This window comes from Papaver somniferum, chromosome 1 (genome assembly GCF_003573695.1).
Source record: "Papaver somniferum cultivar HN1 chromosome 1, ASM357369v1, whole genome shotgun sequence".
Taxonomy (NCBI): Eukaryota; Viridiplantae; Streptophyta; class Magnoliopsida; order Ranunculales; family Papaveraceae; genus Papaver; species Papaver somniferum.
In genome coordinates this window covers 66,026,420-66,098,508 of record NC_039358.1, presented here as the reverse complement: position 1 = coordinate 66,098,508, position 72,089 = coordinate 66,026,420, and the positions used below count along the sequence as shown (strand labels likewise).

At 37.3% G+C, this 72,089-nt stretch overlaps 5 protein-coding genes across 7 annotated transcripts; 2 read left to right on the top strand and 3 right to left on the bottom strand.

The window, feature by feature from the left end:
- The first annotated feature begins 26,202 nt into the window (after window positions 1–26,202).
- LOC113329940 lies at window positions 26,203–28,121 on the top strand. Its single transcript, XM_026576778.1, has 3 exons — window positions 26,203–26,447; window positions 26,848–27,018; window positions 27,634–28,121. The coding sequence occupies exons 1-3, from the start codon at window positions 26,358–26,360 to the stop codon at window positions 27,715–27,717; spliced, it is 345 nt and encodes a 114-aa protein (XP_026432563.1). The 5' UTR covers window positions 26,203–26,357; the 3' UTR covers window positions 27,718–28,121.
- A 7,485-nt stretch (window positions 28,122–35,606) lies between these two features.
- On the bottom strand, window positions 35,607–37,637 carry LOC113289695 (aldehyde oxidase GLOX-like). The gene has a single exon (XM_026539031.1). The coding sequence runs from the start codon at window positions 37,539–37,541 to the stop codon at window positions 35,904–35,906; it is 1,638 nt and encodes a 545-aa protein (XP_026394816.1). The 5' UTR covers window positions 37,542–37,637; the 3' UTR covers window positions 35,607–35,903.
- A 6,280-nt stretch (window positions 37,638–43,917) lies between these two features.
- Window positions 43,918–47,461, bottom strand: LOC113289666 (protein DECREASED SIZE EXCLUSION LIMIT 1-like). 2 transcript variants are annotated; one of them, XM_026538991.1, is made up of 12 exons: window positions 47,163–47,461; window positions 47,003–47,074; window positions 46,792–46,848; window positions 46,392–46,585; window positions 46,246–46,295; window positions 46,071–46,164; window positions 45,897–45,963; window positions 45,490–45,572; window positions 45,292–45,383; window positions 44,925–45,031; window positions 44,674–44,737; window positions 43,918–44,315 (listed from the first exon to the last, which is right to left on the bottom strand). In XM_026538991.1, the coding sequence occupies exons 1-12, from the start codon at window positions 47,330–47,332 to the stop codon at window positions 44,199–44,201; spliced, it is 1,167 nt and encodes a 388-aa protein (XP_026394776.1). In that variant the 5' UTR covers window positions 47,333–47,461; the 3' UTR covers window positions 43,918–44,198. The 2 variants fall into 2 exon arrangements, 1 of the variants encoding a protein (XP_026394776.1); XR_003331085.1 differs by having other exon boundaries at window positions 44,179–44,315; window positions 44,481–44,737.
- Window positions 47,462–47,486: 25 nt separating this feature from the next.
- On the top strand, window positions 47,487–50,440 carry LOC113289676 (polyprenol reductase 2-like). 2 transcript variants are annotated; one of them, XM_026539013.1, is made up of 6 exons: window positions 47,487–47,959; window positions 48,105–48,451; window positions 49,136–49,379; window positions 49,733–49,831; window positions 49,921–49,992; window positions 50,093–50,440. In XM_026539013.1, the coding sequence occupies exons 1-6, from the start codon at window positions 47,780–47,782 to the stop codon at window positions 50,195–50,197; spliced, it is 1,047 nt and encodes a 348-aa protein (XP_026394798.1). In that variant the 5' UTR covers window positions 47,487–47,779; the 3' UTR covers window positions 50,198–50,440. The 2 variants fall into 2 exon arrangements, with proteins under 2 accessions (XP_026394798.1, XP_026394790.1); XM_026539005.1 differs by having other exon boundaries at window positions 48,102–48,451.
- Window positions 50,411–52,597, bottom strand: LOC113289688 (NADP-dependent D-sorbitol-6-phosphate dehydrogenase-like). The gene is made up of 6 exons (XM_026539021.1): window positions 52,380–52,597; window positions 52,194–52,288; window positions 51,973–52,090; window positions 51,650–51,782; window positions 51,103–51,322; window positions 50,411–50,979 (listed from the first exon to the last, which is right to left on the bottom strand). Exons 1-6 carry the CDS (start codon window positions 52,510–52,512, stop codon window positions 50,749–50,751), a joined length of 930 nt encoding a protein of 309 aa, XP_026394806.1. The 5' UTR covers window positions 52,513–52,597; the 3' UTR covers window positions 50,411–50,748.
- Between the last annotated feature and the right edge of the window lie 19,492 nt (window positions 52,598–72,089).

The window sequence follows — 72,089 nt, the reverse complement described above, 5'->3', positions numbered from 1 at the left end:
ACATGTCTTTTTTTGTTATCAGTGCTAGGATTGTGCCTTCGATAGCTAGATTGACATCTCCATTTTGCTGTGAGCTTAAACTGTTTTGCACATGTCACATTTGATGGAATCTGAGCTTATATTTTGACCTAGAACTTTGTAGGTACGTTCTAAGCAAACCTTCACGAGACTTCAACTCGTCCACTAGGGACACTTAGTGGTTTAAAAGGCTTAGTGCATACGCTAAATGCATTCGAGAGACCAGCGACAGTGGTATAGTTAGGATTTCCTTAGTGTTGTTTTACTTGAGGACAAGTAAAATTCACTTCTCTGACTGAAAACAGTCGCTTACCTGACACAACACGACTGAGAGATGCAAATATGTCCTGATGCTGCGCCTTGGAGAAATACAGAATTTCACATACAAGCTCCATCATGGATTGCACATTTTTGTGGGAAGAGTCCCCAGAAAGCATGCAGCTGACTGGAAGAAGGTCCCTGTGAACTCCCTCAGTGCCTAGTTGAAGTTCTCCCGCATCTACATTTTCTTTGAAAATGCGCTTCAATTTGTTGCATTCATTGGTTGGATCATTGACGAACCTGTGGTAACGACAATATTTATGATTTTCCATTTCTTCCTCAGTTGGTGGGCGCCTGATAGGAGGTAGTTTGATGGCATCATCTTGAATCCATGCTTTCAGGAGTTCAATTACTTCCTCGATCGGGAACGGGAAGTTTGGATAAGGAGTCTTCGCCGCAACCTTCCGGGGTGAAACCGTCTGATGCGCTGGTGCCGCACGTTTGGGTTGTTGTTCCGCTGCTGGATCTTTTCTCTTTCCTCCTTCACCCACTACACTTACAGATGGTCCAGTATTATATTGTTTTTTGATGAGACGTATGCTTCCTCGAGTTTCACGTGCATCTTCATTTCTGGCGGGTCTGGTCCTTTCCAACAATGCCGGTGTTGTTTTCGCCGAACGCTTAGCAGCTTCATCAAGTTTAGAGAATGTTTGGGAGCGCAGGTTCTCCAGTAAAGCGCGATAGATGGGCACCATAACGTTAATGCATGACTCCACCAACTGGTGTTCAGTTACATTTGGATCATGACAATCAGTGCCTGAATTCTGAATCTCTTAACAAAATCATTTGGATGTTCATTGTTTCATTGAAACATTCTTCCCAAGTCTGAAAATGTGATTTTCTCAGATATGAAGAAATATTTCTTCTAGAAAGCGGCAACCATCTCACACCAGTTGGATATGCTGTTTGGCGCAATGTTGTTGTACCAGGTGTACGCCCTTCCGGTAAGAGACTTTGAAAACTCTTTCAGGTGGAGGACATGATTATATTCGTGTTCTCCTAAGGATTCCAGAAAACGAGAGATGTGTTCAAGAGCATTACCGGTCCCGTCATAAAGGGAAAATTGAGGAGAAGATTATCCTCTCGGAAGAGGAACTCTTTGCACATCAGGAGGATAAGGAGGTTGGTGCTGGTGCATGCATGTCGGGTTTTCTTTGCCTTGATTTTGTAGAAGTCGTTCTAGATCCTCACGTGTGACGAAATTAGATTGTTGATTCCTTTCTAATGGGCATTCAGGAGAAACGCGAGCCTTTTCATCTATAAAGGCGCGTCCTGCTGAAGTGCTTGCGCTGGGGGTGTTAAAAGTGCTCCTTGTCGTCTCCACCTGGGGTTGGCGTGACTCTTGCGGTAGCCACTCCGTTAATGTCTTGAGGAAAGTAAGTACCTCTTTCTGAGTTGTAGCCATGTATGTTTGAGTTTTAGCGAAAACTTCTTGCCTTTCCATCAAATCAATAATGATAATAGGGGGTTGGCTTACTCTGGCTCCTCCAGCCTCTCGTCCTGATGGAGGAATGGTAGTAGCTCTGGTAACAATTGGGGGAGTTATGCTCGAAGAAACATTGGGAAAGGCGGATGCGGCTCTGGTGATAGGAGGTGTCACACCGGAGGGAATGCTTCTCGCGTCGCTGGTGTTGGTGGTAGAGGATGTAGTGCCACGAGATGTGTTGATCATGCTGGTAGGCGGTAAATTGGTGTCATTGGCAGGAATGTTGGCGCCAGGGGTGTTGTCGGCGCCAGTAACATCGGTATTTGTTGTTGATCCAGACCTAAGATCCACCATCTTAAAATTGGGAAGATTGAAATGAAAATCGAGAAATTAACTTCGCAACCGAGAGATTAATCTCCCACTGTGGTCGTCAGTTGTTTTAGGGTAAAAACTGATTCTGCTGTAAATGGTAAATATGGATGTGCCACCGAGAAACGAATCTAAACCCTAAACAAATGCACTGCACGGGAGTACTTTAGATTCGAGAGATCAATCTGTACAATTCTGGCCTAAACCAAGAAATGGATGTTCCAGTCTTGCTTCGGTCACAAAATGAAGGAGAATGGTTGATCTTAGGGAGTGAAGCGAAGAAGGTGTTGAGATCAGAATGATGAACTATGAAGGTGTGGTTTTTTATGAATTGTATCAGAACGTGAAATCCGCTTGTGGAATGCAAGTTATGAGTTCTTTGGTGTTTTTCTGGATATTGTGTTGATAACCAAAACTGTTGTGTTGGTCAAAATAGCTTGAAACCAATTTATATCAGTCATAGTTGCACGCACCCTGATCTCATAGGAAGTAGGAGTAGTTGAGTGATGGATAAGTGGGGTCGTGTGAAAATGTAGAAAACCACGTCTTACTATGAGGGAAGACAAGTCAGTTTACACCCACTACTTCTCTGCTGCCACTAACTGTCCGCCTTTCTTGACACTTTCTCATAATGGGCGTGTTGCACGCCGCACGCTGTAAACCGCCAGACCAATATCCTTATGAACATCCCCCAGTTTGTGACATGTTTGATATCTCGAGTATTTTATAGAAAATATGTAGCAAGTTGCTGAATGGGTCTTGCCTAATTATTCTGACCAATCACACGCAAGCTAGGTGGCGGGTAGTCATGTGTGTCGAGCCAAGTCATGAGACTTGCCGCAAAAAATAGCATGTTACACCATTAGGTTAAATAACTAAGTTATTTGTGAAGCCGATACTCATAAAATATCGTATGTATTTGATGCATGTAAAGCATCACTTTAAGCAAGCAACTCAAAATAATCGATGCATGTGATGTATCGCTGTATTGAGCCTGTCTTGGTTTGTCGCGGAACCTAGTGTCTTAAAAGGAGCGTGACCGGCCATTTTCAGGAAGCTGATGGAAGTTATTTATGCATGCCAAAGGTAGGCCGGTCAGTCCCTATAGGAGAGTGATGGCTGGTAGCCATTTTGACATCCTATTGGTCGGTCCTAGTTAAATCTAGACTAGTTAAATTGGCTAGACAAATTGGATGGCTAAGATGACTTGCGGTAGTTATTGGTTTCCTCTAATTTATTTAAGACTCCTATAAGAAGCGCGGCCAGCCATGTTTTGGCGATCGTTTAGGAGCCATATGGGAAGGCCGCGGCTTGGCCGATTGCTACTTATGGAAAAGGGTGGCTAGTGATCATGGCCACATCTTGTTGAACGCCTAGAGTAGGAGTTAGGCCGGCCGATTCGTCTAGCGAAGTTGGGCGGTCGGGATGATTTGCGGCAGTTAATGGCTGTTGTTGATTCAATTTAGGTTTTAAAAGCCGTGTGGCCAACCCATTTTGGGCCAACGGTCTTTGGTGTTGGCGGCGTGTTGTGGATCGTTCGTGTGCTATAGTCTGGCCGCTAATGAGTGTATCCGCGCCTTGTCCGTCGATCAGAATTGAATCTAGGCTGATCAATTCGGCTGGCGAAGTTGGACAGCCGTGATCGTTTTGCGGCAGCAATGTAACGCTGCTTAACAGAAATTAGGGTTTTGTAAGTCGCGTGGCCAACTAGCTTTGGGCAGTCGTTTAGTGGCTCTGCTGGCGAGCTGGAAGGATTCCGATTGGCCAAGGCGTTAGTGGGCCTGCCGGTGTGCATGGTAGTGCTTATGCGACTGTGTTAAGAAGTGGCTATACTTGATAAATAGAGTGGCCAAAACGTACGGCTGTGATCGTTTTAAGATTGACATGGGCAGCTTATATTAAATTCCTTAAGGAATTAGGCGTGTCGACCAGCCAACTTCCAATTTTATTAAAAGTGTGTGTGTGGCGCATTTAAAGCGATCTGATTGGCTGATGGGAAAGGGGGGAGGCAAGCGCCAACATGGAGTGCGGCCGACCGGCCACGGGCGGCGCCTGCTGAAGCAGATCGGCCTGCCAAATGGCGTGGCCACGCCTCCTTTTGTTGCTGCTTTTACTTGCCGCAATTCCTCTTTATTTCTTTGTTTTATGCTTTTTAGTAGAATCTTGCTCCTACTAGCTCCTGGAATAATTTCCTAGCTTGTCTAGGTTTAGTTTCGACCAATAGGGTTCGAGATATTGCGCAAGGCGCAAAAAACCTAATTTTTGCAAATTAATTAGGTTAAAATTTGAATTTTGCGAACTGTCACAAAATTGGTCAAATTTGGTGAATTCTGTGTGTTGACACAAAATTCTTAATTTTATTCTCAGAGAGCAGTCAACGCGTCTTCTGACTGAGTACTTTCAGTCAGGCCTTAATCTTGATACTTCGGGAAATTCATGCTACTCAGCTGCGAGTGAACACTAATTTTCATGTCATATCAATATTAAGAGTTCAGTCGGGGAACATAGCATGGGAAAATACTCAATAAGCCATACATTAATAAATAATGCAGGCGAGAGGTTAAAATTTATAGAATATTTGGGATTATTGCTACATGCACCATTGTAGATAAATTTCAGATAAATATACCGAATTTCTCAATACGTGTGTAAGTAAAGAGGCCCATGCACTCATCACTTTTAAGTGGCTCCGTTTATTTGCAAAATGACGACACATTAAATACAGGGTTTTACTGAACCGAAAACCACCATCAACACTAATAAAGATTAGTACTACAAAAATCATCTTCCAATAACTACAAATGATCTTAGAATATAAGTACTCCTAGAATCCAAGTGCCCAAGTCCAAGAGAAGTGGAACACGTGCGACGAAACGGAGCAAAACACTCAAAAACAAGAGTCGGGACAAATACCAATCTCAATTCATCCAAATTCAAGAATTTTCATCTCCATTTTTAATAGAATTCAAAGAGGAAGAGAATTCAACAAGAATTAGGTCATTCCGAGTTCGGACGAAGAAGTTACGCCTAAAACAAGTTTACCAAATATCGACGTCTACAGGCCAGTATGCATACCGGTTTGCAAACGAATTTTCGTGACCTGAAGCAATATGCAAACGGGTATGCGAACTAAAATTCCTGGATTTTGATTTAAATGATGGTACGCATACCTGGCATGTGTACCATGAAGTCCAAATATCCCGAATTAATATTTTCAAACCTAAACATTTAAGAACCTTAAACACAAATCAAGTTAGGTAGAAATGAATGATGAACAAGGTACATGGATCATTATAAGTACTCTAAGAAAATAATAAAAACATAAATCTTTCTCAAGTTTATAGACATACATTTTTAGAGGAATCCAATCGAATTTTACAGCCTTACTAAATATAATTTGTGCTCCCCAATTCTCGTGCTTCCCTCACCGTATACATAACAGGGCATTCCTTGGTGAAGATGCACTTACAACACAATCAAGTTGTGTTGAGGTGAACAAGGTCTTTCTCACCACAAGTGACTGAAACAGACTTTTCCGCAACTATGGATTTTTCACCATCTATAGTTTTTGGCTTAATCTTTTTCACTTTTGGATTATCATGAAAGAGATTGCTTTTAGCTCCTTTCACATCCACATCCATTTTTCCAAAGAATTCTTTAAGTTCCAACATCATGGATACTGCCTTCTGCATAGTCATGGAATTTTCTGGGAGATCATTCCTTTTCACACTCAAAGCATCATTGACTTCCTTTGGTATCCACTTCTGAGTGTGTTTAGGAACAACCGTAACCTTCTTCCTATTACTCTCTTCTAGAATTCTCGGAAGAGAGTTAGATTGACTTTTCTTTTGCAAGTTAGTCTTTCTCCAATTGGGTGCATCGGATCTTGTCTTCATCTTTACGAAGTTATCCTTTTGATAACCATTACGATTGTGAAAAGGATTTTTATGACGTTTATAGGCAAATCTAGGTTTATCACAACACTGATTTCTTTGCCTAAGGTTGGACAGTTACAACCTATTACGTTAAGGGGATTAGCCTTAACATATGATCTTGGTTTGACAACTTCTTGTGATTCCCAAATAAGAACATCATGAAGTTTCTCATTCCTTATACGGAAACAACATCTTCTTTCCAGGTGACCTTTATTTCCGCAATAGTGGCAAACATAAGGAATGTTCTTACCTCGATCCATATATGCTGACTTTGGAGGTTGATATACTTTGCTCTTTCGAACCTTAACTGTCGGTGAAGGTATTTCACTTTTGCCATCAGTGGAAACCTTTTGTTGAGAAGAATCACTAGCCTTGACAAATTTTACCTCTTTGCTAATACTTGGAGCATTTATTCCCTTATAGCCCAATCCCCGTGTATCACGATGATTTTTACTTGCTCCTAATATTGTGGTTAATTTGCTTGAACTAGTATTGAACTTTTTCAAGTCATCTTCCAACATCTTGATTTTATCAAGGGGAGCAGTTAAATCAGCCTCGAGGCGTTTTTCTCGAGCGAGATAAACGCTTTCTCTGTCATCAAAACTTGTTTGCTGGGAGTTAATCCTTGCTTCAGATTCTGCAAGTTTCTCTTACAACAAAAAAATACTTCTGCTAAAGATTATCACATTCAAGTGACTTTATATGTAGGTTTTCCTCAGAATCATTGAGGATCGATTCGTTAGAACGATTCGAAACATAAACACCTGCGTAACATCTTCTCAATTTCTTGTTCGCACGACATAGATTAGTCATAAAACGTGTGACATGAGAAGTTTTCATTTTATTCTTTTCAACCGAATCCAACAGCTTAACATACTCTGAGACTTCCTTATCAACATCTCTATCAATATCGGAGTCACCTTCGTCAGAAAGTTCATCCAACTGTTCTTCTAGGCGTATTTCCCAGTAATCAACAGTTTCTACATCAAGAGAATGTTTATATATTGACTTAGATGTGACAGTTCTCTCAGGTGAATCTAAGCTTTGAAAAACATCTGGTGATTTCTAAACTAGTACGTTATTAGGGATAGACTCGTCCATAGTAATCAGATTGCTTCAAATACAGACTTATGAGGTCTTAAACGTGTTTCCCAGCTCTGATACCAATTGAAAAAGCGGTGGTCTAACAACCTCACCCAATATTTCGTTTAGGCAATCGGTATGTACAAACTCCAATATAATTCCAAGAGAATCAACTAGACAGTCAGACTCAATCAATGGAAATATATCCAAGAGTTGTATCTCAATTTCTCAAATCAATCTGCAATCGAACAAATAGAGATCTTTGCGCCGGATTAATATGAGAAATAACTTGGATGGTACCAAAGACAAATATCCGGGTGTCAATCAATTTATATCAACAACCAAAGGTTGGATTATCTAATGGATTGAGCTACGCACAACCTGTGATATTTCAATTATATAAACAAATATAATGCGAAAAAGAAATAACACAACACCAGAAATTTTGTTAATGAGGAAACCGCAAACGCAGAAAAACCCCAGGACCTAGTCCAGATTTGAACACCACACTGTATTAAGACGCTACAGATACTAGCCTACTCCAAGTTAACTTCGGATTGGAATGTAGTTGAGCCCTAACCAATCTCACTCTGATCAAGGTAAAGTCGCGTTCCTTACGCCTATGAATCCCAGCAGGACTCTGCACACTTGATTCCCTTAGCTGATTTCATCCACAACTAAGAGTTGCTACGACCCAAAGTCAAAGACTTGATAAACCAATCTGTCTCACACAAAAAGGTCTATTGAAAAGATAAATCTGTCTCCCACGATAATACCTATGAGTTTTGTTCCGTATTTTGATAAATCAAGGAACCAATTGATACACCGGACTTATATTCCCGAAAAAAGATATTAAGGAATCACAAACGATGAGAGGAAGATGTTTGTGACTGATTTTTATCTTGCCTATCGGAGATTAAATCTCGAGCAAATCTTAGAGAATATAGTACTCAATACGATAGAATAAAGCAAGATCAGAACATGCAACTACATAGAAAATAGTTGGGGCTGGCTTCACAATCCCAATGAAGTCTTCAAATCTTTAACCTATAGGGTTTTGGAAAAAACCTAAGGTTAAAGGAGAATCGACTCTAGTCGCAACTAGTATCACACAAGAGGTGTGGGGATTAGGTTTCCCAGTTGCTAGAGTTCTCCTTATATAGTCTTCAAATCAGGGTTTGCAATCAATGTTACCTTGGTAAAAAAGCATTCAATATTCACCGTTAGATGAAAACCTGATTATGCTCAAGCTAATATCTTTCAACCATTAGATCGAACTTAGCTTGCTACACACAAATGAAAAGTGACTTCATTTAGATATGAGTAACCGTACCTAAAAGTGTACATCTTGTTGTCTCAACAATAGTTAACCGAAGTTAGCCATATGGAAACTTTCATATCAATCTTATTCATCTTAACCATAACTATTTCAAATGACTCAAATGAAACTAGTTCTAGAGTTGTTCAATTGTTTATATTCTCATAGAAATATACAATACACAATTTAACCAAAATCGATTTTGATTCACTCGAATCAATTCATGAACATTATAGCCACGGTTTGAAAAAGATTGGATTCCTTAATATATAAATGTATTAGTTCATGAACAAACCGATTTTAGAACATAACCTACTGAAGTATGCAAACGGGTACGCATACCTAAGTGACCGGACTTAGTTTGGGTTCGCCAGTATGCGAAAGGGTACGCATACCTCCAAGCTCAGTTGAATATCCGGACATGAACTTTAAGCCAGTACGCATACGGGTATGTATACTAAGTTCCCAGACTTTCATTAAACCAACCAGTACGAATATGGGTATGCATACTATGGTTCCCAGACTTGGAATAACATGCAACAGGTAGCATAATTACGCATACTGTGTTATATCCAATCATGGTTAATTATTCTAAACTCCTATTTCAATCATTGAAACATTCTTAGAAGACGACAATAGCTGTCTCAGACAAACTATTAGCTTCTGATGCATGTCGTGGGTGCAATCAAATTAAATCACTTATTTCCACACAATTAACTGGTAATATAATGGAAGCAAGGATCGTTCCCACGAAGAGCAGGATGTTTAGTTGTTAAAAAGGTCACAAATTGGGGGTTTGGTTTTTAGATTTTAAAGTAAATAAACAAAGCAATTAAAATATTAAGTTGTAAGCAATAGAGAGATATGATCGAGGAATCCTTCTTTGTTATTAAACCGTCATCAAGTTATTATATCAATCCATTCATCCTTAGTACAGATTATCACCAACCGTAGAAAAGCATCTAGATTGGTGCTATCCTCTAAATCCCTTAAGTCACTGGACACGGCAGTTCTACACTACCAGATTCTATTCAACGGAGCCACCAAGTAGTAGATCACTCAAGGTGTAAACCAACCAAATGCTTTAAGCTTTAAGAATTTATAGGTTGATCCTACTAGTTAGACTCTTATATCAAGGTCCACTTTTTAGTGTTGTTTATACACACAATTGCTCCAGAGAATCCCTCTGCAAGGTCTTATGTTTTCTACTTGTGTACGAATTATTCGACGATTACTTATCTCCTAACTCAATACTAGCATTAGATTAAATCAATAAATCAATAAGTTGGCCACCTAAACAATCTACCAATTAATCATAAACATTCATAATCGTATAAACAAGCGATAATCATATGAAGAACTTCAAAATAGATTAATATAATAACTCAAATCTTGTCTAGAACTTAGAATTCATCCTCAATCAATTATGGGTTTAGCTACTCATGGATATAGGATCATCCATGTTAAACATATAAGAAAAGTAAAGAGATATCGTTACGATTGATGAGAACCGCTCCGAAACCCTAGCTTTTGCCTCCGTTGTTGTTTCTCCTCTCCAAGCTTTGCAAAGTAATGTCCAAGATGTATTCTTAATGTTTTGGAAGTCCTCTTATATAGTTTTCAAGAGATCTAGGTATTAGAATCCAACCGGGACCAAGTTTTCTTGATTTGGGAGTCAAAATACGTCAAAAGGGACTCAATATGCTTGTCTTAGTTGGCATTGTCGAATTCCCCAATGCAATACTGAAAGTTGGTGTCTAAAATACACCTTCTCTGCCCCAAATACGTCTACTTTCGGTATTTCTTTACCAATGCCGAAAGTGGAGGTCTAAAATACATCATCTCTGCCTGAAATATGGTTACTTTCGTTATTGCTTTTGCAATGCCGAAAGTGGTGTTGTAGATTGTCATTTTTCGTCTCAACTGTTTTGGCCGTAACTTCTTCGTCCGAACTCAGAATGACCTCATTCTTTCGCCGTTATCTTCATAATTGAATTCTATTCAAGATGGTGATAAGAAATCCCGAATTTGGATGAGTTGAAATTGGTCTTCTAGTCCTTCTTATGGTTTCGACCTTCGTTGCTTCTTTTCGTCGCACTTCTTCCATTTCTTTCGGCTTTAGACACTTGGATCTTTGGAGAACTTCACTTTATAGCTCTTTTGCAGCCTTTTCCATTGACTTTGAATGATTCACCTAAATAAAAAAATAAAATGTAAAACAAGAATAATATGAAAGAAATCTAACTAAAACAAGCATGGAATAATCACTAAAATCATGTGAATTATGCACTTATCAAATCCCCCCACACTTAGCTTTTGCTAGTCCTCGAGCAAACTAACTAAAGTACAATAACTCCACGTCATCGAGGATACAGATGCACTTAGCAAATGCAACATGCCTTTAAACCCCTAGGTGTCCCTAGTGGACGAGTTGTAGTCTCGTGAGGGCTTACGAGAGATATACCCACAAAACCTACTCCAACTTCAAAGCGTTCCAGCTTCCCAAGCATCCAAAGAGCTATGAGGACATAGAGTTTCTGCATGCTAGTAATAAGAAGTTAGAAATACCAAAGAACATATTCTCATTCTTAAATGTTGAGTGGGAAATAACCACACCATAATGAAAGAACGCGTGTTTGAGAGCGATCAATAAGCATTTCACCTCGATTTCTGCCTCACTTAAAAGGATTTTATGATAACTGCACTCAATAAGACGACTTTTTTATAGGTCTCACATGTGTGTAGGTAGGAATGAAGAGAGAATCCTACACGCGTTGAATGGTGGGAAGGAAACCTTCCGAATTATTTCTGGAGACTCCACAAAATCGTGGAAAAAGATATTTTCTGATGATCTCTAAGAAAGGAAATCAACCATTATTATTAAAAATAGAGGATGAGAGTACTTACCACCTTCACATCTGATTGCAATGATGAAAGCACCACTCTCACAACATCCAATAGAAACGTCTTCTTTCGGCTCGTCTTCTTCATCTTCTTGGTCTTCGTCTTCGGTCTTCAACGGTTGATGATAAACTCTTGAACTTCATAAAACTTTGGCAATTGTAACTCTTTTCTCCTCAATTTCCTTGTTGCTTGAAACTTCCTTATAGATTTTTCTTCCCCATGGCCTTATTGAACAAATAACAACCTAAATGCAAATCTTTTTTGTATTTTTTTTTAAAGATTGCAACTACACAAATAACAAAATTAAAATTTACATGGCCATGAAAGAAGTACTTTACCACTTTGTTCTTCACAACTTGTATTGTCTTCGTATCATAAACTTCAATAACTCTCATCTTTTGATTTTCTTCGCTCTTTTAAATAAGTCTTCATACTTGGATATAAATTACGCTCCTTATGTGTAAGTCTTCAACATGTGTATCAAAATTTGCTCATTGTATGTTGCTTTACTTGGATATGAAATTTTGCTCTTCCTTGTATTGTTTCTTGTAAACCTTAAACGTCTTCAACTTTCCTTGTAGATTTTGATGTCGCTCCACTTGTTGATGATGATGGTGTTTCTATGGATCTATTGTTGGCGAGAGACAGAATGGTGCTAACTTCAAATCAAACTACAAGAAGGTGGCTTTCATTTATAGACGTCACCCTCATGATTGAAAAAATTAGCACTCAAGAGATCAAAGAGTAGTGCTTCTATTGGTGGTAGGTTGGGTAGCTCACCATTCTACCCGGAATTAACGTATGGTGACACACACTCAAAAAAAATCTCTTTAGTCAGCTACAAAGAAATCTAGTTTGGTGCCTCAGTTGATATGAAAATAGGTAGTCTCCACTAATGATTGATCAGCAACTCTAATAATGCACTTCTCCCTGCTCCTAATTTGCATCACCGGCATGATTAAATCCATTATTTAACACTCTAACAAGCAAGAAATACAACGTAGTTCCCCAACACTTCCAAGTTCAGTTATGTCGGTCATAATTCTCTATGTAAACATACCTAGAAGTATGCTAGTGACTCTAAAATCTCTACAAGTTGGAGGTTTTATGCAAATTTTTTGAAAAACTCTATATGCAAAATATCCAAACACTCCCCCACACTTAAAATTTACATTGTCCTCAATGTAATTGACTCGTCCTAAATAAAGTCAAGGTGGGAAATCAAAATATGATATGAAAAACGAAGAAAAATAAATAAGATAAAGATAGATATACAAAACCGATGGGTTGCCTCCCATTTAGCGCTTAGTTTTACATCCTCAGCCCGACTTGGAATTATCCAAACTACTCCTCCAGAGGGAGTAAATCACGAAATTCTAGCACATCCATATCTACATACGCAATGATTTCGTAATAAGGTTTCAATCTGTGGTCGTTGACCTTCGAAGTTGTCCCATCTCGGAGACTAGTTATATCAACTGCACCATGAGGATAAACATTAGTAACAATATATGGTCCAATCCATATGGACCTTAGCTTACCAGGAAATAGTTTAAGACGAGAATAAAATAAAAGAACTTTTTGCCCCACAACAAAATTCTTTCGAGAAATCATCTTTTCATGCAAAAACTTAGTCTTCTCTTTGTAAATCCGGGAACTCTCGTAAGCATCATTACTTATCTCCTCAAGCTCATTAAGTTGTAGCTTTCTATGTTTCCCCGCATTGTCATAATCCATGTTGCACATCTTTATCGCCCAATAAGCCTTGTGTTCAAGTTCAACCGGAAGATGACAAGTTTTTCCATAAACCAACCGATATGGAGACATACCAATCGGTGTTTTGTATGCCGTTATATATGCCCAAAGTGCATCGTTGAGTCTAAAACTCCAATCTTTCCGTGTAGTGTTGACGGTTTTCTCCAAGATGGACTTGATCTCACGATTTGAAATTTAAGCTTGCCCACTAGTTTGTGGGTGATACGGCGTACCGACCTTGTGAGTTATGTTGTACTTCTTGAGAAGAGCATGGAAGGATTTCTTGAAGTGCGAGCCTCCATCACTGATAACCACTCTTGGTGTACCATGTCTAGAGAAAATAAATTCTTTCACAAACTCACAAACAACTTGAGAATAATTAGTAGGGGTGGCTTTAGCTTCTACCCATTTTGAAACATAATCCACAACAAGAAGTATATAAAATTTTCCATTCGAATTGACAAAAGGGCCCATAAAATCAATTCCCCACACATCGAAAATCTCCACAGCAAGAATCCGTGTGAGTGGCATTTGATTTCGAGCACCTAGATTTCCCGTTCATTGACATCTATCACAAGACTTACAAAACATATATGCATCCTCAAATAAGGTGGGCCAATAAAATCCACTCTCAAGGACTTTGAGAGCGGTATGTTTAGAACTAAAATGACCACCACATGCATAAGTATGGCAAAAAGTAAGGATGGATTGAAATTCAGAGTTAGGTACGCACCTGCGGATAATTTGATCAACACCATATTTCCACAAGTAGGGCTCATCCCACACATACTGCTTGGCTATCTTTTTAAGCTTAAGCTTTTGAAAATTAGGCATTGTACTAGGTACTTGCCTTGTAACCAAGTAGTTCACTATATCCTCGTACCATGGTGTTGAATCTTCAATTGAGAAAATTTGTTCGTCTGGAAAACGATCTTGTAAAGGAAGTTCTTCTTCGGATACAACAAGTCTACTGAGATGATCCTCAATAGTATTTTCAACACCTCTCTTATCCTTGATTTCATAATCAAATTCTTGCAATAACAAATTCCACCGTATAAGTCTCGGCTTAGCTTCTTTATTCTTAAGTAGGTACCTAAGTGGTGCATGATCGGAATATACAACAACTTTTGTACCCACCAAATACGATCTAAATTTTTCTAGTGCAAACACTATAACCAAAAACTCTTTATCGGCAGTAGAATAGTTAATTTGAGCATCATTTAGGGTCCTAGATGCATAATAAATCACATGGGACAGCTTGTCCACTCTTTGACCCAAAACAACTCCAACCGCGTAGTCACTTGCATCACACATCAACTCAAATGGAAAACTCCAATCCGGTGACTTGATAATCGGCGCAGTTGTCAACAATTACTTCAATTTGTCAAAGTCTTCTTTTCACTCCTTATTGAAGTCAAAAGCAACCTCTTTTTGCAACAATTTGCACATCGACATTAAGATTTTGGAGAAATCTTTGATAAACCGCCTGTAAAAACCTGCATGACCAAGAAACGAGCGAATCTCCCTCACCGAAGTTGGAAACTGTAAGTTCCTTATTAGGTCTATCTTTGCTTTGTCTACTTCGAGCCCTTGGGTGGACACGATGTGACCTAGCACTATACCATGGTTTACCATAAAATGGCATTTCTCCCAATTTAAAACAAGATTAGTGTCTATGCATCGTTTTAGCACAAGTTCAAGATTTTGTAAACAAATATCAAATGAATTTCCATAAACACTAAAATCATCCATAAATACCTCAATGATGCGTTCCACGTAGTCAGAAAATATACTAACCATACATCTCTGAAAAGTGGCGGGTGCGTTGCAAAGACCAAACGACATCCGTCTATAGGCAAACGTACCAAAAGGACAAGTAAAAGTAGTCTTCTATTGATCCTCTGGTGGAATAACAATTTGATTGTACCCCGAATAACCGTCCAAAAAGCAATAATGTGAGTGTCCCGCTAACCTCTCTAGCATTTGATCAATGAAAGGCAAAGGAAAGTGATCCTTTCATGTTGCGGCATTAAGATTTCTGTAATATATGCATACTCTCCATCCTGTTTGAACTCTTGTAGGAACAAGTTCATCATCTTGATTTCTAACAACAGTGACACCCGATTTCTTAGGCACCACTTATACCAGACTAACCCATTTGTTGTAAGAAATTGGGTAAATTACCCCCACACTTAGTAATTTGAAGATCTCTTTCTTTACGACCTCCATCATTTTGGGGTTTAGCCTACGCTGAGCATCACGGACCGACTTGCTTTCATCTTCCATAAGGATCTGATAGGATCCCGGAAGAACCTTATATGTGATAACCGCAATCGCACGGTGTCTAACTAGTATACAGAGGCAAGTACGGGTCGAACCCACAGGGAGCGGTGGAAACACTGATAACTAGTATCTCCAATAAACTAACCAGAAACGATTTTTGGGATTTTAGAATGAGAAAGAAAATATAAAACTCAACTAAACTAAAATGAACACGAAAAGAGAGAGCGTCGGTAACCAGGGTCAATGGATTCCATTACTATTTCTAATTGAATGCCGAAAAGAATTCGAATTCCAAATATGAGTCTATATCTTTGTTCAATTGCAACACCTATTATTAGTATAACTTTCTATAATATAACTTGCATCTCCTAAGTATAACCCATCAAAGTATTCCAAGCATGGACTATCAAATTATAATGACAAGAAAATTATTGAAAAGATAACTCGTAGGTTCACAATTGTTATTTTCCTCGTCTAAGCATAACCCATCAAATGATTTAGCCTAAGCATGGATTATCAAATACTATAACAAATTTGATTGCAAAACTATCACATTTATGCATTTAGGCTATTGTATCGTACAAAGCCGGCGAAACAACAACACATATTCTTTATGAAATCAATAAACCATGATTATTGGATTTCGAAATTCGATTCAGAAAGCCTAATACCAAATTAATTCCAATTATTTCATAATGGTGTATGCTCAAAGTAGCTTTCTCCATGAACCCTAGTTACGTAAAGTCTAACAAAACATAATTGTGGGTTTCTCAAAACCCATCAAAAATAATAACAAGAAAAAAATAATTAAACCGTATCACCGTGGTCCCCCGGCAATCGATCCTCTTCTTCTCCCCTTATTTTGTCTGCTCCAAAATCCTTCACGGCCGCTCCACCTCCTTTCTCTTCTCTGATTTCTGCTCCGTAGCCGCAACTCCCAAAACCCTCCTCTTTGTCTCTGTCCCTTTTCTTAACAGTGAGATTCCAATATGAATGATGTCACAAACCAACCTTTTTCTTCTTCTTAACCAATGAAATAATGCCGCATCATCAACTCCAACCAATCACCCTCCAAGTGTCTGTTCACCTTCCCTTTGTACCAATCCACTCACTCACTTAAGAAAAGTGGAAGTATAAAAAATCTTTTCCCCTTACTTTCCACATTTCAATCATTAATTGGTATCTCCGAGTTTCCTTTCATGTATACTATATACTACCTCCGTCCCACTATTAAGTGATCTAGTGTGTAACTCAATTTAGTGATACACTAGGTCACTTAATAGTGGGACGGAGGGAGTATATAAGTCCACAAATCCATAGCCCCACTAGTGATGCTGACGTGCTTAAACAAAGAGAATCATTTCCTTGTTTCACTTGATCAATATCTCTAGACGTGAGTTGGTCAAGAGGCCTGACAAAATGAAATAGGCAAACAAGTTTGTTGTCCATGATAAAATAAGCTCGGTCCTGATGCTGTGAACAGTAATTGGTGCTTTTGTGTCGCAAACGCCATTATAGCTCTTGATTTATCTGTGATTCTTTCCGGGTGATCGGGTTGGCTTGTATTTCCTGAAAACGACTTAAAATAATGTTATTATCTAATTAACGAGACCTAGCTAGTGTAAATGTGGATATAAAAGCGTCGCACTCATGTGCTTATCAGGATCCTATGCATGCACATTGATGGACTAATGCCTTTGATGTCAGCAATAGTCCAACCAATGGCCGTTTTGTGCTCCTTCAGAACCCGAAGTAGACGTTCTTCTTGTATGGCAGTGAGGTTTTTTGCAATAATCACCGGAAGCTCCTCTTTATCACCTAATAAAGCATACTTTAAGTGGTTGGGAAGAGGCTTCAATTCTAGCTTAGGTGCCTACACAATAGAAGGTAAAGGAACCTCGTTAGTTACGGGTAAAGAAATATAAGAGATATTACCCGTTTTAGCTTCTTGTAATGTTGTTAAAGCACCACATATCTCCACTATCTCTTTGACTAAGTCGACATTCAAATTCGGTTGCCCATGAACGTCCAAATCAATGCTATTTCGCAACACAACTCCAAGTTCATCTTCATTGCTCAAATCAAACATTTGTTGTGCTAACGAATCAATAACATCAATAGAAAAAGCGGAGTGCAGATCACTAGGATAACTCATGGCTTCAAATATGTTGAAGAGAATGATCTCCTTATCAAATTCCATAGTGAGTGTACCATTGTCCACATCAATCTTCGTCTTTGCAGTTTTCATAAACGGTCTCCCAAGTAATAACGAAGTAGATGAACAATTATCTCCATTATGCATATACACAATGTAGAAATCAACCGAAAAGATTAACTGATTCACTTGAACTAATACGTCCTCCACGAATCCCTTAGGATATATATTGCACTTGTTTGTCAATTGAATAGTAATCTTTGCTTCTTTCAAAGGTCCAAGATTCAAAGAATCATAAACATCGGCTGACATAACACTTATGGATGCTCCCAAATCAAGCAAAACACGCTCAAATCGTCGTTTACCAATAGTAATTGGCACTGTGAAGCCACCGGGATCTTCACACTTTGCAGGCATCTTCTTTAGTAACATGGATGTAGCACTTTCGCCCACTTGTGTAATCTCGTTGGCAATCAAATTATCCTTCCTTGTGCACAAATCCTTCAAAACCTTAGCATACCTGGGTACTGTTTTGATGGCCTCAATAAATGGGATGTTGATTTGTATCTTGCTAAAAATATCCATGATCTCCTTGTCTTGAGCTTGCTTCTTTGACTTGGAAAAACGACTAGTGAAATGAGATGGTGTGGTAAAAGTGGGAACCGTGTCCTTAGGTTGGCCGGCTGAGGTTGGCTTTTCCTTTGGGATGGTTTCCTCCTCTACTTCCTTTTCGATGTCGTTACTAACCACTTGTTGTTGGTGTTGTTGTGGTTCTTCAGTTTGTCTCCCACTTCTTAAAATCACTGCATTAACGTGCTCTATTGGGTTCACAAAAGGTTGTGATGGCAATTTTGTTGATTTTTGTGATTTCAGTAAATTCACATCCGTAGCCAATTGTCCCATCTGCATCCTTAAGTCCTTAATAGCCATTTCATGTTGCTGGTGATTTTGTTGAACCGTTTCCTTTAGACTTTGGGTTGTAGATGCGACACCCTGCATGCTTTGCATTAGCATGTTGAACTTATCATCGATAGATGTCCCATGCTGTTTAACTTGTTGTGGTTGTTGAAAGTGTTGTTGAAAACCACCTTGTCTTGCATAAGGATTAGGAGCTGCAGCTTGCTTGTTTGCATAACTGAAATTAGGATGATCTTTCCAACCAGGGTTATAAGTATTTGAGTATGGATCATACCTTGGCCTTTGATTAGGGAATAAAGCATTTACCTCGGCCTCCTCTTCGTATGGTGGAGCAACCACCGAAGCTATACGATGAATTGCCTTTTCAATGGTGTTTAACCGGTGCTCTGCATTTGGATATTCCCCCATCTCGCTAACTCTTCTAACATTTGAGTCATGCCTTGTATAAAATTGTTGTGCATTTGAGGCCATACTCTCAATCAGACTAGTTGCTTGCGAGATTGTCTTCTCAGTGAGTGAACCACCGACTGCAGCATCAATCAAATTCCTCTGTTTTGGAAGTAGTCCTTCGTAGAAGTATTGAATGATAAGTTTTGAGGATATATTATGGTGAGGGAAACTCGGAAGCAACCTCTTGTATCTCTCCCAGTATTCATAAAGAGATTCTCCAGTGATTTGTAGAATACCACTAATCTCTTTACGAGCAGCAACCGCCTTAGAAGCGGGAAAGTACTTCTCCAGAAATAACTTTTTCATCTCATTCCATGTTGTAACACTCCCTGAAGGAAGATAATACAACCATTATTCTTCTAAGTCTATTAATGAGAAAGGAAAATCTTGTAGCATAGCCATATCTCTATCTTCGGTTCGTTTCCTTAGACTTATCATCTTGTGTTGAAATACTTGAAGATGACGGTTCGGATCTTCACCAGGATGTCCCTTGAACTTCGGTAGATGATAAAGTAGATTCGACTTCAGCTCCATTGGGTTAGTGATTGTAATGCACAGAGGTTGCGAATCTAAGCATGGAGATGTCAACTCTACTAACTTCCTCTTGGGAGGTGGAGGTGGTGGTGGATTATTTGTACCACCTACCATTGTTGATGTAGAAGGTTCTTCTTGCAACTTTGGACGTGCTTGTAGTACCGTTCCCTTGCGAGTTTAAATTCCGCACCTCTGGTAATTCCAATCCTTCGATGCCAGAGATTAAGTACCTAAAACAAAAATTTAGAAAACAAAGTTAAAAACTAAAAACAAAATAAAACTAAAAGAAACAACTAAAGCTACTGACTGCTCCCCGGCAACGGCGCCAAAATTTGATGTGTGTCGTTAGTGCAATCAAATTAAATCACTTATTTCCCCTCAATTAACTGGTAATATAATGGAAGCAAGGATCGTTCCCACGAAAATCATGGAGCTTAGTTATTAAAAAGGTCACAAATGGGGGGTTTGGTTTTTAGATTTTAAAGTAAATAAACAAAGCAATTAAAAGATTAAGTTGTAAGAAATAGAGAGATATGATCGAGGAATCCTTCTTTGTTACTAAACCGTCATCAAATTATTATATCAATCCATTCATACTTAGTACAGATTATCGCCAACTGTAAAAAAGCAGCTAGATCGGTGATATCCTCTAAATCCCTTAAGTCACTGGACACAGAAGTTCTCGACTACCAGATTTTATTCAATTGAGCCACCAAGTAGTAGATCACTCAAGGTGTAACCCAACCAAATGCTTTAAGATTTATGAATTTATAGGTTGATCCTACTAGTTAGACTCTTAGATCAAGGTCCACTTTTTAGTGTTTTTTATACACACAATTGCTCCACAGAAACCCTCTGTAAGGTCTTATGTTTTCTACTTGTGTACGAATTATTCGACGATTACTTATCTCCTAACTCATACTAGCATTAGATTAAATCAATAAATCAATTCAGTTGGCCACCTAAACAATCTACCAATTAATCATAAACATTCATAATCGTATAAACAAGCGATAATCATATGAAGAACTTCAAAATGGATTAATATAATAACTCAAATCTTGTCTAAAACTTAGAATTCATCCTCAATCAATTATGGGTTTAGATACTCATGGATGTAGGAGCATCCATGTTAAACATATAAGAAAAGTAAATAGATATCGTTACGATTGATGAGAACCGCTCCGAAACCCTATCTTTTGCCTCCGTTGTTGTTTCTCCTCTCCAAGATTTGTAAAGTAATGTCCAAGATGTATTCTTAATGTTGTGGAAGTCCTCTTATATAGTTTTCAAAAGATCTAGGTATTAGAATCCATCCGGGACCAAGTTTCCTTGATTTGGGAGTCAAAATACGTCAAAAGGGACCCAATAGGCTTGTCTCAGTCGGCATTGTCGAATTCCCCAATGCAATACCGAAAGTTGGTGTCTAAAATACACCTTCTCTGCCCCAAATACGTCTACTTTCGGTATTGCTTTACTAATGCCGAAAGTGGGGGTCTAAAATACATCATCTCTACCTGAAATATGGTTACTTTCGGCATTGCAAAAGTGGTGTTGTAGATTGCCATTTTTCGTCTCAACTATTTTGGCCGTAACTTCTTCGTCCGAACTCAGAATGACCTCATTCTTTCGCCGTTCTCTTCATAATTGAATTATCTTTAAGATGGTGATAAGAAATCACGAATTTGGATGAGTTGACATTGGTCTTCTAGTCCTTCTTATGGTTTCGACCTTCGTTGCTTCTTTTCGTCGCACTTCTTCCATTTCTTTCGTCTTTATACACTTGGATCTTTGTGCACTTTACTTTATATCTCTTTTGCAGCCTTTTTCATTGACTTTGAATGATTCACCTAAATAAACAAATAAAATGGAAAAAAAGAATAATACAAGGATAATATGCAAGAAATCTAACTAAAACAAGCATGGAATAATCACTAAAATCACGTGAATTATGCACTTATCAAATTCCCCCACACTTAGCTTTTGCTAGTCCTCGAGCAAACTACCTAAAGTACAAAAACTCCACGTCGTCGAGGATACAAATGCACTTAGCAAATGCAACATGCCTTTAAACCGCTAGGTGTCCCTAGTGGACGAGTTATAGTCTCGTGAGGGCTTACGAGAGATATACCCACAAAACCTACTCCAACTTCAAAGCGTTCCAGCTTCCAAGCATCCAAAGAACTATGAGGACATAGAGTTTCTGCATGCTAGTAATAAGAAGTTAGAAATACCAAAGAACATATTCTCATTCTTAAACAAATAAAATGGAAAACAAGAGTAATACAAGGATAATATGCAAGAAATCTAACTAAAACAAGCATGGAATAATCACTAAAATCATGTGAATTATGCACTTATCAGCTTCAAAGAAATTTTCAAGTGATAGAATGATTAATATGAAACATTCCGAGTCTACATCAAATGACTGTCTCACACAAATCATGTAAGATGTTGCCAGACAATTTTCACATGATCATCATTTTACTTTCGTCAAGAATATAAGATGAAATTGGTTAAAGCGAAAGCTTACCAACACATATTTCTCGAAATATGTAAGCGAGTTAAGCTCAGCTCGAAATATCAATTGTGTATAATCGAAGTCTATATAGCTATACGACTTTTGTCTCAAATAGGAGACAGAGTAGATAGACTTTTGAGTGATAGATGAGTTCAAGTCTCCACATACCTTTTGTTGATGAAGTTCCACAAGCTCCCCTTAGTAGTTCTCCGTCTTCAATCGATGAACGTTGTGAAGTCTAATGCTCAACTACACTTACTATCCTAATCCGAGACTTATCTATAAGTAGACTAGAAATCAAGACTTATAGTTTTGGTAACTAAACTTGACAAACAAGCTTGAGATAGCAACGCTTGCGAGTTCGACCAAGTAGTGCTCTAACACCTGTCTCCACATTTATTCATGCGAGAGGTATTTTCAAGACAATTGCATGTTAATGAAGAGTCTAGTCTCATCAAAGGAATCAAAATTGCAAGAAATTCTCCTTTTATATCTGTTTATTCTTTGCAGATGACCTCCTTTTTCTTACAAGTGCTGATTTTCATAATGTTAATAATCTGTTGCAAACCACTGAGTGTTTTGGAGTTGTCTTTGTTCAGATGGTGAACTTAAATAAATCAAGTATTTATTTTAGTGAAAATGCATCCAACATATACATTTTGTAGAATGTTATCTAGAATGCTTAAAGTATAGAGAATGAAACTACATGAAAATTACTTGGGAACTCCACCGTTATAGAAAGAGGAAAGAAACAATGAGTTTCTAATATTCTTGATAACGTTCAGGCTAAGCTAACAAAATGGAGTAAAACTTTATCAGGTATGGAAAACCAGAATGTTTAAAATTATCACAAACTCAATGAATTTCCTAAGTGATGTATGTAAAAATGGTAAATATGATTCCTTCACTCGGACTTGTGAAGATTTGTTTAAGACCTAATTTTAATCTTGCAAATATATACAAAAGATGATAGCAATGTTAAGGATAATTGAGACATAGGACACCACCATAAAATGTTTAATGATGCATATATTAATTCCAAACAATTTTAATTATCTCATATTATTGACTCTGTTTCTTTAGTTGTAGGTATATTTCTAAAATATTAATTGCAAGTTATAAGCATGGCACATCAAAAACTTTTAGCCTAAGCATACTCCATCACACAAAATAGGAACTAATTAATGAAAATCATAATTTCAATTAAAATCAATGCAAAAAGTCCTAAAAGAATTAATTACATTTATCACAATCATGAAATATGGCTTCCTCCATTGTCCAAGTAATGGGGTTTAGCTTCTTATATTGAAAACACTCTCAAAAGATTAATACATGCATGGTTCAAAAGATATTTAAAAGATGAAAAGAAAAGAAAACAGAGTTACAAAAATCTGCAACGTTTATAATAGTCACAGACGAAGTGTTACAGAAGAAAAGTTATATGGTCCTTCGCAGGAACGACAGTCGTTTCTGAATGAAAAGGTGACGGTTCAAGAACGACAGTTATCTGCAGATTTTTTTCTTCGTCTTCCTCCTTCCCTGCAGCAGCAGAAAAATTCTGCAGCTCTGATTTCTCGATCCTTAGCTCTCAGTTAGATCCCCAAATTCTCAATCCCCTTTTTGACTTCCCAGAAGCCTTTATATACACAACATGCATAAAATCTCACCAAAAAATCTCTTGTTAAACTCTTTTATTCTCCTTAAGAATAATTTTCTTTTTCTTTTCTGTCACACATCTTCTTACAGCTAACACACTCCAAACACGTTGATGAATGTCTCAGACTCTCTTCAGCCTCACGCAACTTCCAAATATACCTCTGATAACTTGGGAGAGAAATAAGAAAAACCTGAGAGTATCTCATGCTCTGTTTTATAGATAATACACACAAACATCCTTATTTTTCGAATCTAAAGGAATTATTAATCCTGTTTGATTGAAACAGGTTAATCCCAATCCATATCCGAGACAAAATCCCGAAAATCTCGACCAAAAATTTCTCAAAAAAAAAACATGCAGGTGAAGCTGTTTTGAACTGAATTTTTCCCGTCAATTTTCTGTTAGAGAAGATGGAATGTCCCTATCAAAATGAGGGGTGTCTTTACTAATTCAGGGTGCTCTTAATAAATTTATGGGGTGCCTTTAACATATTCATGGGATGCCTTTAGTAATTTTTCTTCGGAGATGCAAATATCAATTTTCGAGCCAATTTTTTCACAAAAATTTATTTCTCCAAAAACACTTGCACACACAAAACACCTTAATAAATACGAAATGAGTACTAACAAAATAGAAAAATCAGATCAAATCAGACACAAAGATGTTCCATGACTTTAAAGAGATATTTGATGGAGATTTGAAGAGAAGAAGGGTCATAACACTACTTCTTGGAAAAATCTTGGTAGGCATAACGATGTTGGAGATCTAATTGTCAGAGATGCTTAGAATTTATATCCCTTCTTATAGGACATGAGATAAGGAAATTCAGGCGGATTAGCTTGTATATTGCATGCTAATGTAAGAGCTGACTCATCACGGGCTTGGAAAATCCTTTAAAGAATCCTGGATTTTATGAAAAGTAGTAGCTGATTTGGAGAGTAGATAAGGGTGTCAAAATCAAAATGTGGTTAGGTGTGTGGATTATGGGAGTTGATAGTTCTCTAGTTTCCAATATCACTGCTACCGACAATGAAAACTACATTTGGGTTAATGATTTGATTGATACTCAAAAAAGTCTTGGAATCTGTATACTATATTACTTACCTGTTTGATGCTCCTACTGTCAGTCTTATTAGTAAAATGAGGATTCCTGTAGAGGCCGAGGATAAATTGATTTAAGAACTTACAAGACATGATGATTTCACTTTAAAATTTGTGTACAATAAACTATATGAGATAAGTTTGAGCAATTTGCAGCTTACCACAGAGTTCTAGGGCACAAATACCAACTGAAAGATTTTGGGAGGTTAATACTTATTTGGAAATGGGTAAAGCAATTTGTTCTGGAAAATGACAAACGCCATATTAAGTCATATTAAGTCACTTTCCATGTTCTTGAGAAGCTTTGCATTGAGCCATCCAATCTTCAAAAAGACCTGCTGCAGAAACAAGGGTACGGAAAAGAGCCCTACTTCCTCCAGAGATTTCCATCCAAACTTCTCTTGAATACGGGCATGTTAAAAGAATGTGCACAACATTCTCATTGTATTGATTGCACATATGGCGTAACCGCCAAACTTAGATTATGCTGGTTCGAGCAAACAAGTTATCAGCCGAACCTATGAGAAGCCTTCATATACGAAGAACATTTTAGGTTCAGCCAATAATTTGTCAGCCGATCCTAAGTATGATTTAAAAAAGATTAGGTTCGTCTGATAACTTGACAGTCAAACCTAGGTCTACTTGTTTTTACAAAAAAAAGTAAATAAAATTTAAAAACTAAAATAAAAAATGTTTAAAAAATTTTAAACTAAAATTAAAAAGATTAAATACTTGTTTACAATTAGAAGGAGGGGCGAGATACTTGTTTGGACGTGACGGGAGTTTTTCCGTTTGTTGGGGGTGGTGTAGATGCTTTTACACCTGGTCTTGCCTTGTCTAGAGCCGTTGAGCGTAAACGTTGTAAGTACCTTGATGTATGTAGAGCCAATCGGTATAGTTTTGGTACCTTGACTTTTACTATCTTAGGTGAGTTTGGTATCAAATCCATAGAGTTTTTGTTGAGGTTGGAAAATTATATAGATAGACACGATGCCAATGTTAAAGTTCGTATTTTTTTTTCATTAGAGTAGGTTTAGCTATCCAAAAAAGGGTTGGGGCGCAACTTGTTGCACGGTTACCAACTTATTTCTTATAATTAATTCTTGTTTCCTCTCTTTATAATAATAGTAAATAAATTTATTTAAAAAAAAAGATTAAATTAAAAATAAAATAAAAATGTTTTAAACTTTTGAAAATTTAAAATTTAATTTAAAATTGAAATTAAATAAACATTAAAAAATAAGTTAAAATTTAAAAAGATAATATTAAATTTTTTTCTAAAAAACTAACTAAATAAATTAATTAATAAATTAATTAAGGATACCTAAGTAATTTACTTATCCTAGGATACCCCTCACAGACGTACCCTAGCTAGACAAATCATTTTGTACGCCTAGACTTCCAAAAATCGTTAACATCAATTTTTTTGTCGATCAAAATACACGACATGATTCATTTGAGCTAGAGAAAGAACGTCCTTAAGCCATCTAATAGATGGCTGGGCTATGAACCTTATAGGATTCTGAAGCCCAAGACAGAGCTTCAAGGCAAGTTCCAGTTCCATTAACGACTATCTTGGTCACAGATTTACAGTTCCAGTGTTAGATCTATGGAAGGCAGCGGAGGTTATGTATGGGCAGTATCAGCTGGATTTAACGCTGCCCTAGCTGCAATTGCTGCCAAATTTATATCTTCTCAGGTTAATATTCTTCTACTACTGCTGCTCATTGTAACCCTAGATTAGTTTATTACCTGTGATTTTGAATCTTATTTCATTTTACCTGCTTTGATCAATTATTTGCAGTATCAGGATTTACAGTTACTTATTAAATTATGCCCTGTGGAATTCCTTTATGTATTTGTTGAAATCATCAATTGTCAAGACTTTTTTTCTCTATTGTTCTGAGTAACTTCGCTAGATTTAGATTCACTCCAATCAATTTCGCTAGGGGTAGCCATCATATCCTAGATACTGTAACTCTAAGCAAAAAACCTGCATCTTGTGATAGTTGTGAATCCAGAAAAACTGTCAACATAGCTTGTACATTACTCGTATATTGGAACAATAACATAAAGGAAATGTTTTGATTGTTTTGCAGATTGTGAAATATGGGATGGTTATATTCTTCAATGTGATAATGTGGTGTTGTTATGTAAACAGTTTGAAAGCCCTTTCATCACTTCAAGCTACCGTGACAAACTTTGCTACTAACTTTCTCTCTTCCGGTCTAGCAGGTTTTTACCTTTTTGATGAACCGCTATCTCTTAAGGTAAGCTGTGCTATATAATGTGCAACTTCGTGTACTTATAATGCTTTCACGTTACATATCAGTAAAGTCACTCAAATGTTGATCTCTTAGTTGTTGACGAGTCACGAGTTCAGATGTTATCTGCAGGAATCTGTTGAAGGTTTTAGATGGTAATTTGATATTGTGGTGTAATGAAAATTGATTCATACTCTTCTCCATGTTAAACACATGTTTACTTAGATTCTTTTTGATGAAAGAATAGCGGCTCACATGCGCAATGAAAATAGATATGGCCTTCACATCTTATGTTTTAACTTGATTAGTTAGAAATTAGGTCTTGCTGTTGTAAGCCACTAGCATTCTAAACGTAAATGACACATGGAACATTTAGGCTCCTTATTTCCCTTATTCTTACATTTCGAAACAGAATCTTTAAACTTGTGGGCATCTTAATGTACCGGCTATAGAAACACTGTCTCGCACTCCACAGTTAAACTTGGTGGGCATTCCAAATTTTGTGAAGGAATTGTCTATCTTAACCAATGCGCTGTCTACCCATTAATTGTTGCTTTCTGTGATATCAGTATATAAACAATTTACCATGGGTGTTTCTGAATATGTTGTTTTATTTGTCAGTGGTTTGCAGGTGCTCTATTCATTGTACTTGGTGTCTTTGTGTTGAGCAAATCTAGTGTAGAAAAGAAAGAAAGTGTAGACTAGTTAGTAGTTTGATGGTGCATTGGTGCCGATATCACAACCTTTTGCTTGTTGTATGAAATTCACATCCTTGACTCCCGGTTTGTATTATATGTATTTTCTTTTTATGGTGAGACTGAAGGATTTCTGTTAACTATCCCAGACAGACACACATTATTACTAGAAGTCTAAGTGAGAAAAGAGAGCATTCACAATCAAAGCTTTCCACTCAAAATGCCGGAATCGTCACGCATTGGCTGATGGCAATGCAGTTGATTGTCCATGGAACTTCATGTAGAAGTTGAATGGTTAGGGTTAATGACTAGTTTAGTTAGTGTCTCCTGGGCCTGGATTGAGAAATTGTTTCACAAAATCGTAGGTGTTGTAAAATTCTGTTTTCTATTAAAGCTTTCTTAAGTTTCATCTGACATGATGATGTATTTTGGTTGAGATGTTCATAGCCTTTTGGTTTACGAAAATGATAGATACACAACGTTGTGTATGTACCGTGTGAGGGAGGGGTGGGGCCCACTTCTGCCCACCCCTATCCCAATGCAGTTGATTGCCCAACGTTGTGTATGTAGCAAAGTTGTTTGGTTTAAAACAGCTCAACTTCTGTGCACTTGACGCATAAAACCAGACTCAACTACGTGCACTTTCTCTGTGCAACCATCCCCAGGAATCTGATTTTACAAGCAGTGGATTTACTGTGTTGGCCAGATTCTGTTTTCTTTTATTTTGCTTTTGTAATAGGCCAACTGTTGTTAAGAAGCTGTACGCTATTTAATTCATCCGACTTTTATTTGTGTAAAAATGAGAATAACAAAGTGAACCTAGCCGACTGAAGTTCATCTAAGCGATAGACTCAAATTAAATGTAAATTGCTAATAATAATTAGCAATAAGTAATGGTTGGATGGATAGATTAGAATCCCTGAAAGAAGAATATTAGTTTGTTACCCGAGTTTAATAATATACAGACAACAACACTGTAACTGAAGTTGCTGAATGCTATGGACAGTTGTCTATAGAAAAATGATTAGTGTAATGGAATTTGCTGAATTCTGCCATTTCCAGTGAAGCCTCTGGTGTAGTAGTGGTACATTTCTTTACAAGTACAAACGTATACCAATCATTCACATATTGAATCGCCTAAAAACAACCTGGCGTTTTTAGGGGCCACTCAAAAGGATTTAGGGGCCAACAATAAAACAAAAAAGGTCACCCAAAGGAAAAATGTAGCCAGCCCTTATCTCGCGTAATTCGTAATGGCGAAATTACCCTTATATATTCGGAGGATATGATAACATTGTTACCCTCCGAATGCAATCGGAAGCCAAAATCGTTCCCATACTTCCGATTGTAGTCGGTGCAGTATTAGAATGATTTGTGTTTCATTTTTTCCATTTCTTTTTAATTTTTGAGTTGTTAGAGTTATAGAGAAGAAGGTGAAGGAAAAAAAGAGAAAACCCATTTTATCACTACAAAAATGGATGGATACGAAGAAGAAGGTGAGAATCATGACGAAGAACAAAATGTTGAGGGTTCACGACCGTTTAGAGAAGACGATTTGGGGTATATGTTGAATGATCCAAACTTTTGTGGAGAGGAAAACATAGACGACCCTTTCATGGAAGAAAATGGAGAATCGCATGATATTGAAGCTAACGATGCATGTAAAACACAGGTATTGTGTTAAGAAACTCAAATACTCGATTTGTATGCGTTTGTGTGCTTTTGTAAACAAGAAAAACCGATTATTGCATGCATTGAATGCCATGAACTACCCAGATTCGGTAGATAATTTCTAGATTAAACTAACACACTGAGTACCAAATATGTATATTCGGTAGTTACAAGATACTAGTTTACTGCCGAATATGAGAAAAACCCCAAACTGGTTTTCCAAAAATATCTACATTCGGTAGTTATGTAGAGTTATTTACGTCCGAATGGCCCCAAAAACGAATTCCTCAGAAAATTTCAAAACTCAGTATTCTTATCCTTTACAATCGGTAATAGTTTAACATTATTTGACTGCCGAATATAACAGTGGCCTCAAAATAAAATTTCCGAAAACTTGAAAATCGGATGTTTATCGATTAAAGTTATCTCCCGGTTATTTATATTCGGCTGTTTTACTATATATTTTAGCTTCCGATTATATCATTTTTTGCACTCAGTAAACTGTGTACATTCATTTGCATAAATCGGGTGTTTTGGGTAACCGATAGGATTCCGAATATAAAGTATTCGGAAGTTTGACTTATTTAACTACCTCCGAATATATCATTTTTTTCACTCAGTAAACTGTGTACATTCATTTGCATAGATCGGGTGTTTTGGGTAACCGATAGGATTCCGAATATAGAATATTCGGAAGTTTGACTTATTTAATAACCTCCGATTATTGTATAATAATTTGTTGCTTTCATATGCAGGCCGTTGAAGAGTTTGTTGATGACTTCTATTTGAGGCCCGACACTTCCCTATACTATGCAAACGATTTGGTATACTCATTACTACTTTTTTCTTTTTTTCAAAATTTATATGTTAAATGGTTATGCTTATTAGGTTTGTTTTGTTTTATGCACGTTTAGACATTTGGAAGTAAGAAGGAGGCAAAGGAATGGCTTATGAACAAGGCAAAAGATAACATGTGCGTGGTAGTTCAAAATAATCATGTTAGTGACACTCGATTTGAAATGATTTGTGAGCGAGGTGGGACGCGAAAGAGTCACGAGGGAAAGAATAGTAAGTACATACGGAAGACGAATAGGAAATACCGAAGCAATACCAAGAAGATAGGATGCCCATTTAAGATTGTATTCTATAAGCCCGATGGTATTAAAGGTAAAGAGTATAAAATGTATAAAGTTGATAACGGTTGTCACAACCATGATGATCCGTTGGATTTAATTGGACATGTAATGGTTGCCAAGTTAAAACCACATCAAATGCAGACGGTGAGGTCTATACGGATCCAAAAAGCGAGTGCGATCTTAAGTAAAATAAAGGCAGACGATCCCGACAACTTGTCTTCTTTGTCTACAATTAAGTCGGCCCTAGCTACGATCAAAAGGACTGATTGGGATGGTAGAACGGTCATGCAATAGTAACTGAGAGGGGTTACCCTCCTTATATAGATTAGAGTTCCAACAGATCTAATTTTTGAAAATATGGCCGTTGAGGTTTCTGAAAATATGGCCGTTGAGGTTTCGTATCATTGGTGCACTACAATCGGTTGTTAACGATAGACGTATTACCTCTGAATAAGACATTCGGTGGAAAACTTAAATTCTTATCTACCGATTAAGTTGGTATTTCTAAACACGACTATATTATTCGGAGGATAATTGTTTTGTAAAGTTCCGAATGTACGATGGCCCAAAAATCAGAATTTGGGAAAAACTTATACTTTTCAAATTTTGAAATTGAAATAATCGGAAGTATAATTAGTTACCCAAACTTCCGAATATGGGCTGTCTAACATTCTATATTGGCCCTTGGAACCACCTAGAGCCAAGGCGTGGTTTGTTTTGAACTTGCTATATTCGGAGGATAATTGTTTTGTAAAGTTCCGAATGTACGATGGCCCAAAAATCAGAATTTGGGAAAAACTTATACTTTTCAAATTTTGAAATTGAAATAATCGGAAGTATAATTAGTTACCCAAACTTACGAATATGGGCTGTCTAACATTCTATATTGGCCCTTGGAACCACCTAGAGCCAAGGCGTGGTTTGTTTTGAACTTGCTATATTCGGAGGATAATTGTTTTGTAAAGTCCCGAATGTACGATGGCCCAAAAATCAGAATTTGGGAAAAACTTATACTTTTCAAATTTTGAAATTGAAATAATTGGAAATATAATTAGTTACCCAAACTTCCGAATATTGGCTGTCTAACATTCTATATTGGCCCTTGGAACCACCTAGAGCCAAGGCGTGGTTTGTTTTGAACTTGCTATATTCGGAGGATAATTGTTTTGTAAAGTCCCGAATGTACGATGGTCCAAAAATTAGAATTTGGGAAAAACTTATACTTTTCAAATTTTGAAATTGAAATAATCGGAAGTATAATTAGTTACCCAAACTTCCGAATATGGGCTGTCTAACATTCTATATTGGCCCTTGGAACCACCTAGAGCCAAGGCGTGGTTTGTTTTGAACTTGCTATATATTCGGAGGATAATTGTTTTGTAAAGTCTCGAATGTACGATGGCCCAAAAATCAGAATTTTGGAAAAACTTATACTTTCCAAATTTTGAAATTGAAATAATCGGAAGTATAATTAGTTACCCAAACTTCCGAATATGGGCTGTCTAACATTCTATATTGGCCCTTGGAACCACCTAGAGCCAAGGCGTGGTTTGTTTTGAACTTGCTATATTCGGAGGATAATTATTTTGTAAAGTCCCGAATGTACGATGGCCCAAAAATCAGAATTTGGGAAAAACTTATACTTTTCAAATTTTGAAATTGAAATAATCGGAAGTATAATTAGTTACCCAAACTTCCGAATATGGGCTGTCTAACATTCTATATTGGCCCTTGGAACCACCTAAAGCCAAGGCGTGGTTCGTTTTGAACTTGCTATATTCGGAGGATAATTGTTTTGTAAAGTTCCGAATGTACGATGGCCCAAAAATCAGAATTTGGGAAAAACTTATACTTTTCAAATTTTGAAATTGAAATAATCGGAAGTATAATTAGTTACCCAAACTTCCGAATATGGGTTGTCTAACATTCTACATTGGCCCTTGGAACCACCTAGATCCAAGGCGTGGTTTGTTTTGAACTTGCTATATTCGGAGGATAATTGTTTTGTAAAGTTCCGAATGTACGATGGCCCAAAAATCAGAATTTGGGAAAAACTTATACTTTTCAAATTTTGAAATTGAAATAATCGGAAGTATAATTAGTTACCCAAACTTCCGAAAAATATGGGCTGTCTAACATTCTATATTGGCCCTTGGAACCACCTAGAGCCAAGGCGTGGTTTGTTTTGAACTTGCTATATTCGGAGGATAATTGTTTTGTAAAGTTCCGAATGTACGATGGCCAAAAATCATAATTTGGGAAAAACTTATACTTTTCAAATTTTGAAATTGAAATAATCGGAAGTATAATTAGTTACCCAAACTTCCGAATATGGGCTGTCTAACATTCTATATTGGCCCTTGGAACCACCTAGAGCCAAGGCGTGGTTTGTTTTGAACTTGCTATATTCGGAGGATAATTGTTTTGTAAAGTCCCGAATGTACGATGGTCCAAAAATCAGAATTTGGGAAAAACTTATACTTTTCAAATTTTGAAATTGAAATAATCGGAAGTATAATTAGTTACCCAAACTTCCGAATATGGGATGTCTAACATTCTATATTGGCCCTTGGAACCACCTAGAGCCAAGGCGTGGTTTGTTTTGAACTTGCTATATTCGGAGGATAATTGTTTTGTAAAGTCCCGAATGTACGATGGCCCAAAAATCAGAATTTGGGAAAAACTTATAATTTTCAAATTTTGAAATTGAAATAATCGGAAGTATAATTAGTTACCCAAACTTCCGAATATGGGTTGTCTAACATTCTATATTGGCCCTTGGAACCACCTAGAGCCAAGGCGTGGTTTGTTTTGAACTTGCTATATTCGGAGGATAATTGTTTTGTAAAGTCCCGAATGTACGATGGTCCAAAAATTAGAATTTGGGAAAAACTTATACTTTTCAAATTTTGAAATTGAAATAATCGGAAGTATAATTAGTTTCCCAAACTTCCGAATATGGGTTGTCTAACATTCTATATTGGCCCTTGGAACCACCTAGAGCCAAGGCGTGGTTTGTTTTGAACTTGCTATATATTCGGAGGATAATTGTTTTGTAAAGTCCCGAATGTACGATGGCCCAAAAATCAGAATTTTGGAAAAACTTATACTTTCCAAATTTTGAAATTGAAATAATCGGAAGTATAATTAGTTACCCAAACTTCCGAATATGGGTTGTCTAACATTCTATATTGGCCCTTGGAACCACCTAGAGCCAAGGCGTGGTTTGTTTTGAACTTGCTATATTCGGAGGATAATTGTTTTGTAAAGTCCCGAATGTACGATGGCCCAAAAATCAGAATTTGGGAAAAACTTATACTTTTCAAATTTTGAAATTGAAATAATCGGAAGTATATAACATTATATTGTCTTCCGAATAAATACTGGCCCCAAAATGGGATTTTTCCTATATCAGAAATTTTGAGATTTTTCAATATATATATATATATATATATATATTCGGTAGTGAGTGTACTTCCGAATACTGTGTGTATACTTAAATATATTCGGGAGACAAAAATTCATTAAACTACCGATTATTACCAGTTTGTATCCAGGAAGATATGACCAACAATATTCGGCCGATAACCATCAAATATTTCTCCCGAATACTGTCGATGTTCTTGAGAAATGAAGAACACGACTACATTCGGAAGTAAAGGAGCATGAATATCGCCCGAATCTGGATAAATAACCGAAAACCCTAGAATTATTTTTTCTCGATTCGCCGAATTAAAGCGAAATAAACCCCAAAAATGATAGATTCTTACCTAATTGGGGCCATTTGACTTTGGAGCGGAATTTTTTTTTTCTTCCACAATCGAAAGATAATAGGAAACTGGAAGAAGAAGAGTTGAAATGAGTAGAATTGTTTTTGATTTGGTTTTCATACAGTTTTACCATAAGGGCATTTATGTAACTTCAATATCATATAGGGTACCCCTTAACTAGAGTCTTTGGTTGGGTATAAATTGATGGCCCCTAAATCCTTTGGGGGTGGCCCCTAAAAATGCAGGCAAAAACAAATCGGGGCCAAATATTATTATAGATCCAGTGTTTGATTGATACAAATAATAGCTAGAGATGCGATCTCAATCATTATACATTGAATAAACCTATGAATTATTTTATTCATCAAAAAAGCAACAAACACCATTGTCACGTTTAATCACGGAAGTTTTGTACTGATAGATAAACGAGAAAGAAAATCGTTAGCGGAAATCTAATGTCCACATCTGTCCTTAACGCCCTCGAATATGACTAACCTGAGTAAGATAACTTTGAAAACGATAATTCAAAACTTGCACTTGAGGGCCTTGAGGCTTATGTTGTGATATAAAAAGGAAAGAAAAAGATTGAACGGTACACAACATTGGCATTATTAGATAGAGTCTTGCCGTCACAAGCCACACACTGAGCTGAGGTTTAACTTAAGGGTATCATTTAAGAGAGAGTAGTTGATACGATAATCACAGTGGTAGAAACAGCATAGGCCAAGCTGGAGCACTTGCTATAGTTTTATGCAACTATGTGCCTGACCTGCCACAACTATTCTGGCTCCTCAGCTGAATAGTCGTGTGGAAATGAAACTTGTTCCTAGAGTGTCCACGTTAGTTCAATTCCAAACTACCAAATGTTCTAGTTGAGGGAGAGACAAGAGGAAGATGGTAAGATATTATTAATGGAGAAATCTATAACAGGTCGGTCACCCGTGAACGTTCAATTTTTATCTTGTAGATAGTACTTGTTAACTTAAAACCCTCACTCGTGATCGATTTTATGGCCTACAGTAATGAGTATTCCATGACACCGCAATCACACACATCACAGACTTGATTGTTCCTCATCTATTCAAATTCAATTAATGTTATCCATACCAGACTCACACCACACATTATGACCCTAAGAAGGTTTATGTTGATATAGTTTAATTTTTGATCATTTGTTATTTAGAAAGAAAAGAAGAAAGATTCTGATTAAAGTGGCAAAAAGATTTGCGTAATTTAATTGAAATTTTGGATTATGTATGGGTTAGTAAAAGTAAAGCATGCAAAAGAGAATGCACCGAAAGAGAGATTCGGAGAACAAGAACAAAGACAAAATTCCGATCGATTTTTATATATCAATTAGTACAAACTTTTATTGACTTTCTTGGTACATAAAGAATACAGATTATTGAACTTAGTTAATAATATTACATGTTGTTTGAAGTAACCAGTAAAAGATGAAGAATTTACTTGGCCTTATAAGATCTAAATTCTTCATCATTCATCTCTCTATATACACTTTTTTGTGATAATGGAGACGTAGATACCTCTCTGTATAAGCCTATAATTTAGAATTTTACCAATTAAATGCTACCACTCTTCTACTTATCAAGTAAAGTATCTTACTTGATATGAACCCAAGTTCCGACACTAGGAATACCTTGATGAATAACATACAGCAAATAATACCCGGATGGAGCAAGAATGCTATTTGTAGGCGTTCTAACTTGGGTAACATACTCGGATGCTGCAACCTTGAGGGAGTTTCCACCTCCCAAATGCAGCAACCTTTGATTCATGGAATAGGAATGAGTCGTGAATGAAGGCGACACCATTGTCACGGTTACTTTCCGTGGGCTAAGTGTACCTGAAATCCTATATCGAACTCTTAAAATCTCTCCATAGTTTAGACTTGTTTGTGCTGTGGGCAATAAAATGGTAGGTCGGATACTGGCGAATTCCGTTCCCAAATATGCCGGTGAGAACGCTTCTAAAGTTAAGTCAGTCGGGAAATCAACTCCGGAGAAAACGTAACCAACATGAGTATTACTACCTCCTATTAAGACCCTACCATCCCTCAGTAAAATTGCTGTAGAGTGATACATTCTTGGCGTTTTTGATGGATTTTGGACTTGAAATCTTGATCCGACTGCGCTATCTGGTCGATAAATGACCGGACTTAGAACAGGGTTTCGTGCAATTTCCCACCCGGCTGTCCCACTTGAAGCACCATTGACAATCAAAACGTTGCCATCAGGAAGTAAAGTCATATCACCCATGACTCTAGCTGTGGGCATATTTTCCACGACCCATTGCGGTGAAGCATCAGTTATTTTAATTCTCCCACATGTCCTCAAGGCTGTAACGAAAACTCCTTTATTGGCTTGAGCATACGAACCTTTCGGTGCACCGCCGCAAATCAAGACCTCAGCTTCAGTGCCAGCAGCGCTCAACGGAAGAAGTACTGAGGAGCCTGAACTTGGGTAGTTTCTTGGATCCCCACCAGGTATTTGTGGGTACGTTCTTACGATCGAGTTTTTCTTGTAGTCGAATAAGATAGCTCGGTTATTCGCAAAGATGAACAAGTTTCCGTCTACATTTAGATGAACAAAAGGATACAGATTGTTTTCTTCACCTGCGTCATTTGTTTGAGATAGAAACGGAAAATTGATAAGTGTTTTTGATGTCGGGTAAAATTCGTAACTAAACGCCCGTCGACCACCAATAACGATAATCCTTCCGTCGGGCAATATATGATTTGTAGCGTACCATCTTCGCGCATTCAGACCATCGAATTCCTGCCAATCACAGTTGGCACAGGGACGGAAAACTCTGTACTTCTTTTCACCATCATTGAACCCTCCGGTTTGCAGGAGACGCCCATCCGCCAAAACAGAACCCGACGAACACCACGTATCAGTTTGAATCATCAAAGGCCGAAACGAGTTAGCATTAACGTTATATTCAAGCGAGTGAGCTGTGCAATCAACTTTAAGAGCTAGATCATTAGGATTATTCCGACAAACACCGTTAGGTAACGATAAATTCGAACGACCGAAATCAGTTCTATCGAATATAATCACACGATCATTGTTAAGCAATTGCATGTGCATTGCTGAAACACCAATGTTTCTCTGCAAGAACTTCCATTCTCCTAACGTAGCAGCACGAACAAAACTCAGGTGACTTACTCCGGCTATAAATATAAGTTGCCAAACGAACAAAGAAAGAATAACATTCAAAGCTCTAGCAGTACTCATATTTTGAAAAGAATGAATGATAATGAACAAAAGAAGAATTCTAGTGTTTTTTTGAGAAGAAGGTTTTTTAAGATGAAAGTGTCTCTACTCTTTGGTTATCTGTTTATATATAGTAGCTTATAGTGGTTAGAAAGTCGTACAAGAAATAAGACTGAGAAGAAGATGTAAATGAAATGATCAATTCTTGGTAGGATCCACCTCTTTTTTTTTTCCGTCTCTGCTTTTATGTGTATCAGTTAATAACTGAGATTGTATGTTTTATTACAGTGCAGTGATATTAAAGAAGATGATAAAGAAATGTTTGGATAAACACTTTAAATAAAGAGTAAATGTCCCAACACTTTCCTCAGCATCATCCAGCTCACTGTGAGCTCAAAGGGTTTGGAGAATACGTACTTAGGTAGCTATAGTTAGCCCCACGGGCGCACTTAGCCCCCACTGGTTGGCCTAATTTGACCGTTAGAAAGGCAGGCGGCCTAATGGATCGGCGATCGCTGTTGATTGCCATCCACGTTTGTAATATGGGAGAAAATTTCTTATAATTGCCTTGGTTTTTTTTGCTAATGGACAAGGAAAATGAGAAGAGGGATCAATTATTGCGATCAAGATAATACAATTTATTTCTGTGATTTCTTTTCGTTCATGATCGCGTTGTTGAGCCCACAACGTGGGATTGAGAACAATCAGTGTTGCCCGTGTTTTCATTTGTGTTGAAAATCTGGTGTAACTGGAGTGTAATAAATTAATGAAATTTGATATACTCTGATTACTGCGATGCCTAAATAATTCAATTAGGAAAGGGAGAACAAGTTAAGAAAGGTGGGTGCAATGGGTGGTGGCTGAGAAAAATACTTGTAGGCTTTTTAAAAAGAGGGCTGGGGGGTCGGGTGACTCAGGTTTTCATTTTTTGGGGGGGTTGTTTTGTTTCCTGTGGGAAGGTAAAGCTGGAAAGACACAAAAGACTACCTGTTTTGTCCATTGGATTATTTAAAAATTAGGAGTTTTTTTGGATTTGTATGTTTAATTTGGCTTGTTAAGGTAAGTGAGTTTAGCATTTGAACAACAATTAGTTAAAGTCTGTGGGTCATTTTGGTATTCTTTTCTTGGTAAAGATTCATTGTAAGGGGTTTTGTTTATCATAAAAATTTGGTAATGAGTGCAATCAATTTTTCTTTCTCTAAACATATAAAGGTCCAATTAGTAGTTCTGGTTATGTTTTTTTGCTAAATTTTAGTGTTTGATTTTGATAGAGATGAAGACAAAGATGTTGTAAGCATCTTATACGCACCTTATTGTATTATATTAAGAGTTTAATCAAGATTAGGAAAATCAAAAGCTTAAAGAATATTGCACAATGAAGTAAACATGAGGAGTATTGTTGCTTCTCCAGGAGGCGGAAGCAAGAAAAAAATTACTCCACGAAACCTACACATTTTTTTGTTTCTGTAAGTGATATCAAAATTTGGATTTCACACTAATTTTTTAATTATACATTTGATTAAATCCAGAAGATAGAATTATCTAGACATTCTTTTAGATATGTCCATACTTCTAAATGTTCAAATTCCATACAATAATGTGATTTTTTTTCCCAAATAAATGGAAAAATATAGGAGTCTGATTAAAAACCTATAGCTACTACTCCCTCCGTTCCAATTTAGATGATGTAGTAGAGTTTTTCACGTAGATTAAGAAACATCAAAGAGAGTAATTTTTTTTTCAAATTTGCCCGTATTAATACCTTCCTAGAAATTTAAACCTCTTAATTTTTTGTTTCTGGATTCTAGTATAAATTATGAATCCCCATGTAATTCCACTTGGGATGACCAAATATCCCAAGATAATAGAGAATAGATTTAAAATCTTAAATTAGATAATTATCTCTTACTAATAACAAAGACAATGAATGTTATGTTGCGACCCAAAGCAAGGGTAAATCGGTGAGAATTTAGAGAACATAGGTAAATTTTCATCTATTTTGAAAAACCCTTAACCATCATCTAAAGTGGAACGAGGGAATACGATAGCTAGTAATTTTGCAAATGATGGTTGGATTATGATATAATTGTCCTATGTTTCTTCCATCACCTCAACATAAATGATGATTAGTTAAATTGTTAGACCATCAGTGTCAAATATCAACTTCATGTGTAATTTTCAAATACGCCATACATGGTGGACTTCTCAAAATACTCTTGAAAAACCACATCAAGATTACAGTTAGCACATAGATTACGATATGAATTACAATAATAATTTAGTTTACTTCAATTATATCGTGTAACCTGACATAAAAGATACAATAAAAAATGAAGATCAAAGATGACTGAAATCCTAGTAAGAAATCCATGATTAAGCAAATGCTTTTAAGAATTTAGAGCAATAATGGCGATCAATAATATTCAAGGTGCATGTTTTGAACAAACGGTCCATGTCATTATATGATAAGTATACATGTCGTAGTCTTCTAGAGGTAAATTCAACAATCTCTATACAGCTCTTTATTTTCCAACTCACGTTTTGCACATCTGGAAGTTTTCGACCAAACTTCAAATAATGATCGACTTAATGTAGCAGTTAGAATCATCTCTAACAGAGCTCATAGTGGAAAAACTAAGTTTGATGTTAGATATCCTCCACATCAGCATAGCACAAGACCGCACAAATCCAGTAAGCGCGTTATGCATGCATGGCACCATTAATTAGCACTTACCATGATCATAAGTGCAGAAAGAAAATTGAAGAAAAAGACTGCATAAGAAAATCATGCAGAGATATCTTTGTTTTTGAAATTGAGAGAAGATGAAGAAGTTTAGAGAAATCTAATCAAATTTGCACGTGCTCTGGAAAAATGATATGATAATAAAAAATCTGGAATGCTTTCTGAAAAAAAGAAAAGAAAATAATGCTTGCGGCGAGTGGCAAACAAAAACTTTAGTCAAGCTTTCATGTCTTTGACTCTGACACATTTGTTGTTAGAATGAAAACCGTGGCTGTCTAACTATTCTTTCTTGGATCCTTCTTTGGTTAGTTACCTAGGCCGCCGGACTTTTATTTAGCTGCCAACTTGTGATTCACTGGTTTGTCACTGTTCAGTTAGAGAAAGTTCTTTGAAAGAAACAGCTAGCGAGTCTATGAAATTAGAACACGGAAGCTGAGGCAATACCAACCCGATTCACATATACTCCTGCAGTGAGAGTTTCGATACCATCTAATATTTCTTCTTAAGGTAACTATACATCCGTTTCGTTTTTTGATTCTAAGAGGGATGCAAACAGGATAATGATTGGTTTGGAAACAAGTAGTGAATTGCATGATTAAACAAACATTTATTACCTTTTAATCTCCCGAAAGCGTTTTTACCACATGGTAATTTATGTGAAGGAACCAAAACGAAAACACAATATGACCCCATTGTCCTCCCATCGCATGAGTGTATTTTAGTTTTTAAATACAAATTGTTTGGTTTGGCTTCAAAAGATAAAGAGAGGACTTCTCCTCATATTGATTTAATTCGGGCCGTGTGGACCTAGCAAAGTTTCGTTGTTATTGCTGAGCAACAAAAACATATAAATGCAATCAACCATCAATGCGTCTTAATTTGTCATGGAATTAAATTAGAGGGAAATGGCATATGCCTTGATTTAATTAGGACTGTGTTTGGATTCTAGATCCACCATCTTAGATGTCTACATAACACCTATTGGTTCCACCCTTGTCTGGGCCAAAAATAACTGATTATTCTAGCTACAGAAACTTGCCAATTTGCACATATCAGTAACTTGATCATGTCAGCTGCACTGTAATGCATACTGCCGAATTGAAAAGTCTATAGTTATCTATGAAGGAGCACGAACAGGGATGTTTTTGTTGTTTGTGTGAAATGATAACATATTGGCCGCCAAGTATCTACAAATGAATTAAATTACAGCAAACAAGATTGTTTCAAATCATTATTACGTTATCACTAACATTGCTTGGTGGTGGGGAGAATGAATAGATTCTCCTCTTACGATTTATGACTACGTCTAAGTGAATCATTCCCACAGCTTCAATCAAAAACGAAAGAAAATGACGTATTAATAAATAATAAAAATATAATGTTTGGCAAAGAGGAATATCAAATATGAAAAGTCATACAGTTGAAATAATAATAAGGTTAGTAGGCAGGCTAAAATGATTGGGTATGGCCGTATGGGTGATTAGATTACTATGTTCTATCTTATCCATGCATTGATGCATACATATATGAAGTTCCACAGTTGGCAATGGCATTCTTCATTTTACTTATCTTCCTGCTACTCTTTCTCTATCAAGAGTCAAGTCTATAGATTTTAACCTTTGTTAAAAGATATAAACATGATGATTGAAATACTAAACACAACCACGTTTGTTTAATACATTGGATCCTGAATATATTCGCCTCCAAAGAAATAAAGACACCGGAATTTTAACTTTTGGAAGAAAGGAATAAAGTGCATTTTACCACGGTTAAAACATTGGAATAAGTTGCTTGTGAAGAGGTTCCAGGAATTGTTTGTTCACGGGAGTGTCAAAGCTTAAACTTGCAATTGTCTGTTAAGACTCGTAGTAGTTGCCAATATTTGCATTCGTCTGTAGAGGCTCTCAAGGAATGCGGAATGTAAGCAAATTTTACTTCAATACCAGCCAAGAACCTGAGAAACAAAAAATTGTGGGAGCAAGTCTTTTTTTTCTTCTATTTTGATCATTAAGACGAAGCAAGTTGCTGTTCTCTGTTCTCTACCTTCTCCATCTCCATGTCCGGCAAGTAAACGACATAGCAACAAACAAATTATTGTTGGTCCGAATATTATTTGATTTTGTGAAAATTTAAAGAATATAGGTTCCACCTATAGGGGGTTAGTTAGTAGTACATCTGTTTCCTTTATTTTATGACAAGAGTCTGTAAAATAGTGTAGACATGAACTCAGTGACGACATCTGAAATCTGGCATTGTTCAACCGAAAATGTAGTTGTTACTTCAACAACACAGAAGCAAGGATTTAAATAGTTTCACATTATCCATGACCATGAGGATTTGCATCATTAATTTATTTAAACCGTCCATCATTACTTGTTGCCGAACCAATAACTTGTCAGACTAATTAACCTTCAGCATTGAAGATTGTTTTTCAATTATTAATGACAAAATCACGACTAAGACAGATCAGTTCAAATAAATCAATTCTCCATCAAGTATGACTTGAATATCATTCTAAACATTTTCTCTATCGCTAGTACTATCAGATTCTCAAAACTGTTCTAACATTGCTCTCGGCCTTTCGTGTCATTGATCAGTTTCGCTCAAAGTCTATTTCACCATGAGCATAAATAAATATAGTTGGCAAATGCAATGCACATATACAGAGTACCTCTGTCATATCAAAAAGAGAAGGGCTAAGAAGTCTTACTGTTACTACAGAAAGTCACAGATCTAGCTCTGAACCATACATTTTACATCTGTTTCTTCTTTACTATTTTTCCTGCTTGAGTACTTAAATCACAAACAGGGTACCGGACATTGTAACCAGGCCTACAGTTGTTATGCTTATGACACTACAATTAGATTCACAATATGGGTGAAAAAGGGGCGTTGCTAGACTTACCGACATTTTCACCCGCAAAATGTCTCGACAGAGAAATGAACGGAAGAGATCTAAACTCTCTACAATTAGATGCAGATATTAGAGAGTTTGGATCTCTCCCGTTTAATTTTCTTTCGGTACATTTTGCGGGTGAAAATGTCGGTAAGCCTAGCAACGCCCGTGAAAAAGTCATAAAACGAGATAACTTAGATGTTGCTGTTGTACAGGAAAAGGACAACTTAAGCACCCAAAACCTACACTGTGACCTTAAATCTACCATTATGAGCGAATTCATGCCTTGAGAAGCCGATATTATATAAAAACTGTCTATAACATAATGCACACATGAAATACATGAACTCAATGACAACACTGAATCTAGCATTGTTTAACCGAAAATGGAGTGTTTACTTCAACAAGACGGGGAAAGGATTTATATAGTTCACATTATCCATGAGGTCTGATTAATTTATGCAAGACAATGTCACATCGTTACTTATTGACTAACTAATAACTTGTTGGTCACGAGACTAAATTCTTAATAAATCAGTTGCTAAATCAATGTCTCCATGTTGAAGATTGTTTTTCAATCATTAAAAACGAATCATGACTCTATCTCTGATTCTCTACTGCTTGAACACTTTAGCCAGTTCTAAAATGGCTCTAGGGCCTCGTCCTTTCATGTCATCATTTTCGCAGAAAGTCTTTACATCATCAGCTATTAAAATAATGTCACATACAGTGCATATGTATGAAGAACTTCTGCTATATGGAAAAGCAAAGGACTAAGAAATCTTATTGTTACCAGAAAAAGTCACAGATACAGCTCTCCCTGACATATTTTTACATCTATTTTTTCTAACCTATTTTTCCTGCTTGAATACTAAAATCACAAACAGGGTATCCTTCATTATGACCTACTCTACTGTTGTAATGTTTCTATGATTATATTCACAAAGTGAGTGATCAAACAATGAGATATGTGACGTAGATGTTACTGTTATACAGGAAAAAGAGATTTGTGCACCATCCCATTTGTCACCGAGGACATTTATTTGTTTGCTTCAGATGAGGTTCGAGGAGGGTAGAGCTCCCACAGTGCCACTGTGGTATCTTCTGAAGAAGAAGCCATCAATTTACAGTCTGTTGAGAATGAGGCTGCATTACACTGCACAGCAACAAAAAACGAAAAAGAGTGTTTAATGTATTAGTTATGCTAATACTTGAATATGGAAATGGAAGGACCAAATTCAACAATGACCCTCAATATGCTAGCCATGTACAAGATTAATGGACCTGCAAGCAACTAACACTACCTGACCGGCCGACTCACATTGTGTTCAATGCTGATTAGGTGCAGAACATGCTTATCTTAGTTATCTGTAAGGTCCAAAACTGTTTGGTTTCTGTTGAATTGGGAATCAACAAGCGTGATTTCATCCTATAATAGGTTTGAAATTGAGAAAATAGTTGGGGCTATGAAAAACAGTAGTTTCCACAGAGGGCAGTAGAATTAACAGGAATACCATAGCACTGTGATACTTCAATATGGCCAAAGCATTTCCTTTGCGATAATTGTACACCCTTATTCTGCCAAGATTAAAACGAGAGTTGAATTATAACAAATAAAATCTATATCGTGCGATATTATCATTGAATGGCAGCAAGTTCTACTAACTATTTACTTTTAATATTGCCCTGGAAAGGTGCAAAACTACTAAGTAGAAATTTCTATTAAAAAATGTTTTGTCAGACAGAAAATCATAAAAACAACCACCTGTGATCCCATCCAGCAGTGGCAGCAATTTTCCCATCAGCTCTAATGGTGGTTCCCGTAATACCATGTCGCTCTAGACTAATCTCTTTCTTAACCAAACAAGAGCCCTACACCATGACCGAAGAACGTCAGAAACATGTGTGAAACAACATCAAGAATCCAATAAGTCTAAACAAAAAACACAGCTATATGACACTCAAGGAACCAAACATTTGAAGCATAAAGATTAAGGAGATAATTATTGTTTCCTTGTTGCAATACAAAGTTAAGAAAATGTAATGCTTTCGACGCAGAAGTTCCAAGACACATAGTTGCACAGAAGCCGGAAATAAAAGAACCGCAATGTTAACTACATCTAACACTTTACCATCTGATGATCCAAAGTGAATAGCACAATTTTGCTATCTGCTGCTCCAGAAATTCCCCCAGTGCATGACCCATCAATTGCGATGCTTAGAACTGTATACAGAATATACAGTAGATAGGCATCTTAAATACAGAAACAGGTAAAACAGATTTCAGAGAAGTTAATGGAACTCCTGGATATAGATGCTGAACCACAGACCTGGTTCAGAATGGAATTTTGCAACAGTTAATGGAACTCCTGGATTCCTTATATCCCACCAAGCCATGGTTCCATCTTCATATCTGTAACGTGTGAATGAATTACATCGTTTATCAACAATTGTACACTTATATTATCAGCAAAAAGATCTACGGTTCTACACTATTATAATAAATGTCTAATGTGAGCAAACACTGGTTTAGTATTCATGGAAGGAAACATATATGAACTGAGTTAAACCTCCAAACACTGGTTTAGTACGCAGGGAAGGAAACATACATGAACTGAGTTAAACTTCCAAGACCTAATTGGACTTTAATCAATATAGATGATAATATACAATTTGCAAGAGTTAAGATAAACACAATTTTTTAAATGCAGAAAGGAAGCAGATGAAGGAAACGGACCCAGCCAAAACATTGAGGAATCCCTGCGACTTAGGCGGTAAAAATGCTTGAACAGACATGCACATTCCTGTTATAAAACCAAGCAATGAATGTCAAATTCATGCATATAAGAAAAACTGTACCTAAAAATGGAATTCTGTCCTACCAAAACTTATACAAGAATCATAAACAAACCTCTAGATTTTGTAGAAGGATTCAAGGAGCTTCCATTTGAAATCTGAGGTAACCGTGCTACCCTTTCTGTAGAGTTGAGATCCCAAATCTCAACCTTTGGGTGTCAAAACACATGGTAAAGTAAGATTGCTATCACAAACAAGGAATCCAATGAAAGCACGAAAAGTTAAATTACCTCAGAAGATTGCTCTCCCGCTACAGCTACATATTTTATTTCTTCAGAACCTATATAATTAGAAAAGCAAATTAGAAAGCATTTGGGGAGAAAAGACTTCTAACACTGATCAAGATTTAAAATAAAAATCTGAGACTTCACTGGACCTTCTATAGAATTTGCTCCAGTCGTTTCTACATCCATGGTATCCCTAACCTCCGTGTTAGAATTATCCGATTGACTGTCCAACGCAGTAGAAGTAGTGACATCTCCATTTTGTGTCAGACAATCAGAAGGCTTTTTCACCAATGAAAGCTTGCAAAAATGGTAAGAGTTCGTTTTAATTGTAACAGTAGGCACCCTGGTGAGAGTAAAAGGTCGTCACAACTATGTGAGAACACAATGTTATCTTTGTTATATTGATCTCAGAATGAAATAACACCATTCACCATTTGCTAAATCGCCAATTTACAAAATATGAGAGCTTATAACTCTAATCCCCAAATCATTCCATGAACCAAATAAACAATATCAAATACGGATACAGAGAAAGGTAAGACCCAGTACCTGGGCAATCTCCCACCTTCAATATCCCAATACTTAATTGTTCCATCCCTACCCTGGCTAATTGCAGAAAAACAGTAGTTCATAAGATTGGCAAAACTCAATTCAGAAAATAAGCAGCAAATTCCGTCTATATAGAACGCATATCGCGAATCCGAAATCTCAAACTAATCAAACGAAGCAAGCATGAAAGAGCAAGAGCAAGAATTAACACCTGACAAGTTTACTTTCTCCAATCAAAGGACTGGCAGCAACAGCAATAATCCCATGAGCGGCATTATGCACCCTGCAATCCATCCTCATCCACCATTAGAATCAAACAAGTAAATCAATTAAAAACAAAAGTAAATTACACTAAAAAATAACAATCTCACCATGAAGATGATAGTGTCCTGTGTTGAACTGTATCCCAAATCCTCAACTCACCATCACCAGCACCAGTGAAGAGTATCGGTTTAGAAGGATGAAAACAAACATCAGTGACCGAAGCTCGATGACCTCTCAATACAGCAACAGGATCAGGTGATGGCCGTTTTGTGCTCATTTCTCAGATTACTCCCAAGCCCTAGAAAAAATAGAATTCTACTAGTAATTCTCAGTATCTGTAAAAATAAAAAGAGTTTACTTTTCGGTTAAAAAACGTTTTTTTAATGAAATGTGCCCACGCTGGTCATCCAAACACGCCCTAAGAAGGTCTTTCTGCTGGCTAACAGTTAACCAGACGCTAGGGTTTTAAAGTTTGAACAGGAATTTAAGCAAGATTCTGATTTCTCTGGGAAGCATTCAGGTGTTTGCGAAATTCGATATCTTTATCTTCAGAAATTACTTACTCTGTACGTTGTTCTTATCTCGTGATCCAAGTAAACTTTCAGATATTTATTACCAAACACTATTATTATAACTGCAATTATTTTCCACCGAATTGATGGTTGTGAAGATATTTTGGGAGGGTTTTCTCAAAAATTAGGTGTATAGTGAAAGAGAAGTTTATATGATGACTATGTTTTCAATTGGGTCTCTGCAAAAAATGGGGATTAAGGTTGATGAATTGCTGAGAGCTGCTTGGCTAGCTGCAATTCTACCTATGCTTGTTGCTTTGATTCCTAGTTTTCTCCAGGGTACACTTTTGGGGTTTTCTAAAAGAGGAAAGACCTTGAAATTTTCATCACAAGTAAGTTTTTAATTGTGTTATAGTTGTCTATGAATTTGCTTTTGAAATGACATTGATGGGTTCAACTGCTTCAATTAGTACTTTAGATAAACAAAAATGAAAATTTGCTCCTCTGATATGTTTGTTTATGTGGGAAATGTAGAAGTTTACGGTTCCGCAGAGATTCTTCTTGCATTTTTATGTGGTGGCTGTGGTGTGGACGACATTGTTGCTAGTAATGACATGGTTCTATGCATATAAAATGGTACCATTTGGTTCGGGTTCGCTTCATTTTTCAACGGTAGCTAGTCACTTGACAGGAGGTTCGCATATATTTTCTATGCACAAGTCTCATGTGACTTCTGTTGAGCATGGATATAGGGTATGGCGAAGTGTATTCCTGCTTATCTTAATGGAGATTCAAGTGCTTAGACGCCTTTATGAAACGATATACGTATTGGACTATAGTCCTTCAGCTCGAATGCACGTCATGGGTTATTTCGCTGGGCTATTGTAAGTCTTTGAACAACCTGAACAGTATATTTTTTTAAAAATGTTTCTTCATTATGTCCGTACTAGCTTGGATAAAAAATACACCAGTTATCATTTCTTCGATAGAATGTGGTTTTCCTTTTGACAACTAGTTGTCGTTTCTACAGCATATTTTCCATGATATTCAATTACTGAACACGGTTAAAGATTGCAGTAGGTTCTATGTCTGTCCCCAACTTCTCCCAGGATATATTGTTTAGTTCCATATAACGGCATCTGGATATATAATCTGAAGTCAGATCATGAAGCTACTTAATTGAGTCTAAAGAATGCTTGATGAGAAAGTGACCCACTGTAGATGCTGTGTCAATTGCCCATTCGTAAGTGCAAAGTAACTCTGGCTCTACCTTATTCGGGTGAAACAGAACTTTGTTACATTCCCTATTATGCAAAAAGCTTCTAAGGCCTATAATGAAGTCAAAGCAAAATGTGAAGTGGCTAGATTATGTTTGTTTAATTTACTGCTTCATAATATAATTGCTACTAAGTTATTTCCAAAGCAGCAAAGTTGACGCACAACAACTAAATTGCTAAATCCAATCCTATTTTATTTTTCTCTTCGTCCTTAAATTTACTATTGCTAGAATGTCTTACTGCTACTTACCCTTTTCTGTAAACTAATCCTGTTATTTTGTATGAAGCTAGTTTTTATACAGCAGCGCCCCTGTCCCTTTGTAGCATCTGTGCACCAGAGGTGTTCAAATTTGCAGCTCATCAGGTAGCGGAGTTCATTGTTAAAGGCCGGGATAAAATGCTAATCTCCCCAATCAGTGAGATTGATTGGTTGGCATATGTACAACCCCTCACAGCACTTGAATGGAGCCAATGGATTGGAGCAGCTATTTTTATTTGGGGTTGGATCCATCAGCGACGTTGCCATGCAATACTTGTAAGTGTCTCCTCTGTTACTGACAATTCCTCTAGTTTGTAATATTGATATCCCTGCTAATAATTGTTTTTCCTAGATGGTAATAAAGAAAGCGATAGCGAACAGTTTTAAGAAAACCTGAAACCTAAAGTGAAAAACGGAATATAGTCAATTAGATTTCATCATTATGAGCTGAATAAACAAGATAACCAAATGTTAACTTGAACTCAAAACATTACATGTGGCACCCCTTTCCACCAATTAGTACACAAACATCGTATACTCACATCTTCTGGCACAGCAAATTTAGATAGTTTAGCATTTCCTGTACATTTTCTATCACAGTTTTAACTTCACTTTCCAATCTTATGCAGGGTTCATTGCGGGAACAGAAAGAAGAAAGTGATAAATATGTAACACCCTATGGTGACTGGTTCAGATTTGTTTCTAGTCCACATTACCTGGCTGAAATCGTAACTCTCTCCCCCTCTTTCACTTGAAGTGTGGTGATTTTGTTTCGTATTAAGAGACGACCTTCTCATTTTCCACTCATGTCATGCAGGTTATATATGGTGGGCTTCTTTTTGCTAGTGGAGGATCAGATCTCACAATCTGGCTTGTTTTTGCATTTGTGGTATATGTCGTTGACTTTCAAATATATTTGGTTCTGTGTGTTACTGCTTTCTTCTCCTTGCCCTCTAAGTTCACAAGCTCTTTCCAATGTCTGCTTGCAGGTTGCAAATCTCACCATAGGAGCAGCAGAAACACACAAGTGGTATATCGAGAAATTTGCCAAGTACCCAAATGAGCGACGCGCCATTCTCCCTTTTATTTATTAAAGATGTACCAATCTGGATAGTTACTGTATGTAGGTAGTGTGTATCAGAGTGAAAATAAGGAATCATCTCATTCTTTTTACTCAATGTAATACCGTGGAAAAGGTGAACTAACATTTGTGAAATATTTAGCTAGTTGAATGGAAGTTTGTGATGTCATGTCATCCATCTCAGTGCAATATTATGAAAACAAATAGAAGATTTTGTAAAATGCAATTTCATGAAGTCTCGTGCATTTACAAGGTATCTATTCAGGCAATATTATTTAAGTGTTACCAGTACAGTTGCTTAGCATTACAGTTTTTTAAAATTCATGGACTAGACGATTATGCGTGACAGAGAGTCCAGTTTGTTCGCCACTGGCTTAAATCTATGATACACATTAAAACAAGATCCAATTTAAAAATCCTACTGTAATGTAAAACTTTGATAAATATTCAACATTGCAGGATATCATTCAGAATCTCAGCTTTCATAACAGAATTAACAGTCTAGGACACTTATTCTTCTACTTCTGCTTGCAAGTCTTTGCAAAAACATAATCATGAACCAAATTATGCATAAAGGTCAACACCCCAAAACTTGGCTGGCTGGTTGGTCCTGTATTTTCTGTCCACATTCTTGATCGACTCCATGTCCTCCTTGGTCAGCTCAAAATCAAACACTTTGAAGTTCTCTTCCAACCTCTCAAGTTTCGACGACTTTGGAATGACAACTGTGTTCCTCTGGATACCCCAACGGAGAACAACCTGAGCAACTGTTTTCTTATACTTCTCGGCAAGAGCCTGCTCTCAGAAAATAAAAAAGATCAAAATAATTAGGCAACAGTACGAGTCAAGACGAGAACTCTCAATTTTCAACACATTCCATAGTTCGTATCCACAAATAAATGAAGGGGGTATACGTACTTTGATAGCGGGGTCATCCAAACAGGACACTGAACCAAACCACTCGGTGTTAGCTGCAGCACCCCCCAATGGTGTGTGGGCTGTGACACAGATGCCATGCTTCTGACAGAACTTAACGAGACTATCACGTTGGAAGTAAGGGTGTGTTTCGATTTGATTCACAGCAGGCTTCACCTTCGAGTAAGCCAGACAATCTCTAGTGAGGAAGATGTCGTAGTTGCTGCACAGATATTTGGTTAATCAGAAAGTATCATTTCACATACTTGGGTTAGGAGGGCCATAGCACATACTGTATTGGAAATTGAACATAACTATTCTGCTTCACGGAAAACTTGGGTTAGGAGGGCCATAGCACATACTGTATTGGCCTTATCACACAACTTTTGTTTCCAAAATTGGAATGGATCAAAAAATGCCATGGAGATGGTTAACAGAAAGTTGCCAACTCATATCGACAAAGAAGAAGAACGAGAAAAAGTACTCGACAGATTTAGCCAACAAACTCATCTAATTACACATAGGAACCACATGTACTCTCTGAAATTACCTGATCCCAATACTGCGAACTAAGCCTTTCGACACCAAATCTTCCATAGCATGCCAAGTTGTTTCTAGGGATATGGTTGTATCTATTTCCAGCACACCCTCATCGTCCAAAGCACTACCAGTTGTACCAACACCTGCGTTTATGTGAAATACAAATAAGATACCACACCAGTTGAACTGCCCTCTGACAAAATTTTGAAACTATGTACAAGTAATTTCAAGATCTAAACCCTTTTCTCGAGATGTAAACCCTTTTCTCAACTCTACCCAGAAACTACTCAGATAAACTATAATGGATACAGTGGAATGTAGGAAAAAAGTTACCAGTATGTTTTGTAGCTACTGGGAAATGAACAAGGTACAGATCCAGATAATCTAACTTTAGTTTCTCCAAGCTGTTTTTACAAGCCTCGGTAACATGCCCATGGTCTGAATTCCACAGCTGAAAGTACAACAAGAAACAAACAATCAAAACAAGGGTTTAAACAAAATGAAGTGAAAAGAGATAAAACATAAATTTGGAAAAAGTCTTCTGTAAATCTTGCCTTGGTGGTAATGAAGAGATCCTCTCTCTTAACAAGACCAGATTGAAAAGCTTCAGCAAGTGCTTCCCCAACTTCTACTTCATTTTGGTAATCAGCTGAAAAAAAAAGTAAAAATGCTTCTATTAAAACAAAATCTGGGTATCAAAATACTAGAAAATGGGTTTTGCAGTAGAGAAAGGAAGTCACCAGCACAATCAAAGTGACGATAACCAATTTTAATGGCGTTGATAAGAAGGTCTCTGATTGATTTGCCTTCCATTCTCCATACACCCAAACCCATTATCGGCATCTTTAATCCGTTGTTTAATGTGATCTCCATCTTTCTCTATCTCTCTCAGACTCGAACTTCTCTACTTCTCCTGGACTCTTGATTTGGGTCCAGAAAGGGAATAATAAAGTTTGGATGGGTGTGGAGAGATTTAATTATCGTTATACAGTCCTTTTATTAGGGTGGCTAAATTGGGGCCTATGAATTTTTTCATCCACCCCATAAAGAATGATAAGGGGTGTCTAAATTTGATGAAACTACCATTTTACCCTCTATGAAATTTTAATTTTACTAATTTATCCTCATTAAATTCTAATAACAAAAAAAAACTAAATCAAATCAAAATCATTTCTATTTCCATCAAAATTAAGAATTCAAAATCAAACAAAAACATTATCGATAATCACCAAATTCACTAAAATAGGTAATTTTTCATTTTAACTCAAATCATGTACTTTTCTATTAACCCAATCCCCTAGAATAGGTTTCAATAACATGTAATCACTCAAACAATCCAATTTTTTTAAATCAAAATTTTTGGGTTTATAACAATCGGTCTACGTCAATGCACTTGTAAACCGATTTCATTTAGAAACGATTGTTGTTTATGCCCACAAAGACCGATTGTCCTGGATGGGCATTCTGGTTGGAGGAAATTGAACCAGAATCGGTTTACGTTAATGCCCACATAGCCCGATTCTGGTATGGAAGAGTTCTGTGTCTTTTTTTTGTTAGAATCGGATTACATAAGCATTTTTATAAAACGATTCCTGTTGTGCAATATCAGGAATCGGTTTTTATATATGTATCGTGTAAACCGATTCTGGTTAACCAATTTTTTTCAGTTAATACTCAATCATAAAATGAGTATGAAAATATACTCGATTTCATTTCGATTACAAATAAAAATGAAAATAGATTTTACCCAATTTGAAAACGAATATAACTTTATACTCGAATTGAAAACGAGTATAACTTTATACTCGAATTGAAAACGAGTACAACTTCTTAAACGATCTAAAATCGAGTATGAAGTCATACTCATTCTTAACTCGGGTATAGAATGAATTTTAATTTTAAGTCATACAAATAATTCACGGATAAAAAAGAAAAAAATTTACCCATAATCGGTTTATGTTCATGCCCATATAAACCGATTCTGGATAATCGGTTGATTTTCATGTCCATATAAATCGATTCTGGGTAGAAGCAAGTTTCAAAAATCTCTGAGGTTACAATCGGTTGATACCGATGACAACATAAACCGATTATGAGCTGGTGTTCTTCAAAAAATTTCAAAATTTCAAATTTTTTTCAAGTTCACCTGATTCATTAACACAAATTAATTTCACATCTAACACAATACTTTACCACTAATCACCCGAATTAACACTAATTAATCAGGAGTAAATTAGCCATTAAAAAATAGTTGGTTAAAGGGTTTCTAGAAATTATTTCTTAGTGACCCTATTTTGTCATGTAGCTATAGGCCCCAATTAAGTGGCACAGGCCCCAATTTAGCCAGGTTTATTAGGGATCATTTTACAAATTTTACTGCCCACTGCCGCTGGGTACCACTGGACCCTTATAGAGACACGGACAAAATCGCCTTGCTAGTTTGAGCCTTCGAGGGATGTAGGAATTTTTTAAGGCATATCTACATCGTTAGAAGATAAAATAAGACATTTTGAAGTTAAATGTAAAACCTCTTATCTAGTTATGTTTTTTAATGGCTAATTTATTCCTCATTGATTAGTATTAATTTGAGTGATTAATAGATATTTAATCTTGTTAATTGGAAACTAATTAGTGTTAATTCATTATTAAAACATGAAAAAGGTTACGAATTTTTATGAAAAAAACGAACTATGAATCAGCGGATGTTCATTCACTTATACATCGATTTTGTGTTGATGTTGTAATTATCGAAGAAATAGACCGATTTTGTGTTGATGTGGTAATTCTCGAAGAACACAAAAAATCGGTGCATATTACTCATAACATAAACCGATTGTAAGAAACGAAAAATTTAATTTTCCACATAAACCGATTATGTCATATTTTTCATAAACAAAATATTCGTTCATAGTTTTGGGAAATCAGCACATTACATATAGATTATGAAATTAGTTCATTACATAGGACAGTACAACACCTCATAGTAAAGTTCATTACATATAGATTAAGTATGCGAATGTTCTTAAATTTCGCGCATCAATACATCATCAATGAACGTCCGAGCACGACAATACAAAACCTCATATTCCTTTGAGTGAATGAATTTTCTTTCCCAATTCCTCATAGGCAACTGAAATTAAATGAATTACACGTTAGGGTGCAAATATTAAACGGTGAGTTAAGTATAAAAATGTCGGATTAGTCATTTTTTCAGGAAGAGGAGCTTGGGTATGATGGTCATTCACCATTTTTCTTACTTTAACAAACTCTCACATTGCATTTTTTATGTATTCAAATCGAAACGCTAAGTCTGTCCTTCTATGGTTTTTTGGATTCGTGGTGCGTCATAATAGAACTGTTTGACTCTCTTCCAAAACATTGAATATAGTTCTTTGGGACGTTCATGGAAGACGGGGATGACGATTTCACAAGCTGCGTATATTCTTCCGGATCTCATTCTATTTTCCAAGCGCTATTTGAATAGTTGATGAAGTAGAGGTGGCTCAAAGTTTAAAATTTGGGGCAAAATGTGTTTGGTAAAGAGATTTTCCTTATATGAATGAAGACTCAACGATAATATTTTTTTTGAAATCAATTCAGATAATAGGCTTTTAAATATGTCCACATAGACCGATATAAAATCTGCCTTGCTACAGTTGGTACATAAGGAAGCCCACTAATCCGATTCTTGTCAAAAAAAAAATACAGAAAAGTGACACTTTTACTTACAAGAATCAGATTATATGTTACCACATAGAGCGATTCCGGCAAGTTGTCAAAATTCTGGATTTTTTGGTTTCTCAGAATCGGTCATTAACGATGTCGATATAAACCGATTTTGAACCTTGGAAAAAAAAGGGAATGAAATTCTCAGGATCGGTATTTGTGGTAAACAGTAAAGGAAGATTTTGAAGTTGAAACTCTGGAGAAAAGATATAATCGGTTTTTATGAAGGTAAACGTAAACCGTTGTTTCTGAATAAACTTCCATAATCCTACATTTTTCGTGCAATTTGTAGTTCTTTTGTCACGTCTTAGGCAAACTCAACAATTTCAAAACCGACCAGATTCATTTATTCATAAACTAATGAACATTACCTAACATAATTCGACCAACAAACATAAGTCGAAGATAAAAGTTTTGACTCCGCAATTATCCATAGCTTAAGACATAAGTTTGGAAAATAAAGAATTTGTTCATTCATCACCATCAACATCCCCACCACGAGCACATCATCCTCGTTTATGAGGATTTTCTTCGTCGGCACCATTATTGTCATATCATGTTTGGGATGCTCAATTCACCACGAAACTTCTTTTTCGAAATGACTTTCTTCCTCTTTCATCTTCCAGACTGTTCAATTATGCATTTTTTTTTGCATTCTCCTTAACCTTTACTCCTTTCCCTATACATACCCTTGCTTTGTTTGTCAAACGCCTGATTCGTCTTCTCTATTTTCATTTCAAAGACAAACATTCAATAAATCATACTAAAACCATTAACAAAACTATAAATGAGTAAAAATACGTACCATAACATCAAGTGCTATATGTCGGTCCTTGATGAGGGGTATCTCATCTACTCTTATCACACGAGTATACGAAACTTTGAGGACCATGGCATATAATACAGAGTTGCCTCATCATCTGTTTTCGGATATCCAACTACTGCATGGATGTTATACCTCTTCTGATCCCAACCCGCAGATGCTGGTAAAGGTTTGTGGAAAACCTCAAAATCATTATCAAGATATTTACTTTTGATCTCATCCAATTTGAACCTAATGTGCTCAACTGGGATTTTTTGTACACTATCGCATTGTCTCGCGATTCTCGTCGGCTTGAACATTACATATTCTTTGGGTGTAAAAAAAGAGACACAATAACATCGTTCCTCATACCCCAACCATCCTTGTTTCAGCAAATGCTACCTTGTAAGAGTGAAAGACAACATATTTGGACGTTAAGTTGTCCAATTGGTGTGTCAACTTCAAATATTTCTCCCTTTGAGACTTCGTGTTACCGTTGAAGATGTATCGGTCTCCATAAGAAGAACGTCTCGGTCCTTGTTCACGTAAGCCCTTGTAAACATATCCACACCTATTGAAGAGCCATATTCCCTCTGATTTGCTTCCTTCGAGCCCTAAAAGGCTTTCTCAACTCGTTCAACAAGTGCGCAAGGATGCAGAGCCCCAAGCGTAGTCGCGAACTGTGTAAAATAATTACAACAGATAAATATAATTAGCGTTCATACGGGAACCAGAAACGTTCGGGAGGATAACATCTCCCAACATGTAGAGGACGTATGTGTGGGTTGTAGCTTCGATACGTTCCGTAGTCAACTTTGTTTCTACATGAAGCTTCTTTGTTCCCATGAATTGGTCTATCAAGCTCGGGAGATGGAATATCCTATGCTTTTCTTGACCTACTAGCATCTCTGACTAAGTCTTCTCCTAATCCCAACTGAAAACCGTCTTGGTGAAACCAAAAATTACACTTCATTCAAGCTCGTTCGTGTAGTCAGCCCCCCTCACGGGTTTACATGCTATGCTTAGGAAGTAATCAACTACATATCATTTGGAGTTATTGTCATTTCTCTAACCAAAAGATGAAAAACATCTGTTTCCGCGTAAAATATCTCGACGAAGGAGAAAACAACAGGTTTGTCATATCCAACAATCGAATTGTCGACCGTATCTAAAAACTTCGTACCATCGACTATATCATTTACTTTTCCTACAATTCTTTGTCTTTATAGTGGTCATAAGTTCATCATACTCGCTGACGTTCATGGCTTAAGAGGACGCACGACATCAATGTGGTTCTAAAAAACAAACCTATAGCCAATAATGAAAACGCTAAATGGGTAACAAATTTTATCTTAAATATTATAAGGTTGAGATAATTACTACGATGGCAGATGACAACAACTCAACTATCTTTTTACCACCATAAAAACTCTCATTTTCATTGGGTTACCCATAAACGATATCAGTAGGATCGCGAGGGAACATATTCCCCGTATCGGGCATGTGGTCCTGATAGACACATTTTTGTGTCTAATTTTTCCTCAATGTCCGTATTGTTGGAACTCTATTTTTGTACTAATATTGTGTTTTTATGTATTTTTAGGAAATAAACATTTTTGGAAAATTCGGCTCGAAAAGTTGATTTTGGCACCCCCGGAGGACAAGTGTTATTCGGACTCTCGCTTTTGGATAAGGGGTAACCTAATTACTAAGGGGCACCCCCAGGTCACCCCCAAGGCAGCTGCTATTCGCACCCCAGTTTTGGTTAGGGGGAGGACATCTTCTTCCCAAATTCAAAAACCAAAAATTGGCGGGAAAAATTGTTCTTGAACTGCCGTGACTAGGGTTGAGGATTTGAAGGTGTTCCAGTGAGATTCAATGGCCCAAATTAAATGGGTTTGTTCCTAGGGCCTAGATAGAGCTGGTATGGGTGTTGGATTCGGTCAAAATTGGTTAGATAACTGGTGGTAATCAAATCAGGGAAGATATTCTAAAATAGGAAAAATATTCTATTCTTGGAATTCTTGGATGGAAGAGACGTGCATGGGTTGATTCTATTGGCTGGAAACAATCCCTACAGCTCAAGGATGATGCGTGAGAAGAGATAAAACAGGGAACAATCCGTAACAAATCAGAGAATTAAAGAAAAAATATTTCGGAATATTTTCTTTAATGGCCGGATATTCTTGGAATTATTGCGAGGATTTGAGTGACATGTTGTGTATAAATAGGTCCCTAATGTCGAGAAGGAGGAGCTAGCGAAGTTTAGAGAGAATTTGGAGAGGTTTAGAGCACTACAGAGCAAGAAAATTGAAGTTGCAGAGATTCTGGTTCTGCTGCTGCTGCTGCTCGAGGAGGAAGAAGAAGAGGAAGAACAAACTACCAAAGGCAGTCGTTTACCAACAAAGACAACGACTGTCGTTCGTGGGTCATATTTTTTCAACGACAATATCACTTTATCTCTATCGTTGATTCTGGACGCCTTCTGTGGGTCGCAGAATCCTGTTTTATATCATTTTTTTGTCTTTCTCTTCATTGTAAAACACTTTTGAGCATCAATGAAATATTTTGAGAGGTTTTCCAACATGATGAGCGGCTAAAATACCTGGTGATTGAGGCAATAGAGGATCTATTCACTCATGTTTGATTGGTAATATTTTTATTTATAATTTCGTTAATTATTTATTTTATTTAATTCACTTGGATAAAAATATTAAAAAAAAGGGATAAAATGGTTTTCTTAATTATTTGTGAATCAGTTTGATGTTTTATGCTTAGAATATATTCTTTGATAAATCATGCTTAAGGATTACAACTTAATATTTGGACACCTTTTAAATTAAAAAGTGATTTAATAAGAAAAAGAGCTTAATAATAATTTCTGAAATATTATTTATAACCAATCAACTTGAAGTAATAGTGAATCCTGAGCCTTAATCTTTCTAAAATCTTGACATTACTATTAATTTCCTTCATTTATTTATTTGTTTAAATCTTAAAAAAAAAGAGAGTTACCTTCACAAGTTCGAAAAGAACCCAGTTTTCACCACTATCTACAACAACATTTGAAAATACATCAGGTCCCCTTCCGTATTTTCGACGAGGTTTCAAACTTTGAGGAAAAACAAGATCATGTTTGTTTTTCGCTCCCTTTTCGGCTTGATTTTGTTTTCCCTTGTTATCCCTAGAGAGTATGGGGCAAACAATAAATAATAATAATAATCAAAATAGAGTATATTTACTAATTCCAAGTACATAATTGGTTTGCACGATACACACACAAAAAATTATAGCAAACAATGCTTTAAAAGAACCACTCTATATAGGTGCTCATATAATTCGATTATATGCTAAAAAGTACACTGAATTGTTGGGTATTTTCTCCACCAAAAATTGGTTTATGTGGACATTTACATAAACCGATTATGGGATTAGAAGATAAGAAATCAAAGTCTATATAATCGGTTTATGTGAACATTCACATAATCTAATTTTAGCAAAGAAAAAAACATACACACAAATAATTATCTCTTCTACAAAAGAAACGGTCTTCGTGGTCATGAGCACCAATTGATTCTGGTCAAATGTTCTCCAAGTGTCTTCTTCGATCTTCAGTCTTCGAGGGAGATGTCTAATACTAGATTACCAAATTATAACCTAGTCTGAGACTTGACTTAGTAGACTAGAAATCAAGATATAGTTTTGATCGTATAACATTGACAACAACTTTACAATAGCAAAACTTGTGGGTCCTACCGAGCATTGCTCTAACAATCTGACCCTTTGTCAATTTCAGTGACAAAACTATTCAATACATATGGTTTCAAATAAATAACTTTTTAACTCAATCCACTATGCTTGATTTCCTTGGTTTATCAATGTACATCTTGAATTTTCCGTACTTCAAGTTCTTCTATGGTCCTGAATGTGTTCGTTTAACACCTTTGTTGTTGAAGATACGTAACAATAACAACTTATGAGAATACTCCAAAGAGCTTTGTTATAATGAGAGAATGGTATTCTACTCATTAATTGTTATACATAAACATATTATTGTTACCTTCCTCAAAGTTCAATTGCACCACAACTTCAAAGCAATACCACAGTGATATGTTCTCCCCCTTAGTCAATACATACTACTTTCGCAAAATAGGTAAAACCTATAGATAATAATCCACTCCCCCTTACTATGATGCTCCAAAAATTGATATATAATGTAGTAAGAATGTAAGATACTACTTAATTTTTCTCCTTTTTGTCAACAAAATTGGTAAAAGTGAAAAACCAGGATCACAATGAATCAAACAATATAGTTTCAAGATTATAAAACACATACCAACATGTAGTTGAGACTATTTGACCAAGAAACCTTGGTTTGCATCAAAGAGACGTAAAGGTACAAGAATCTTATACAATTCCACATCCGCTCTCCCCACAAAGATTACCATAAAGCACAAGTTCAAAAGAAACTCTCTCACATTTGATGTCACTCCCGAAACAAAAACATGAGCGACCTTAAATCTAATCACAAGAAAAGGATTTTTCTTGTACATACAAAATTAATCGTCAGTTGTGAACAAAGTTGTTGATGGGAGAAAATGAATTACTAGTTTTGAGAAAAAGTGATAGACGAGGGTCGATTCCTCAAACGAGCAAATTGCCTTAACCTTGTGCAAATAGATGCATTGCACGGGAGTGATTTGAGTTTGAGAGATTAATTTGTAGGACTCCGGCCTAAAACAAGACAATAGACGTTCTAGAGTCAATTCGGTCACAAAGAGGATGAAGGTCGATATGTAGGAGGGAAGCTAAGAAGTGTGTGTGAGATCAATGATGATCAAAGGATTGTGAATGTGTTGTAGGTTTCTGCAAATTGGTGAACTGTGGAGTTCGAATATGTTTGAATTCTGCTTTGTTGAGAGTGATTGTTCATATGAGAATTCTTGTGTAATTGCGGTATATCTGAGATTTTTTCAATCATGAATTCGGAGACTTATTTATATTGCAAGTATGTATACACATTGATCTCCAGTAAGTGTGACGTTTGCTAGAGTGAAAGAGTGGGAAATCGTGGTTAAACCAGTTCAACGTTGTGTGGAGACTTGGTTGATTGTCCACCCACTACTTTGTTAACTCCTTAAACTGCTTGCACGACTTACTCACATTTATCATCGTGTATGTACACAAGTGCCATAGGCCGTCAGACCAAAACCCTAATAAATATCCACCCATGTGACATGATTGATGTCTCATGATTATGGAGTTTTCAAGGAAGACGTGTATTTAAGTAGTCAGTTGTTGACTTGATTAGACGATGAGTATTAGTATTGTTGAGTCGAGCATGATTGACAAATGCTCTATGATTTATGGATTGAGCATGCCTGCTGAGACAGATGTATAGTTATCGAATGAATGTTGATAATTGAATCGACATGATGAATATTGATAGTTGAATCAATATTGCTCGTATGAGCAAATATTGCTCGTCTGAAGAATTAAATATTGATAGTTGAATCAATATTTCTAGTCTGAGCAAATTAATATTGCTCGTTTGAGCAAATAATGTTAGATTAATGAATTATTGGTAGCCCAATTATGGATGGGGAAAAACGGTTTACTGTTTTTTTAGGGAAGTGAAGAGTCGAGCGTGTCTTTCGAGACTTCTCAACCGAGCAAACTGTTGAACCTCACACAGATGCACTGCAAAGGGAGTGCTTAGATTCGAGAGATCAATCTGTAGGACTCCGTCCTAAACCAAGTCAATGGCCGTTCTAGAGTCAATTCGGTCGCAAAGAGGGAGATGGGTTGATCTGTACGAGGGAAGCTGAGAATTGTGTGGAATCAATGATGATCAAGGATTGTGGATGTATCGAAGGTTTATGCAATAATTGGTAAACTATGAAGTTTGAATAAGCTCTAATGGATTGATGAATTCTCGAGAGTGATTACTCGTAATATTCTTGTTAGACGAATGTTGTCTTCAATCATGGATTCAGAGACCTATTTATATTGTCAGAGTCGTGAACACCTTGATCCCTGTAAGTGTGACGGTTTCTTGAGTGAAAGAGTGGAAAAGTGGGAGATCGTGGTGAAACCAGTTCCAGATTGTGCGGAGACTTGGTTGATCATTTACCCACTACTTTGCTAACTCCTTCAACTGTTGACACGACTTACTCACGTTTCTCGTTGTGGATGAATCCACGTGTTGTAGGCCGCCAAACCAAAACCCTAATTGATATCCCCCAATTTGACGTGATTGATGTCTCACGAATCGTGGAGTCTGCATGACATACGTGTATTAATTAGTCGGTTGACTGATTAGACAGTGAGTCTAGGTTTTGTTGAATCGAGCATGAGTGATGAATGTTCAGCGATTCATGGATCAAACATGTAGTTCTCTGAAATGATGTCAATATTGTAGATTCAGTGATGAATTACTGACCGGTATTTGAGCGACTGAGCAAGTATTGCTCAATTAGGCGAACTATTGAATATTGAGAATTTGACGAGCAACTGAGCAATTACTGCTCAATTCGACAAATTAATGATCATTGATGATTTGACGTGCAACTGAGCAAGTATTGCTCAATTCGACAAATTACTGATGAATTACTGAATATTGATAGCTGGATCAATATTTGAGCAATTGAGCAAGTATTGCCCAATTCGACGAATTATTTATTGGTGACGTGACCCTATAATAAAATATTGGTAGATTACCAAATATTATATGATTAATTCAGATGTTGGTTGCTGAATCAACATAAATTCATTAGTGCTTGAATCTTGCTCAGAATGATGATTCGTGGAACATTTATTCGAAACCCTAATTTCAGATCAATTATCTGTTAATTGATGGATCGCTGAAAATATGTCATGAGTGATAGAGGGACCGACCACATGGGATGATGGGCGTCCATGTGGTGCCCAGTGCTTGAGTGAGCATGCACCAGAGTCCTTAGTTGGAGAGTTGGTGAAAGAATGATGATTAAATGCCGATTTCATCATTTATTGAAATATTGCTCGATTCAGCATTAGGTGATAAAACCCAGTTATGAAAAGAGTGTTGCACCGACCAAGAGAGCATGAGACCGGCTCTTGGTGGTCAATGGACTAACTGTTGGTCGTTTGAGAAATCCCCAGGTTGGTTGGAGAGAATTTGGGCCCAGTGTGAGAAATTGAGCAAATTAAGTCAGAATTATGAAAACGTGTGGGACCGGCTTTGTGCGATCCCTAGGTATGACCATGGTTGGTCAAGAAGGCATGCACGTGTTACCATGGTGTCCTTGTTTCCATACTGAGAGTTTCAGTATTTTCTGATGCGCGTTCGAGCAACATTGTGAATTTTCAGAAGAGTTTCATCTTGATTGAAATTCTTGATTTTTGTTGGAATGAGCATGTATGCTCAATTGATCAATATTTTGTAAATATTAAAATAAGGACATTTTAACATTTAGTATTGTCGTGAGAGGCTAGCCGGTCGTGTGACCATGTTGGCTTTTGGTTTTTTATGATTCGGGCAAAATTTGAGAAAATATGAAGGAATCATGAATTTTGCTCAAACCAAGGAGTTTCATGAATTGATGAAAATAATAATTATAAAGACTAGGGATTGCAAAGTGGGGGACCGTCCACGGCTAGGACATGGCCGTCCGGCTATGTTGCCCGATCCCGCACACCTTTCCCTAATTTTATATTATTATTTTTCATGAAACCGTGATATTATGGAGAATCCATGAGTTTTGTTGAAAGGGAGGAGTTTCATGAAATTGGGAAATAATAATTATAAAAATCTAGGGATTATAAGGTGTGGGACCGGCCACGGCTTGGGCATGGCCGGCCGGCTAGGTTGCCCGGTCCCGCACACTTCTCCTAATTTTATATTATTATCTTTCATGAATCCGTGAAGTTATGGAGAATTCATGAATTTTGCACAAACAAGGAAAGTTGCTAAAATCAAGGAGTTTTCATGAGTTCATGAAGATAATAAAATAAGTAAAATAATGGAAGAGGCATGGGACCGGCCACGACTAGGGCACGGCCGGCCGGCCGGTGGGTCCGGCCTATGGCGCCTCTTATTATTTTATTATGATTTATTGTTTTCTTCTATTTTGCGTAGGATTCCTCATCTGTCCATATTTTTGAATGCTCGTTTGTGCATCCGGGTGCTCGGTCGTGCATCATTGTCGAGTACACTTGCACCATTTTTGTGGGGCTTACTCAGTGATGGTCCAGATGCCCGATTGTTGAGTATTTATTACTAATTTATGAAATTCAGTGGACAATGATTCATGAAACTGAGAACGATTGTAAACTCATAATTATACGAAGGTCTGATCCAGCAATCAGACGTGAGTATTGAGACACGGGTCTCTCATCGAATTCTCAATGGAGAGTACTTTATCTCAGAGTACATGTAGATATGTAGTCTCACGACTGGACAACGACATATCTCATGAACACTGAACACTTTCAGTGATTATTTCTATATAGTATCACGAGATGGACAGCTCTTAGACAGCTTGCACTGCTAGTATAGAGCGATAACGTCTTCAGGAACAAACAACGAGTTTACCCTGACTAATAAACGATATGACTTACCGACAAGCTCATAACGGGATAATTAATGCTCCTAGACAACTTGCTCTGCTAGTATAGAGCCACAAAGTTAATTATTCCTAATTAAGATTAATTTTTCCGTGACATTCACTACTGAATTCCCATAATAATCTATTATTGCTCCTATCCCATGGTCGAATCCACGACTGGTCCCATGGAATGGCAATAACAATTGCTCTTATTCCATGGTCGAATCCACAACTGATCCCATGGAATGGCAATAAAAAAATGTTCTGATTCTATGATCGAATCCACGGCTTGATCTCATAGAATAACAATAACTATATTATCTCATTACTCCGATTTCATGATCGAATCCACAACTGGTCTCATAAATGGTAATAGATAAAACTTAATTACTCTGATTCTATGGTCGAATCTACGATCCCATGGAATGGTAATGCTCACTTTATTATTCTGAATTCGTAGTCGAATCCTCAGTTGATCCTATGAATTAATAATAAACATATTATTACTCAGTTTTGTGAATTATTCTCCACCGAATTCCACAATTATTAATAAATAATCAACAACCGGGCGTCTGAGCTACCTATAAGTAAGCCCCGATCCAAATGGTGAAAGTGTGTTCAACTACGATGCACTAACAGTCACCGCACGAACGAGTATTTTAAAATACGACGAAACGATTAACCTATTGCAAAATAGGAAGAAAATAATAAATAATCAAAATATTGACCAAGGCGCCAAGGGATTGGACTCATTGACTGGCCGACTGTGTCATAACCAATCCCACGCCAGTTTTATATTTTATCATATTTTATCATTTTCCTTCATTTGATGAAAATCCTTTCATTTGAACAAATCTCCTTCGTCTCGAGGAAACTCCTCGACTTCATGGCGTTTTCATAAACCCGTGAAAATAATATAAAATTAAGGAAAAATAGTGTGGGGCGTGACCATTGGCCAACCGGCCATGCCTTGGTCCCAGCTGGCCCCACACCTTATGGTTCCTCATTATTTTATTATTATTATTATTATTATTTCCCCGATTTCACGAAAATTCCTTCAAATCATGGTATTTTCAAAATACATAAAAAATAATAATATAAAATTAGGGAAACACGTGGGACCGGGACCCAGCCGGTCGGCCATGCCTCAGTCGGTCCCACACGCCCATGTATTTTATTATTATTATTTTTAGGATTTCCTTCATCCCATGAAACTCCTTGATCTAATGGTATTTCTCTCAAATTAGGAAAATCCCTTCAAATCATGGGAAAATACATTAAAAAATAATAATATAAAATTAGGAAAACACGTTGGACCGGGCCCCAGCCGGCCGGCCATGCCTCAGCCGGTCCCACACGCCCATGTATTTTATTATTATTATTTTTAGGATTTCCTTCATCCCATGAAACTCCTTGATTTCATGGTATTTCTCTCAAATTAGGAAAATCTCTTCAAATCATGGAAAAATACATTAAAAATACATAAAAATTAGGGAAACTCATGGGACCAGGCCCTAGCCGGCCGCCCGCGCCTCCATGGTCCCACACACCCTTGTTTTTATTATTTTAATATTTTTTGCTTCCTTGAACTCATGAAAACTCCTTCAATTCATGGAAACTCCCTAAATTCATCAAATTTCTCAAAATTCATGAATTTTTCTTAACATCATCAAAATATTATAAAATTAAGGAAAAGGCACTACGGGACCGTGGCCACGACCGGCCGACCATGACTTGGCCTCGGCAGTCCCACGCCTCCTTATTCCTTATTTGATAATTATTTTCCATCATCTCATGGTGTTTTCCTCAGTTTCGTTGAAACCCTAATTTTGGCATATTTTCTCGAATGGATGCTCAATTGCACGCAAGAAAATATCAAAATTCTCAGGACTGAGACGCGGACGCCTTGGGGACACGAGCGCGCTATCTTGACCGACCAAGATTGTTTCTTTGGCTTACAGAAGCCGATCCCATCAAGTTTCACAGTTTTGACCTAATTTGCACAATTGCACGTATTAGGTCCAAGACTCTTCCAAACACTTTGGATTTTCATGAAGTGATCATCAGGCGGTCACGTGACTACCCAGGGCCGGTTTCATGACCCCATGGTCGGTCCCTCACTCCGTCATAATTAATTAGGTTTTCTCACCTAAGGCTCAGACGAGCATTTTCGAATAAATGATTAAACCAGCATTTAATCATTCTTTCACCAACAAATCGTCCACTATTCAGGAGTTCTTTGTATTTTCTCACGTGAGAATATGTACACTACATGGTTGATCCACGGTCCCATGTAGTCGCTCCCTCCTTCGTCCCATGGTTAAACTTCTGACGAACCATGAATTGATCATCAATTGATCAAATTAGGATTTCTGAATCCAAGGATCATCATTCTAGATTCCAACCTTAATAATTTTACGACGACCTCATGGTCATTAATTTTATTAATTATGCTCGTTCAACGACCAGTATTCTAATTAATATTTTTGGTACGCTGCCAATAATCCATCAGAGGAACACATGCTCAGACGATCAAATATTCAACAATTCATCACATGAGCAACACTTGCTCAGATGATAAATATTTGCTCAAACCAAGGAATATTGGTTCAACAATCAATATTCAATGATCCATCGAATGAGCAATACTTTCTCACTTCATCATAAGAACTATACCTCTGTCTCATGACATGTTCAATTCATGAGTTTCAGAACATCATGTTCAACTCAGCAACTACATGGACTCATCGTCCCATCAAACCACGAAGTCATCAATTGACTAACATACCACGAGACGTCAATCGTGTCACTTTGGGGGGATATCACTTAGGGTTTTGGTCTGGCGGTCTACGACACGTGTGTTCAAACACACGATGGAATGTGAGCAAGTCGTGCAATCAGTTGAAGGAATTCACGAGGTAGTGGGTGGAAAATCGACCAAGTCTCCACACGTTGAGGAACTGGTTTCAAACACGATCTCCACTTCCCCACTCCTTGATTACATCAACTATCACACTTCATGGGATCATGGTGTCTAAAATTCCAGCAATATAAATAAGTCTCTGAATCATGATTGAATCATCAGCATCAATGATATCACGTCTCATCGACAACACGAGATCATCAACTCATCAATTGAGCAACTATTCTCAATTGAGCAATTTCAATCATTCAGAGCTTATCATATTCAGAATTCACACACCCACAATCTTTGATTACCATTGATTCCACACATTTCCTAGCTTCCCTCCTACAGATCAACCCATCCTCTCTTGTGACCGAATTTACTCTGGAACGGTCATTGTCTTGATTTAGGCCGGAGTACTACAGATTGATCTCTCGAATCTAAAGCACCCCCTTTGCAGCGGTGCATATATGTGAGGTTTAACATTTCACTCGGTTCGAGGAGTCTCCTCCGTATGGTCGTCTCCTCAATTCCTTAAAAACCAGCAAATCGTTTTTCCCCATCTACAGATTGGCGACCACAGTGGGAGATCATTCTCTCGGTTGCAATCTCAATTCTCACAAGGATGGACGGTCTTCGGCCTACCAATCCGGGTTCAAAACCCGATCCTAATATCGCAAGCTCTAGTGGTACCACTAACGCCACTCCTCCGACGCAACCTGCTACTACTACTGCTCCAAGCACTGGTGCTCCAGTGGTCACCCCTGCAAGTGACGACACTTGCGCCATCAACAATCTACTCTTCGTTGATCTCCTGAAGAAACCAGAGGAAATTAGCCTGCCATTTTTGATCTCATGAAGGTTCAGATTGACGTGGATGCAGCACAGAAAGAGTTGTGTACTTATACCAAAACTCTCACAAAAAAGCTTGCTTCTGAACGAAGTCAGCCTCAGCGCGAGAAAGGAAAAGTTAAAGAAACATCTTCAACTGCTGATCCTGAAATCTCTCCAATCCATGTTGTACATGATGAAGAATCCCGCAAAGCTGCAAATGACTCTCCAGCAATGGAACCTACAAGTTTCATCAATCACTCGTGAAGACCTGGAGCACTCTTTTGAAGATCGAGGAAAAGACAAGACATCATATGTCCATCTTCGTCAACCTTCATATCCCGCTGCCATACGGAGGATTTCTCTCCCAAAAGGTTATACCGCTCTAACATTCATTCTTTATGATGGAACGTGCAATACTCAAAAACACATTTCTCGGTTTCGGACGAACAGAAGCACAACCATGTCGTCCCTCTGAAGGAATTTTCGAAGTCTTTGAGGCAGAGCATACACCTGGTACAACGCACCGGGAAGTATTACCGATTGGGGAGAGATTATTTATGCTTTCTACAGAAAATACTTCTTCGTGTCAGAGCAAGTCACTCTCTCTGATCTAGGAAGGATGCTTTAAAGAGCGATGAACATCCCAATGATTATGTGAAAAGATTCAGAGCACATGCCCTGGACTGTCATGATCCAAGCGTCACAGAGAAACAACTGGTAGACTTCTGTATCAACAACATGATCCTGGTTTACAGAGCTTTGTTGGAAAATTTATGTTTCCATACCTTCTCAGAGCTTCATGAAGCGGCGAAGAGATCGGCGACTACTGCACCCGCTTTACTGGAAATAACAAAAGCTATAAAAGGCTGAAGAACCCCGCTCGAGGTAGCAGACGTCTGATCAACAAGCAGTACAACCTCCAGCCTTCCACAAACGCTGTTGCAGAAGGGAGAAAACGAAAAGTCGAACCGCCGTGCAAGCATACCTCAGCTCCTTCAAAAGCACAAAGGAAGGATAACCAAGATGCACAAACCTCGACCTAGCATCAACAAACGGGAAATGATCGGACAGACTCAAACCTCCCTGAAGTGATCGAGTTACCGGAAGTCCGTGTGCAAGATGATACAATCAACTTGATGTTCATCAAACAGAGCCAACTGAAGCAAGATGGAGAACCCCAGGTACTGTCATCTTCATGGATTCATCAATCATACAACAAGTAACTGCAATATTTTGAAGCACATCTTCAAAGAGAAGGTTGATCTACACAAGATTCAACTGGGGACTGAAGGAGTACACAGATCCTCTCCCAATCAATACCTCGACTCTTTGAACAACATGTCAAAGAGGAAGTTCAAACCTTGGTCGAATGTGGATTGCTCTATCCGTCTAAGGCACAAAGGAGAGACATGTTCACAACACTGAACCACATCGTGTCAAGAAGTTCATTCCGGAAATACTTTTTGAGCCTCCACAGATCAAGAGATGTTCGACTGGGGACTGCTTACCACACTCAATCTCAGAAGAAACGAATTCGGGAGAACGTTGGTCCATGCTGGCACCGCTATCAACACCATTCCACTGAAAACCCTCGGAGCCGCAGGCATCACTCGACAACAAGCTAGTCGTGATCCCATCTCAATCAGAGACCTTGAAGGATCGATTAGAAATATTTATGGCTACATCACTTTCAAGGTGGACATAAGCTTAACCTGGACAGAAACCAAGTTTCACATAATCAGGATGATCCAAAATATGACATGTTCTTCAGACGAGCGTGGATCCATGTTGACAAAGCGTCTTTGGTTGCACATCACGGACATCTCATCATCAGAGCACTTGGAGGAATTTCGAACTTTGACGAGATTGAAGCAAGAACCTACAAAAGATGCATAGACATTCATCAAGAGGTTCCACACTCAGGAAAGTCTCATTCCTCCCGTGTTTACGTCATTTATTTCCTCGCATGCTATCCTAGCATGGGGACTTGATTCTTCTAGCAACTCTGCAAGACGTTATGAATGGTAACTTCACCGCATTAGCATTTTACCAACTGGTTGAATCTAACATTTCTCCGAATCGAGCACTGAGACGTTCATTGCTGAGATAATGTCCAAACATGGTAAAGAACACTTTGGAAGTTTCTACATAGCCTTGCAGGATTGTCCATGTGTGCCACAAAATCAGAAAGCTCTGATTTCTGCACAAGTGTTGAATCCCACTGCTGCAACGAAAGGAATGCTAAATCAACAGAAGATAGTCGGGCCCCAGACGATCAAACCTAAGACATGCTCAAGGGGTATGACGCTTCAACACTCAAGAAGCCTTCAAATTGTACTCCCAATCAAAGAGTACACCTTCGATAATGGCGCCTCTGGCTCCAACACAAATATCTCGACAGATTCAACACCAGCACGATCGACACTACATTCGATAAGTCTTCATTATCTCATTATAATACTTCTGAAGCAGATGCAACATCATTCATACATGAATGTCACCAACTCCTTCAACATACAATGGGCAACCTGAGAACGGAGATTTCTGCTGATATCTTCCACAACAACGTGGATTCACTTACAAAGCCGCTTCACGATATAGTCATGCTTTCAAGAGCACTCAGGTTGAACTCCCAGTATACTGGATTCTCAACTCAGTTCGTCAATATAAATGCTCACTGAATGGAGGAGCAACGAATAATCATGGTTCCAGCCTTTTCGATCTCTGGAGCAGCTCTGGCCATAACATCGACATCAACAAGGATATCTGGTGGAAATCCTTCCATGGTCTCAGCACCAATAAGAATGTATGGAGAAAACTCAATCATAATCTTAGCATCAACAACGGTAGAAACATCCTCACGACATGGCTTCATCAACTTATCATTCTCTGAAGTGTTACACGTGAAGCGGACTTCTCCAAGCACTGATGATTCGTATCAAGATGTGTAGATGTGAAAACACGTTAGCATGAGCATCTTCCGAAATCTTGCACGGTGGAAGGTCACAAACCAAAGTCTTCTACAAGATGTTTTACAGATAAAGTACAACATACTTCAGCCCATGGGTTTACAAAAACGTACCAATGAGTGAGGAATGGGACAATACTTCCTCAACAAAAGATTTTTTTTTTATTTCTCTTTTACAACATACCAAAAGGGCGCATCAATCGGACATACGAACTAAAAGATATGGCCTTTACTGTCAGGTCTACGAAATCTGAAAAATCTGTACGGGATTACAAATTACAAATGTGCACGCTTCGTTGGATGACCTCTACAACTCCAAATTGAGCGGTTCTTTTCTCATGTGATAACTCAGTCTTTTAGCTTCAAAAGTTGGGGTCAAGCATCGAATTCCGATGTCGTATGAGGTTTCTACAGCTTCCAGAGCATACAACGTGCAACCAAAGATTCGTGGACGGGATTCATAACTTCCACAGTCGATCGGTGTCCACCAGGTCTTTCCACTAAGTACTTCATCAAGTTTCACAGTCCAAGACTCGTGGTACCAAACTCTCATGTGCTAATCATTCATCATAAAAGTAATGCTACCATCGGAACATGAAATCGTGGTCATTACATCATCCCCTCTCA

Bases quoted from the DNA above. Each gene is read 5' to 3' on its own strand.
- LOC113329940 (XM_026576778.1), top strand. From the start codon at position 26,358: ATGGAAGGCAGCGGAGGTTATGTATGGGCAGTATCAGCTGGATTTAAC. The intron at 26,448-26,847 runs GTTAATATTCTT...ATTGTTTTGCAG, and splicing joins CCAAATTTATATCTTCTCAG to ATTGTGAAATATGGGATGGT. The intron at 27,019-27,633 runs GTAAGCTGTGCT...TTTATTTGTCAG, and splicing joins ATGAACCGCTATCTCTTAAG to TGGTTTGCAGGTGCTCTATT.
- LOC113289695 (XM_026539031.1), bottom strand. From the start codon at position 37,541: ATGAGTACTGCTAGAGCTTTGAATGTTATTCTTTCTTTGTTCGTTTGG.
- LOC113289666 (XM_026538991.1), bottom strand. From the start codon at position 47,332: ATGAGCACAAAACGGCCATCACCTGATCCTGTTGCTGTATTGAGAGGT. The intron at 45,384-45,489 runs GTCTGTGGTTCA...TTCTGTATACAG, and splicing joins AAAATTCCATTCTGAACCAG to TTCTAAGCATCGCAATTGAT. The intron at 44,316-44,673 runs GTATTCCTGTTA...GTTGCTGTGCAG, and splicing joins TGAAGTATCACAGTGCTATG to TGTAATGCAGCCTCATTCTC.
- LOC113289676 (XM_026539005.1), top strand. From the start codon at position 47,780: ATGATGACTATGTTTTCAATTGGGTCTCTGCAAAAAATGGGGATTAAG. The intron at 48,452-49,135 runs GTAAGTCTTTGA...GTATGAAGCTAG, and splicing joins GGTTATTTCGCTGGGCTATT to TTTTTATACAGCAGCGCCCC. The intron at 49,993-50,092 runs GTATATGTCGTT...GTCTGCTTGCAG, and splicing joins GGCTTGTTTTTGCATTTGTG to GTTGCAAATCTCACCATAGG.
- LOC113289688 (XM_026539021.1), bottom strand. From the start codon at position 52,512: ATGGAGATCACATTAAACAACGGATTAAAGATGCCGATAATGGGTTTG. The intron at 51,323-51,649 runs GTAATTTCAGAG...ATATCTGTGCAG, and splicing joins GTTCGCAGTATTGGGATCAG to CAACTACGACATCTTCCTCA. The intron at 50,980-51,102 runs GTACGTATACCC...TTCTGAGAGCAG, and splicing joins TGGATGACCCCGCTATCAAA to GCTCTTGCCGAGAAGTATAA.